Below are 72,089 nucleotides of genomic sequence, written 5' to 3' on the forward strand. Positions count from 1 at the left end.
TGTTCTCATAAACAAGTCCTACAAGGAAACTAGCACATACAGTAGCAAGTGTTTCATGGCCACATAGTAATAATAGGTAAACAACCAAAAGAACATGGTCTACAGGTTTGGGTCATAGCAATAATTCAACATATTTTGCACAACCATTAAATAAACAGATCAATTATTTTGGGTGTGGCATAGGCTACAGTGCCTTCAGAAAGTTTTCATCCCCCTTTACTTTCCCCACATTTTATTGTCTTACAGCCTGAATTTAAAATAGATTTTGTGTCACTGATCTACATACAATACCGCATCATGTAAAAGTGGAATTTGAAATGTCTTGAGTCAATGAGTATTCAACCCCTTTGTTATGGCGTGCCTAAATAAGTTCAGGGGGTAAAACTGTGCTTAATAAATCACATAATAAGTTGCATGGACTCATTCTATGTTCAATAAAAGTGGTTAAAATATTTTTTTATGAATACCCCATCTCTGTTGCCCACGCATACAATTATCTGTAAGGTCCCTCGATCGAGTAGTGGATTTCAAGCACAGATTCCGCCACAAAGACCAGGGAAGTTTTTTAATGACTTGTAAAGAAGGGCACCGATTGGTAGATGTGTAAAAAATAAATAAAAAGCAGCCGCTGAATATCCCTTTGAGCATGGTGAAGTTATTAATTAAACAAATGGAATACAGTTAAGCACAGGCAAAATACTAGAGGAAAACCTGGTTCAGTCTCCTTTCCAACAGACACTGGGAGACAAATTCACCTTTCAATAGGACAACAACCTAAAACACAAGGCCAAATCTACACTGGAGTTGCTTACCAAGATGACATTGAATGTTCCTGAGTGGCCTAGTTACAGTTCTGACCTAAGTCAGCTTGAAAATCTATGGCAAGACTTCAAAATGGCTTTCTAATAATGATCAACAACCAACTTGACAGAGCTTGAAGAATAAAACCAAAAAATGATGGGCAAATATTGTACAATCCAAGTGTGCAAAGTTCTTAGAGACTTAACTAAAAAGACACAGCTGTAATCGCTGTAATCTCTAAGATGTATTGTCTCAGGGGGTTGAATACTTAACTAGTTGTATTTTTCAAACATTTTAATAAATGTTAGAAATGTTCTTCCACTTTGACATTATAGAGTATTTTGTGTAGATTGTTGACCAAAGATGATACTTAAATCAATTTTAATCCCACTTTATAACACAACAAAATGCGGAAAAAGTCAGTGGGTATGAATACTTTCTGTGAAGGCACTGCATGTAATGAGTAATTTTATAGAACTTGCTAAAGCTCGTTCTTAAACATTGTGAGAAAGCAATCCATTGCACATGATCAAAATAAATTGGGTCCCTCTTTTACTCATTGTGTCAATGTTGCTTAGGCCTAACGGGAAGATACAGTAGCTAATTTGAAAATGAGAGACAATTGATTGCCTGTGTACCACCTCCTCAGCAATTTCTGAAACGTGCGATGCTAGGTCACGACTCACTAGATAACATGCCATAGATGTGTAGTGTGAAGATATGAAGGCGACGCGTCATTTTGAGCCCCACATTGTTAGCTAAAAAAAATACATATATTGTTTTGCATGTTATTTTGGCATTAATACGTGTCACATATCAGTTTGCAAACAATGTAAAAAAATGTATATAATCATTGACTTAATAAAGCCGCATACAAACATGGTCTCTTTTTTGATTTCTTGGGTAAGGCAGCTCCAAAATGCAGGTGTTTCAGCCTAGCTCAGTGCTTTCTGTGATGGTGGGGCAGCCAGCAGAAAAATACGGAGCGAAAGGGGTTGGTAATGTTCTCCAGTTGCGCCGTGATTGACTCAGTGTTCTGTCACTCATGGGGACACTACGTCACCGCCAAATCTATGGGTAGAGCTCGAAAATTCAAGCCCCTTGGGTGCTGCCATAGAGTTACATTAGAAGTGCCCATCCAAGAAGGCTCAAGGTCATTGGCCACAGAAAAAAATCAAATCACATTATATCTACAGTAGCTTTGATTGGACTGATCATGTCAACATCATACTTTAAAAATCTTAGCTAGCAGTCATCATAATGAATCAAGTCAACAATCTACTGACAAATCCCTTTTAATCCTTGTCATATGAAGATAAATAATTAATAGAAATTATAGATAAAACGTATCGGTGCTCATCGGCCATTGGACATAAACATTACACAACATGATGGAAATTGCAAATTCAACAATGACTAGTTTGGAAGGAATCAGTGGCCAACTGCTAGCATTGCAAAGATATCACTAGCCTGCTATTGTCAAAACTGTTCGCTGCTCTGGCACCCCTATGGTGGAACAAGCTCCCTCACGACGCCAGGACAGCGGAGTCAATCACCACCTTCCGGAGACACCTGAAACCCCACCTCTTTAAGGAATACCTAGGATAGGATAAAGTAATCCTTCTAATTCCCCCCCTCCTAAAATATTTAGATGCACTATTGTAAAGTGGTTGTTCCACTGGATATCATAAGGTGAATGCACCAATTTGTAAGTCGCTCTGGATAAGAGCATCTGCTAAATGACTTAAATGTAAATGTAAATGTGGCTGTGTGGTCCCAAGTCTGGGTTTAAGGGTATCTTTTCCAAGCTTAAAATGATAAACATTCAACATTGGCCATGCTGTCAATCCGGCATTATTTCTGCCGCGCTTTATTAAACAACTGTTAACTCAGAACTGGGAAATATGACTTTAGTGAATTCAAGACAATTGGGAACTCGGGGAAAAAACAAGCTCCGACTGGGAAAATACGTTTTGAACGGTCAACCAACTCGGGAACTCTGGCCTCTTTCTAGAGCTACGACCTGAAGATCACTGACAATCATCATCATGATTTGACCTTGTTCTTTTCTGAGTTCCCAGTTGTCTTGAAAGCACTATAAATCCAGAGAATGCCTAACTTTGATGACAAAATTTGCCCACGAAGGACCGCCGCACCACCTTTCTGTTCTAGTGAGTACAACACAACAAGGTGAGTCCAAAAATGTATTGTATGCTGCTGCATAAATTATGTAATATGCCAGGGAGATATGTATACTGTAGCAAAGAAAGTAATACTAAGTGTATGTTGTGTAGTAAGCCGTTAGTAGCCCATGTGCCTCACCCTAATAATTTGGTCTATTTTCCCCTCTTAATTTCGCCTACTGTTCTGACTTAGTGATGCACATGTAGCTTATAACCTGTTTTAGAGAAATGTAATCATTAAATATTGTAAGAGCTTTCATTGTTTGCTTATATGCCCCCTTTATTTATCCTATGGTTCTGACTTGGTGTACAGGGAGAACACTGTAAGAACGGCCCATGTTCTGAATTCTGTCGCTGTCTATGTCAGTGCTGAACAAATAGTTATATTGACTAAGTCCGTCTTAGCTCGCTCAATAATGTCTTAATCGAAATTATGGATTGCCACTTATCCGCTTGTTGTCCCTTTATACCATAGTTTGTACATCTCAATTGTCAGTAGGAACCACATTTGTTTAAGCAAGTCAGCCATATCAGCTATGTTTTTTTAAAAGGCAGTAAATGAGGCTGAATGAACTGTTTCGCTGCCAGACAAGGCTCAGCTGTAAGCCAAGTGTAGCAGTGGTAAGGTGTTGGCACTGCTGTTGGGACTCTGCTGTTGGGACAGCTTTATGTAGGCCTTAACCGTTTGTGTGCACCGTTTGTCACCGTTATAGTGCAATTAATGTTTTGTTTAGTGTTGTGTAGTGGCTTTGCTGGCATGTATCCCAAATGTTTGTTTTTTGTTTACCCCACCAAGATTTACATGCTAAAATTGCCACTGGATGAAGAGTCCTATACTACTAATATTTTACTGTCCTCTAGTCTCCATCAATGAATAGCCCTGTAAATGACATGTATGTTGCACTAAACTAGTGTGTGTGTGTGTGTGTGTGTGTGTGTGTGTGTGCATTCACATAAACTGAGTATACCAAACATTAGGAGCACCTTCCTAATACTGAGTTGCACCTTACCATTCTTGATACACACGGGAAACTGTGAGTGTGAAAAACCAGCGCTGTTTCAGTTCTTGACACAAACCGGTGCGCCTGACACCTACTACCACACCCCGTTCAAAGGCACATAAATCTTTTGTCTTGCCCATTCAACACATACACAATCCATGTCTCAATTGTCTCAAGGCTTAAAATTCCATCTTTAAAGTGTCTCCTCCCCTTTCTGCACTGATTGAAGTATATTTAACAAGTGACATCAAAAACAGATCATCACTTTCACCTGGATTCACCTGGTCAGTCTATGTCGTGTATCCCTATTGCAATTTGTCATTGCCAGCCTGCCTAAGTAATACGGATTAGTGAAATGCATAGGCTATTATCCGTAGAAGTCCAGTCAGTGTAAGATGAACTTTGTTACACTCGGTAAGGACACAGAAACAGAATTCCCTGAGTAGGATAACTGTCTGGCTGGCACTTTTTATTCAGAATCGATTGTGAAAAATACTTAGCCTTATGCTATTGCTGAAATGCGTCTCTTGCCATGTCTGACAGAACACGATAGGCCTACACCTGAATAAACATGATCATTGTTTGTGTCCTAAACACACACTAGTCTACATCCTCTTCATTCCAGCATGCCTCTTCACTGGAACTCAGGGGGAACAAAGCAATCCACTCTCACCCAGTTCCATTTTTGTCCCCTCTCCTAAAACCTAGCACACTGAAAATGCTTTATAGAAGAAAACAACGAGGCAGAATCTCCACAATGTGGTGAAAGGCTGTGTCTGCTTGCACACCTACCTAATTCATGAGAAGGTGTAAGGAAAGATGCTATTGGCTGAAATGGAATCAGAAATATGTTTTATTTAACGAGACAAATCTATGGGACTCCCAATCACGGCCTGGATTCGAACCACGGCCTGTCGTTACGCCTATTGCACTGAGATGCAGTGTCTTCTACCGCTGCGCCACTCAACGACAACACACGTAATTCCTAATCCCAGCCCATGTGATGAACCAACGGACTGTTGTTGTGTTTAGGGTGCGAGTAACCGAAGGGGCTGGATGAACCGAGAAGTGGGCGGAAACAGTCGTGAGATTAAAAAGCCTTGTCGGGATGCATTTCGTTCCATCTTCCACACACTCACGATCTGGCTTCCCCTCGACCATCTCTGCAGCGTTGATGAAAGCAGTGGGTCAAATAACGGCTTTAACACTGGAGCTGTGAAAAACGAAAACGGGGTAAATTAAAAGTAGTTTGTCGATAGTTACTTTGGTTTGACGTCCTTTCTACTCGGAGTTATATCGAAAGTAATGCTTTGTCGATGGTTGACAGCGCGTCAGCATAAGTAACTAACAGTTAACTAGCTATTTGGCTAGCCAAATCGATTCATTGATTTAAAATACCATTTACATATTTCTTCACGCTTAGCTTGTTTAGTCGTTTGACTCCGTTGTTAATTCATTTCAGGATATTGATGCGATTGATTAACTAACTAGCTAGCTAGTCACGGACAGTGTTTGCTTCTACTAGCGCAGCGTGGGTTCAGTAAACGTGTTTTGACAACAGACAACGGGTCTAGCTGTGTTATTTAAATTGGGTGTACTATTTTTTTTTTATGTAATATTACAGCTACTCGTTAACGTAACGAAATATTTTTTCCCATGTTTCACCCCATGTCTAGCTTGATAGGCCTAACTAGGCTATTGTTGTAAAATATTCCCGATTGTTGTGTAATGTTTATATATATATATATATATTTTTTTACCACAGTGCTCCCGTCTGGTTGAAAGCACAGCATCATCTTGACCAGACAGCCCAGCGATAATTTGCTGCATTCTCTCTAAAAGAAACATTTTGTTTTGGGAGAGTGTAATTTGATACCACATAAACGCTGCAGTCGCCATCAGTCCCTCATCAAAACAGAATGGTGCAAAATATGATCAGCGAAGTCACTGGATTCCATAACTCTTTCAAGGTGAATGAGTGTTTTCTATTAGATTGCATTGGTTACAAGATGGGAAAAGTGAGACCAGACTCCATCTTGCTATATTTAACTACATGTCTTCACACTGGGTGACAAACGTGTGTCCTTGCTACCAATGTTTATAGTGCACACATGCAGATATGGATAATGACTAATTGAGTTAGAGGGAGACTGTTAAGCTGGCCTACTTGGACAATGTTTTTAAATGGCATAACAGCACAGATTGGTTCAGATGTTATTGTATATATGAAGCCTGGGTACAAGTGGGCAGTGCACAGAATTGTACACTGGATACAGTATCAGCTGTGAAATTCTTGAAGCTTGATTCAATATTGTGATGGATGAGACCATGGCCACTGTAGCAAATAGGTTGCTAATTTTACCATAAATTGTGTGGGTTATTTTGAGCAAGGCCTAACTTTTAGTTTCAATTCACTGGTTTGTTCTGCTCATCTAGGGCCAAAATCCCTTTGAGACTGATGAATTCACAGAAAATGGATCCCTCCTTGATTCCGACTTCAATTTTGAGTCGTCGAATAGACATGGTAAGTGCATTCCTTTGTTGTACTGAACCCATAACTCTGAAGTTCTCATCTTACTCCAATAGGTCAAGAACGGCATCCTGGGAGACACAAACTCTGTAGTACCATTTCCTATGTTAAGTAGCATGCTGTAATTCTATATTATTCTTACATATTTTTGTGATTTTGTAGATATTCCCTCCAGCCAACCTATTGACATCCCTGATGCCAAGAAGAGAAATAAGAAGAAAAAGCGTTGCAGGGCAACTGACAGCTTCTCTGGCCGATTTGAAGGTGAGTAATTTTCTTATGTCATGTAAAGGACAGATTCTGTAGTTTATAGTACAAAATAAAGCAATTTTTTTACAGTTTTAATGTTTTGTTAATGTGTCCTACTAGATGTCTACAGGCTGCAGGCAGAGGTTCTTGGAGAGGGGGCATATGCAAGAGTGCAGACCTGCATCAACCTCATTACCAATAAAGAATATGCTGTGAAGGTAAGATGTTTCTCATGCTGCACAAGTTCTTTGAAAAGAAACCCCAATATCATTGAGTGCCTGACTGTTATTGTAATGAGTGGTTTGTATAGAATTTGGGAATGTGCCCATTTTTATAGGAAAGGTTATTGAAGGCTTTCCCAGGATATTGCCAACTTCAGAGGGTAGTGTCTGAAGTGTGCGTCACTCCTGACATGGGCCTGTGACTGCTATCGTCTCACTACTTTGCTGTTTGGGTCTTGGCTTGCGCTCAATATAGGAATGGTACATTGATCATTAGCCACGGGCTGTGAATTGTGCACAGGAAGGCATTGCTCCTTTTATTTAACTTTATTTAACTAGGCAAGTGAGTGAAGAACAGATTCTTATTTACAATGACGGCCTAGGAACCGTGGGTTAACTGCCTTGTTCAGGGGCAGAACAACAGATTTTTATCTTGTCAGCTTGGGGATTTGATCTAGCAACCTTTAACTTACAGGCCCAACACTCACTACTAGGCTACCTGCTGCCCCTCTTTACCCAGTCTTCTCTGGCATCTACATTTGTGGACTGTACTCTTGTAACCTTGTTTTGGACATTTCAAGACAGACTTTATCATTTTTGTTCTGTTTAACAGATGTCTGAGGCTCTGTCAGTGTTTTGCTGCTGCTGTAGTTTTAATGGGCACTGGGTACCTAGCTACTGCTATCACAGAAACTCCCCCTTACTGTGTTTTTCTGGCTCCGCCATCCAATAAGAGCCAGCCAAAGGCTACTTCCACCCCCTCTCTTTGCTCTCATTCGTCAGCCAGGCTCTTAGTGGTGGGAGGTGTGTGTGCTGGCAGCAGTGCCAAAACATAAAACCATTTTTTTGTTTACATACACGTGTTTAGCAGATGTTATTGTGGGTGTAACGAAATGCTTGTAGGACTAGAAGCGAGGCAGCCCTCTCTGTCGGGGGCCATTTCCCGCATAAACCCGGGTAAGGATTTTGACCTGGCGTGTTCACTTTATTTATATTTTTTTTGTTCATCTATCACATTTTTTTTGTTCATCTAGCACCACTGGCCCCCCCTTACAAAATGGGGTGTGGTTTGAAAAACAGTTGTTAGATTCCTGTGACTCATTCTCCCTCCTTTTGCCTTGAGGTAAATGTTGTGAAATTCAATTTGGTATGTTTTTCATTTTTGCAGAAGTGTTGTAAGATTTAGTTTGTTCCACATTTTGTATGGATTCTTGGGATGCTGTAAGACAAACATTACTTTTGCATCCAGTATATTAATGATATTTGTTCCCCTCAGATCTTTCTAGTAATAGTTGTTAACTTAAGAGGGGTCCTATGGGGAGGTTCTAGGGGGTGGGGTGTGGGAGAACCAGTGTCTGAAGGTCAGTTGAGGCTTGGAGGGGTCTGACTGCCCACACCAGATGTCCTCATCAACTACCCCTCCCCCTCCCGACGTCTGGACGTTCTAGTGTTGCAACACTAGAACGAAAGCTAGAGCTGCAGGAAAACAAACTGAAGGGGCCGGCCTCCTATCTGCTTGCCTTCTTTCCTGCCTGGCTAGCTCCATCCTGGGGCACAGCATACTGAGTGCTCCTGGGCTGCCTGGGAATTCACATGTCTGGGTTTATTTACAGAGCTGCAGTATGACTCAATGAGGCCAGGCTGCAGGGATGTATAGCCCCTGCTGGGTGAATCTCTGACAGTAAAACCCCCACAGCCCTCTATAGGGATAAAAGAGGCTCACCCCATGCGTTGGCTATTCATTTAGCCATCTATCAATTCTCCCATTGTCAGTTAATTAATACTAGTGTCTGCTACTTGGAGGCTACTCATTGGAAGTTGTGTTCAGGAGAAAGCTTTGGTCAACACAGGCCTCTAATCCTAGAAACATTGTGCTCTGGCCCGGTGCGTTTCAATGGCAGCTCTAATCCAGCTAGCAGGAAGAGCGTCACGTACACCCTCAGACAATAAGAGGGGGCAGCTGGAAAATTTAGGCATTTGCTTTTAGTGTCAGCAGTCTCTTTTGGCTTTGCAACAAGCTGGACTGCCAGGCAGCAGCCTACAACGGTACTACAGCTAAATTTAGTCTCCACTCTGTTGATGCAACTGGGAACTGGCTGCCTGTGATGGATGGGATGAACCCTTTGCCCCTTTTTGCAATATAGGTTACACACTTGTACTATGTTTAGAGGTGTGGTGCTGTGATTCTTAATCTATTGGCTGTCTGGGTGGGTAGGCACTAGGCAACCTCAGAATTAGGTTAACCCTTCGTCCTAGCTGTGCCTAAAGTGGTGAGGGGGAAGTGGGGCTAAGGGCACAGTATGATGCATACATGGTGGTTGGAAGCCTATTCCCCTAACCCAGACTCCTCCACTCCAGATCATTGAGAAGAGACCTGGTCACAGCCGCAGTCGCGTCTTCAGGGAGGTGGAGATGCTGTACCAGTGCCAGGGTCACAGGTAAGATTACTGCCTAAATGTCAACCACATGGCTGACTTCTGACACTTTTGTTGTTGTAGAAAGCAGTGTACCTTACTTCACAAAATGCTCTTGGCACTAAATGAGTAATGCTCTGCGTCAAGTATTTCCAGCTATTAAATACAAATATTTCCAGACTGATATATTTTTTTTAGTAATGGTTATAATTGTGTGACCACATAATGACTGTGTCCTGTTTCCTTCACTGCAGAAACATCCTGGAGCTGGTGGAGTTCTTCGAGGAGGAAGACAAGTTTTACTTGGTGTTTGAAATGCTAAGAGGAGGTGAGTGCTTCTAACCAGGCATAAATGCTCTGAACACTCACCACCAGTCTCAGGGGCTAATGTAATGCTATAGTAAAATGCACCATTTCCTCTTGCATGCGTCTCATTGAATTGGTCGGTGTAGCTTAATACAGACACTTTTTAAACAAGACAATGTAAGGGAGCAGAGTAGTAAGTCTTGTTGACCCACAGGTTCGGTCCTGGCTCACATCCACAGGAGACAACACTTTAGCGAGCAGGAAGCCTGCGTTGTGGTGCAGGACATCGCCAGCGCTCTGGACTTCCTGCATAACAAAGGTAAGCGTCCTCCAGCAGGGTCGAGCTACAGCCCAGGGCTTGCCTGCCAGGCCAAGGGGGAGGATTGGGTTTCACATTGGTACTGGGAAGGGCCTGGAGATGGGCTGGCGTGTCTCACGAGGGCTTTGCACTGCAACTATCTGATCTGGTTTCAGCAGATGGTTGTAAGGCTCGGCCCACTGTACTCCTGGGTATAATAAATGGGCTTAAGGTCTCGTGTGTCTGTTCCACACCTGGGCTGTTGGGTCAAAGGTCAGCCATAGGGCCCCTGTGATTCCTAGCAGTGGCCCATGCTGGTCATTTGACACATGCCAAAATACAACCCACCCGTACTGTTTAATTCACCATACCTCAGAATGACACCACTTTTTATTTTAATTTTATTTTTTTCCTTTTTAAAGGAATGGCACATAGAGATCTGAAGCCGGAAAACATCTTGTGTGAGCACGTGGACAAGGTACATTTCCATTGCTGGGTGTCTGATATCTTTAGTCACTGACACAAGGGCACGCTAATCTGAAGTTAAGTATAATTGCCAGTAAGTCACCTTCCTAAAGTGCTATCATACCCAATGAAAGGCATAAACAACAACCAACACCCTGAACTTTGGTCACTAATCTCTTGAGCGGCATCAGAAGAAAGGATGATTTTGTAACATCTAAAACGTGCCTTCCTCTGTAGATCTCTCCTGTGAAGATCTGTGACTTTGACCTGGGCAGTGGGATCAAACTGAACAGCGACAGCTCACCCATCTCCACCCCAGAGCTCCTCACTCCGGTCAGTCAGTCTACTACACTGTTGTGCCAGTCCAGTTCACCTTGATTCATTTTGACTGCATGTATAAATAGTATGGGAGGGAAACAGAAATTCTATGGAAGGCAGTAGGGATCTGCATCGTTCCCTTTCAAGACGATTCGATACGTATCTAAATACATGGGCTCCAAAACGGTACATTTTAGTTTGAAACGATTCGGTGCATTTTGGTTTGACTAGAGAACGAATGGATGTGATTTACTGACATTTGTTGCATAAACATATTCATTTTCTGTGCTAAATTCTGCTGTTGATGGAGCTCATGAGCTGGATCTGTCTGTGCTGACTTGTGTGGGTGTAAATTATGTATATCTATGGTGTATATGCTGAAGGCATCTGAGACATAAGGGAGACTAGGCATCTACCACCACACTATCACTATGAAATTGCGGGGGGGGTCGCAATTTAGCCTATGCCCCCCCCCCCACTTTGGTTCTGAAATTACAATCACTCTCTAACTTGTCATTTTTGCAGATTAAGTGTTTGAGCTAGTAATGTATCGATATTTACAAATTTAGCTATGACATAGCCAATGAACATACACTACCATTCAAAGGTTTGGGGTCTATTAGGTATGTCCTTGTTTTTGAAAGAAAAGCAAAATTTGTCTATTTAAAATAGATCAGAAATGCAGTGTAGACATTGTTAATGTTGTAAATGACTATTGTAGCTGGAAACGGCAGACTTAAAAAAAAAAAAAAAAAAAAAATGGAATGGAATATCTACATGGGCGTACAGAGGCCCATTATCAGCAACCATCACTCCTGTGTTCCAATGGCACGTTGTTAGCTAATCCGAGTTTATAATTTTAAAAGGCTAATTGATCATTAGAAAACCCTTTTGCAATTATGTTAGCACAGCTGAAAACTGTTGTCCTGTTTTTAAAGAAATAAACTGGCCTGCTTTAGACTTTGAGTATCTGGAGAATCAGCATTTGTGGGTTTGATTACAGGCTCAAAATGGCCAGAAACAAAGACCTTTCTTCTGACACTCGTCAGTCTATTCTTGTTCTGAGAAATGAAGGCTTTTCCATGTGAGAAATTGCTAAGAAACTGAAGATCTAGTACAACGCTGTGTACTACTCCCTTCACAGAACAGCGCAAACTGGCTCTAACCAGAATAGGGAGAAGAGTAAGGAGGCCCAGTGCACAACTGAGCAAGAGGACAAGTACATTAGTGTCTAGTTTGAGAAACAGATGCCGTACAAGTCCTCAACTGGCAGCTTCATTAAATGGTACCTACAAAACACCAGTCTCAACGTCAACAGTGAAGAGGCGACTTTGGGATGCTGGCCTTCTAGGCAGAGTTGCAAAGAAAAAGCCATATCTCAGACTGGCCCCAAAAAAAATAAAAGATTAAGATGGGCAAAAGAACACACTGGACAAAGGAAAATTGAAAAAAGTGTTATGGACAGACAAATCTAAGTTTGAGGTGGTCGGATTACAAAAGAAGAACATTCGTGAGATGTAGAAAAAATGAAAATAGGCTGGAGGAGTGCTTGACGCCATCTGTCAAGCATGGCGGAGGCAATGTAATGGTCTGGGGGTGCTTTGGTGGTAAAGTGGGAGATTTGTACAGTGTAAAAGGGATCTTGAAGGTCTCACTCCATTTTGCAATGCCATGCCATACCCTGTGGACGGCACTTAATTGGAGCCAATTTCCTCTTATGACCCAAAGCACAGCTCCAAACAATTTTTATTTTACCTTTATTTAACAAGGCAAGTCAGTTTAGAACAAATTCTTATTTTCAATGACGGCCTAGGAACAGTGGGTTAACTGCCTTGTTCAGGGGCAGAACGACAGCTTAGGGATTCGAACTTGCAACCTTTCGGGTTACTAGCCCAACGCTCTAACCACTAGGCTACCCTGCCGCCCTTATGCAAGAACTATTTAGGGAAGAAGGAGTCAGCTGGTATTCTGTCTATAATGGAGTGGCACAGTCACCGGGTCTCAACCCTATTGAGCTGTTGTGGGAGCAGCTTGACCGAATGGTATGTAAGAAGTGCCCATCAAGCCAATCCAACTTGTGGGAGGTGCTTCAGGAAGCATGGGGTGAAATCTCTTCAGATTACCTCAACAAATTGACACTAGAATGCCAAAGGTCTGCAAGGCTGTAACTGCTGCAAATGGAGGATACTTTGACAAAAGCCAAGTTTGAAGGACAAATATTATTTAAATTAAATCATTATTTATAACCATGTCATCTTCATTTTGTGTATGTTTTCATGGAAAACAAGGACATTTCTAAGTGACCCCAAACTTTTGAACGGTAGTGTATAGCACAACATTAGATTTCACCCCATCTCAAAATTGACTGGTTCAAAGTTTGTCGTGCTTCCTTTCTCCGCCAGCTTTGGCCATGCAGTGCACCTCGCAAAAGTGATTCCTTGTTATACAATGAAAATGTGATAATTTCATATCGAGAAATGACCATTTACACTGATTGCTTAAAGCAAAACTATTGCTGATGGGGGGAACCTGAACACTCTATTGTAAGCCCCCTTCAGCAGGTATAGCCAGATGAGTGGTCTCTGGTAGTTGTCTCCGGCACCTGACTCCCAGTGGTCAGCGTGCAAAGCTGGGCACTGTGACTAGATTATTGATATTCCCTATGGTTGTTTGGCATGAAAAGTGACTTGTAGCTCAGTGACTGTCATCACAGTTACATGCTTAGTTCCACACTGAAGGAGAGGATGTGTCAGTTGTCACTAAATATGAGGTATTTTCAGAAGGTAGAAAAAGGTAATTGGAATGAATTAGCAATTTGTAGCGATTGAATCTATTTTGTTTTCTGACTGGTGCATGTTACATTTGGATCGGTTTGGGGTTTGCGGACTGATGCAGTCTTATCTGAAACATTTGAATCAGGGACCGGTGCGCGTCCCTAAAAGGCAGGTGTGATTTATAGGACGTGGCACAAAGCCCCGGTGAGGTTAGTCGGTCACATGCTCTGCCGCTGGCAGTTTCCCTGAGGCAGGTAGATAATATGCAGGGTGTTTTTATGATGCCGCTCCCCAGTGGTGTCACCTGGGGATTTGACTCTCAGGCAGTGTGTGTGTACCAACCCAACCCCCCCCCGGTGCGCTCTCCTATCTGGCAGCTCCTAGGCTTGGATATCTGGATTGCTCCATTCGAATTCCCAGAAGTCTAATGTCCACATCCTTCTACTTATCAGTGGAAATGGTGAGGCACATGGGGTTATGATGGTTTAACCCCACGTTTTGTCAAAATAACTATTTTGAACCCGGAATGGCAGTTATTGGAATGATTAAAATGTAAAGGGAACCCATCTCATTATTTGCCCCTTTTCCCATAGCTGTCAGAGGAAGGGATATGGGTGTTAGCCTGTCCAGGCTAGCAAGAGGAGAAATGTAGGGGGTGGTGGATTTTGCATTGGAACCTGACCTAGCTTTAGCAGCCTGTTGGTGGGCCAGCTCTGCCCTGGCCCCTTGGTAGAATAGTTGTGGGGCCAGGGGTCTCATGGGTTTAGTCTGTGGTGTGATGGGGTGGGTCACACTCGCACATTTGGCCAATGTTGGAGACCGACTAGGTGGCGTGAGTGCTGAGTGGTCTCCCCCTCTATGATGTTGGGTCTCTGCTCTCTCCCTCACCTTGCCTGCATCCACCTCTGGTTTCAACAAGCGCCTGGTCTTTATCTAAGAGATTGCCCTGGGTCGGGTCAGCCTTTTTTAAATTAAGGTATTTTGTCATTCCTGTGGAAAGAACTAGATGTAATATCCTTGTAGGATTAAGGCTACAGGGAACAGATTGCACAGACAGCGAGGCTAAACTATGGTATGTGGAAGTGGCTGAATGAGAACCTTATTTTCCTTGGAACGGTAATTGGAACAAAACAATGTCTCCCTTCACTGAGCCTCTGCTGCATTTCTCTGGTATCACTTGAGCTGTAACATGCAGAAACAGAAATAACATTGCTACCCACCCTCCGGTCTCTTCTCACTGTAATTGCCACCCACTTTCTCTCACCACATTTGTGCAAGCCTGCATTTCTCTTTGTGTTCATGAAACAAAAGCCCCATGTCTGAAGCTATAGAAATTGAGTCTTGCCCTTGTACCTAGCAACTGTGCTTTGATTGGCTGAGCCAGGGGGAGTGGGGGGGGGGGAGTGACGTGGTGTGTGTGTGTGCCCAGAGCTGCTCATACGCTCGCCCTTGTTTTTCTTTCGCCTCATCGCAGGGGCAATGTTATCTGATTTTCATTTCTCTTCCTCACCCCCCCCCCGCATGTCTGCACTTAGGCCATGTTATTCTCATATATATATTAGTTTCATAATACTTACATATTTTTCATGTGCTTGAGTAAATTTAATTTGATAAAAGGCACACTAAGACAATTTGTTTACTGTACTTGTAGAGGTTGAAAGACTTCAGGTGGCAAGGGGGGTGAATTTTAGGGAAGAGCTGGTCTCTTTTCTGAGAATCATGTTCGTGGTTTCCTGAGAACTTAGTGGTGAAAACAGATTGGCATGGGGCTGTGTAGCAGTATGAACAACACACACACACACACACACAGGCCTGTGCTGCACCTTAAGGGGAATTCACAGAAGTTGTCATAGGTTTGTCAGGGACTCTGGTGCAGCTGAGGTGCTGATGAAAGACCAACTCCTCTTTCTGTAAGCAGTCCTCAAACAACTGCTGTGTTGTCACATGACTGTATGGGCTGACTGGTCACATGGTTAGGAAAGCCCCAGGTTGAGTTCACCAACAAATCTACAGACGTCAGCTGATTAACCACTATCTGTGTCACAGCAGGATGGTTTGAGACTGATGCAAGTCTTCAGCAGTATTGCACCAGCATGGTTATGTTTAGCAACTCTAGAAACCTGCAGCTGTACAGGTATCAGTTGAGCTGAGCTCTCATTTTACCCCCTTTAGCTGCCCCACACCCTTATCAGTGCCTTGAGCAGTCATAGTCTAGCCAGCCTATCTCTGACTGCTGGGCTTAGCCATGTTTTTGAAGGGAGCTCTGAAACATGAGTACTCTTGATGATCATAATCCCATTACTCCTCTAAAGCACCTTGGTGGACAGAAATATATTTTTTTCCATGATGCTGTTGTGTTTTAGCTGGCAGTGTGGTGGTTTTTCCATGAGGGTTGGATTTGACCTGAATCTGGGAGTGTTAAGGAAGGCAACCAGCTGTGCAGGGGTTGGGGCTTGCTGGCCAACAGACTAGGCTTTGTCTGCTGAGTCCTGCACTGTGAATTTACATTCCATAAAGTGCAGTGGGACAGAGCTGGGGTGACAGCTGGACCAGGGCTCACAATAGAGGCTAGCTGTGTGCAAACAGACCACTCCAGCCTCTCCTCGGCTAGAGGAATGTGATTTTGAAGTAAACGTACACCCCTGTGTCAGCTTTAAACACCCCCCCCCCCACACAAAAACAGCTGTTCAGAGCCATGGTGTTGCAGCAGGCTCAAGTTGTTTGGGTTTTATGAACATTTGGTTTACCAGAGGTTATCTTGGTGTCTCCTTCAACCAAAGCACCATTCATGATAAAGCTAGCTAGCCAATCAGGAGTGTTGAAAGGGTGTCCTTGATACTTCTCCTGACCTGAGCTCTGGGTTTAGTTTCTATGGTCTGGTCAATCTAACTCCACAGATTGAGGAATCATCATGTTTGTTGATTATTGTAATTTTTACCGCAGTTTTGTGATATCCAATTGTCTCATCGCTTCAGCAGTCTCTGGAGAAGTGAAGGTCGAGACATGCATCCTCCGAAACATGACCCGCCAAGCCGCACTGCTTCTTAACACACTGCTTGCTTGACATGGAAGTCAGATGTACTATTTGCCAAGAGGTTGTTCAGTTTCTCTGAAGGTAAACAGAAGAGAAGCTAATTAAATCTGAGCAGGGCACTGAGGGCAGCCAACTCCTAAGGAATGACTTTGTTCTCCTGTCCTGCTGAACTAGCAACCCACACATTCCTTCATCCCTGCTCAAAGTATTAAAACACCATAGGGTGTTTGTTTGACGGAGTTATGCAACTGTGCTAGGCTTTCTTAGACTGACCCACCGACAATCCTCTTTTCCTAGCTCAGTGTTTGGCCTAGTTTCACATCCCACAGTCACGCTGAGCCTGTAGCCTGATCAGTCGGTCCACCGTGGGCTTTGAGCCGAGTGCTGAGATCATGGCCCACTCATCACTGCCCTCACCTCCCAGCCCACTGCACATAATGTTCTTCATGCCTCATTACATTTTCTGCAGAGATGTTTTGGAAAGCAGGGGGACTTAAAGATATTCATCAGTGTGGATAATCCCCCCCCCCCTTGAGCCCATCTGTAGTTTAGCCCAGAGCTGCTGTCTACCATGTGACTCTCATACAGGCTTATTCTTCTGTGCAGAGACGTCAGCTAAATAGAGCAGGCAGAAATGTTTTGTTCAGGGACGTTGGACAGCATAGACTTGTTTTTCCTTTTCACTGTTGAACTCGCATATTACATTCAGCTGTTTTATATAGCTGCAGCAGTAGCCTCAGGTGGGAGTTGACTGTTCCCAGACCAGAGCTAACTAACCCTGCAATCTGTCTGTTTCCTACAGTGTGGCTCAGCAGAGTACATGGCCCCTGAGGTGGTGGAGGCCTTCAGTGAGGAGGCCACCAACTATGACAAGCGCTGTGACCTGTGGAGCCTGGGGGTCATCCTTTACATCCTGCTGAGCGGCTACCCGCCCTTTGTGGGCCGCTGCGGCAGTGACTGTGGCTGGGATATGGGAGAACCATGCCACACATGCCAGGTAAGAAAGGACGCAAAGACCACCTCCGGGTGCACCAGATTCTCGCTCTAGCTTTGTCTCCCTTTTATTTATCATGTGTGCTCCTGAAACTGTATTCTGTTTGTTTAGTAGGGAGTATAGTAGTCCTAGACGCATGTGTACATTTATAGGACACCTGTGGCTTGCGCACAATTGTAAAATTCAAGCTGTACGTTCCTTACTATGTGACGGTAAAGAAAGCGCTTATTTCTTCTCCAGAACACGTTGTTCGAGAGTATCCAGGAAGGGAAGTATGAGTTTCCTGAGAAGGACTGGGCTCACATCTCCTCAAGTGCCAAAGACCTGATCTCCAAACTGCTAGTTCGGGACGCCAAGAACCGCCTGAGTGCTGGCCAGGTTCTGCAGCACCCCTGGGTGCAGGGGGTAAGTCTCACGCGCTCTCCCTCCCACTCGTTGACACACATTTCAGTGGGTAGAATGGGTCTGGGGTTTTTTTTGTCCAAAATGGGTCCCTCTGCTTTAAAAAAAATATATATATATATATTTTTTTTTTATAGGGCTTCTCTGACACTCTGCCAACATCCATCCTACATCAAAGGTGAGTTCATCTTTTCAGAGTTCCTGGGGGATATGGGGTATGTGTAGTGTATCCTGATCAACTCATTATAGGAAATTACAACTATTGAAAATGGAGTGCCACCTTCTGCATTGTTAATGTCTATATTTGGTCTCATCCTATCAGAAACAGTGCCAAGGACCTGACGTTCTTTGCTGGCAAGGCGGTGGCCATGAACCGGCAATTGGCTGAGCAGGCTGTGATGGAGGAGCAGCAGCAGCTTGACGAGGCTCCCATGGTCATCACAGCCAGCTCCACCTCCATGCGCCTCTCCCCTCCATCCAACTCAAAGCTGGCCAAGCGCAGGCAGAGGGGCAGCCTCTTGAAGACTGGGCCCGTCTCTGCCTCCGAGCTCAGTCAGCTCCTCACCCCCCTCGTCATCACATCATCATGTGCCTAAACCACCACCTTTGCCCCCCCCCAACTCAGATCTCTAGACGACTGCTCAGCCTGGCCGCTACCTGACCGCAGCTCTTCAGCCACACTGACTGCAGGCATGTCCCCATCATTAACAGGAGACCGCTACCATGCCTGCTGTCTGTTTCCTAACTGCCTTCTGCCCCACAACAGCACTTATAAAGCACATCAGCCAGGGCATGCATACACATGCACATCCATGCTGCTGGGTCTGCTAGGGACTGGGAGGTGGATGGGAGCGCTCTTCAAGTTCTGTTTTCATTTCGTTACGTTTAAGGCAGAAAGTTTGAACCAAGCTCAGACACCAAAGGACTACCTGTTGTGCTGCTTTCACGTTATAACTAGATCAACTGTGACTTAAGTTTACCTGGAATGTTCTCTTTGCCTGTATGCATGAATGCCCCATCAGCAGATGCATACATGCTTATGCAATAGCCAAGATGATGTGGAGGGTTTCAGTGTAGAGTTCAGAATGCTGGAAGCGGATGCTGTTAGGTCCTGGTGTAGTCCATTGTTTGGCTGGGACTTTCAAAGCTTTCAGATTCTTTTGCATTATCTTAATGGATACATTCCTCTTCAACTAAGCCTCCTCTGTAGAAAGTTATGCCCACAGTACAAAACCTTGTGTCTGTGCACTTGAGCCTCTAGTACCAGAGAATGTGTATCTATAACCAGCCCTTATTACGCTGCAATGTCTACCAATTCAGTTTCATAGATTGGCATAATTCATGCCAAACTAGCACTGGCCATGCATCATTCAACATCCATTCCTCCTGAATTTCTACGATGCAGTAGGGGTTGAATTACATTTGTTTCGCCTGCCTCTGCAAGAGGCTTTATGCACCAACCCAAAGTTCTTGGTGCATGTAACTAATTTGATACCAGATAGGTATACTACAAGGCAGGATAAATAAATTAGCCCACTAACTTGGATTAAAAACCAGAAATTACTTGATTTCTTGTTCATTAAGAAAGCTAAACATAATGTTTTTTGGATTAGTCACTAACCATGTTTCCATCCAGACTTTTTATGCAATTTCTTTTTTTCCCCTTTTAATTGCATGTCTGATAAATGTCACGGCAGGCCTTACGGAAACGGCAAATTTGTCAGTGAACTTTAACAAATGTTTAAACAAAATATGATAGATAAGGTGAGATTTGTCAGTACAATTTATTATGTGAGGAAATGGCGACGCAAATGCCTTTTTATGCGCAAATATTGATATAACATATTGTAGTAAACTTGGAGTCATGCGATATGTTGTGGTCCGCCCACTACGACTCAAAGAATGTCGTTTATTAGGCTACAGATGACATAAATTAACATCACAAGGTGGCGAAAGCACATTCAGTAATTTTGATTGCTCCTTTCCAATAAATATCGAGGGTCTTATTCTGGAAACATGATGATCGTGCTTGGCTGCTTTTTGACACATCTTGCTATTTTGTCCATAATCTCATGTAGGCTATCCTACCAGCATTGTATCTGCAAGCTGTTGACTAGAGCACATGTACCAAGACCAGTGGGCATATTTGCAATACAACACCATTTTTTATTTTGTTGACAAAACCATCAATTGCAAATGCGATGGAAACTTGTATTTGGTACATGGGAATTTAACCGCAAAAGTTATTTGTATGTGCACTACGTCATCACGTACAGCATTTTATCCTCAACAGGTCAACTTGATGGAAACCCATCTCTGGAGAAAATGCGCGTATTTGTTTTTCTGCAAAGTTTCCGAATATTTACATGAAAATCTGTCGCTAATTGGATGGAAACCTAGCTAATGAGACTTTCCATTTCAAGCTTCTCTTTAAAAAAAAAAAAAAGTAATTTCTGAACATTTAGGCACGTTAGCTGGCTAACTCCTTGATCCAGCTTAGTTGTATACGCCGCCGACACTTCAAAGGGGTTTGCCTGACGCTACCCTGGTCATTAGACCATTTAGATGTTCACATCTAATACATTTTAAGTAATTTGACTGCTGGTTAGTGTGAAGTAATTCTATGCCATGGCTGTCATAACCTGTCAAGCATAGCAGGGTTAGAAAAGCACATTTTGGCCGCTGTGACTTAGCTATTGTATTTGTTCCGAGATCAGGTTTCAAATCCAATCAGGCTTTTCCGTTAACAGGGTAACCTGATACTGTCCTCTATAATGTGACACACACCCTCTCAGAATGCTTCTAAACTGCATCATAACTTTGCATAAAACATGGTGAAGGAGACTATTGAGGAGAAAAAATTATTACAAAATGGAAAAGCATTCCGAAGAAAAAGTGTTCTGATGCTATGTAGCTGTAATTAATCAGTTATTTTAAAAGTTTACTTTATTTATGTTTAACTCCATGTCAATGTTTAAATGTGCCACTGATATTTTAGTTTTATGTCGACCTGCATGTGGCGTTCAGGTGGAACACCGGATGTTTTTTCTAAAGTGTTGAATGTACAAGAGGATGTGAGATGAGGAAAAGTAGTTTAATTTTTTTTTTATTGAACATTTATTTGTATCTGGAGCGAAATAATTAATGCCCAGTGAAGGCTTTTACTGTTTTGTATGTGAAAGTGTTGGTAACTATCTGTTTGGAAACAAGTTAGGCTCTTTCTGAAATGTAACAATTATTTTACGGTGATGGTCTCAAGACACTGTAGCCATTTGCCAAAGAGGGTAAAAGTCATGAAAACAAGTGTTTTGATCTGAGGTTTCTCACAGGTTTTTGACACGAGCACGCATTCTCAAGGAGTAAGAAACTACTAAACTCATGAATGTCCATGTGTTGCCAGCACCGCAGTGTGGAACTCTTGGAGGGGGGGAGGAATGACCCATTATGCTCATAATAGGACACTGATTGTAATCTTTTAAAGAAACCTTCTACCAATGCATCTTTGTGGGGGTTTTATGTCTTATAGTAAGACTTACTTGAATGTGTATGCAGCTGTTTTCTTTGTTTGTGAAACTACCTTGCTATCAAGAATCTGAACAAAAGCATTAAGCTAAGTAAGGCGGTCTTTAGGGTTTTCAAAATACATATTCAATTCAGTTTCTACTTTTAAAAAAAAGTATCTAATGTTTTTCTCTACGTTTTGTTGGGATTCTCAGAAATGCACAAAGACTTGGGAAGTACTCTTTAGATATAATTAAGGTATGAGTTGCCTTCGTCATAATCATTTCTACTTTTACCCAATGCAGTAGTTTTGGACTGCCTTTTTATTTGGAGAGAATGAATACAAGCTATGCCTAGCTTTTTAAATATTTGTTTTTTTTAGCTTTTTGTAAGACCTTTTATAAAGTCAACTGGAGAGCCATAATCCACTTCCCCACAATTTGAATGTAGCCCACCAGCAATGCATTTTTTTTACATTCACATTAAATATTTTTTTTTATAAATAGTTGCGTTTGAGGGAGGTAACATGTAGATTTGTTTTTCTACCATGTGGTTATGATATCCTCAAGCCTTGAGGCTTCTCTTGAGTGTTGTTGATACTTGTTTTTAACCTCTCCCAGCCCAAAAATATTGATGGGGAAAAATGTTGGAAAGTACATATTACATCAGACAAACATTGATTTTAAATAAGCACTTTACTGTACCATGTGACTGATTTTGCAGTTCACGTAAAGCAACATTTGACTGTTGCAGAATTTTGTGTTTTTCTAAAGATACAATAAAAATGCTTTGAACCACTTTTTGTTGCTTTTTTTTTTATTTTCTTCTGTTAAGAATACTTAATGCCTTCAGAAAATGCACACCCCTTGAGTTTTTCAAAATGTTTGTTACAGCCTGAATTTTAAAATGTATTAAAGAGGAGAGCGAATTTACACAATACCCCATAATGTTAAAGTGGAATTACGTTTTTAATTTAAAATGAACAGTTAGTCTTGAGTCAAGTATTCAACCCCTTTGTTATGGCAATCTTAAATAAGTTCAAGAGAAAATGTGCAATAATAGTGTTTAACATGATTTTTGAATGACTACCTCATCCCTGTACCCCACACATTCTTTTGGTTATGTAGTGTATGTGGACACCTCGTCGAACATCTCATTCTGAAATCATGGGCATTAATAAGGAGTTGGTCCCGCCCCTTTGCTATAATGGCCTCTAGTCTTCTTGGAAGGCTTTCCACTAGGTGCGGGGACTTACTTCCATTCAGCCATAAGAGCATTACTGAGGTCGAGCAGTCCGCATTTCAATTCATCCCAAAGGTGTTTGATGGGGTTGAGGTCGGCTCTATGCAGGCCAGTCAAGTTCTTCCACACCGATCTTGACGAACCATATCTGTATGGACCTCGCTTTCTGCACACAGGGGCATTGTCATGCTGAAACAGGAAAGGGTGTTCCCCAAACTGTTGCCACAATGTTGGAAGCACAGAATCGTCTAGAATGTCATTGTATGCTGTAGCGTTAAGATTTCCCTTAACTGGAACTAAGGGGCCTAGCCCGACCCATGAAAACCAGTCCCAGACCATTATTCCTCTTCCACCAAACTTTACAGTTGGCACTATTCATTCTGGCAAATAGCATTCTCCTGGCATCCGCCAAACCCAGATTTGTCTGTCGGACTGCCAGATGGTGAAGCGTGATTCATCACTCCAGAGAACGTTATTCCAGTGCTCCAGAGTCCAATGGCGGCAAGCTTCACACCACTCCTGCCGACGCTTGGCATTGTGCATGGTGACCTTAGGCTTGTGTGCGGCTGCTCAGCTATGGAAACCCATTTCATGAAGCTCCCGACGAACAGCTCTTGTGCTGACGTTGCTTCCAGAGGCAGTTTGGAACTCGGTAGTGAGTGTTGCAACCGAGGACAGAAGATTTTTATGCGCTTCAGCACTTAGTGGTCCCGTTCTGTGAGCTTGTGTGACCTACAACTTTGTGGCTGAGCTGTTGTTGCTTCTAGATGTGTTCACTTCACAGTAGCAGCACTTACAGTTCACTGGGTCAGCTCTAGCAGGACAGAAATTTGACGAACTGACTTGTTGGAAAGGTAGCATCCTATGATGGTGCCTTGTTGAAAGTTACTGAGCTCTTTAGTAAGGCCATTCTACTGCCAATGTTTGTCTATGGAGATTGCATGGCTGTGTGCTTGATTTTATACTCCTGTCAGCAACATGTGTCTGAAATAGCCGAATCCACTAATTTCAAGGGCTATCCACATACTTTCATATTTTTTTATTTTTTTATTTCACCTTTATTTAACCAGGTAGGCAAGTTGAGAACAAGTTCTCATTTACAATTGCGACCTGGCCAAGATAAAGCAAAGCAGTTCGACAACATACAACAACACAGAGTTACACATGGAGTAAAACAAATATACAGTCAATAATACAGTAGAAAAATAAGTCTATGTACAATGTGAGCAAATGAGGTGAGATAAGGGAGGTAAAGGCAAAAAAAAGTCCATGGTGGCAAAGTAAATACAATATAGCAAGTGAAACACTGGAATGGTAGATTTGTAGTAGAAGAAAGTGCAAAGTAGAAATAGAGATAATGGGGTGCAAAGGAGCAAAATAAAATAAATAAATACAGTAGGGGAAGAGGTAGTTGTTTGGGCTAATTTATAGATGGGCTATGTACAGGTGCAGTGATCTGTGAGCTGCTCTGACAGCTGGTGCTTAAAGCTAGTGAGGGAGATAAGTGTTTCCAGTTTCAGAGATTTTTGTAGTTCGTTCCAGTCATTGGCAGCAGAGAACTGGAAAGAGAGACGGCCAAAGGAGGAATTGGCTTTGGGGGTGACCAGAGAGATATACCTGCTGGAGCGCGTGCTACAGGTGAGTGCTGCTATGGTGACCAGTGAGCGGAGATAAGGGGGGACTTTACCTAGCAGGGTCTTGTAGATGACCTGGAGCCTTGTGGGTTTGGCGACGATTATGAAGCGAAGGCCAGCCAACGAGAATGTACAGGTCGCAGTGGTGGGTAGTATATGGGGCTTTGGTGACAAAACGGATGGCACTGTGATAGACTGCATCCAGTTTGTTGAGTAGGGTATTGGAGGCTATTTTGTAAATGACATCGCCAAAGTCGAGGATCGGTAGGATGGTCAGTTTTACGAGGGTATGTTTGGCAGCATGAGAGAAGGATGCTTTGTTGCAAAATAGGAAGCCAATTCTTGATTTAACTTTGGATTGGAGATGTTTGATGTGAGTCTGGAAGGAGAGTTTACAGTCTAACCAGACACCTAGGTATTTGTAGTTGTCCACACATTCTAAGTCAGAACCGTCCAGAGTAGTGATGCAGGACAGGCGGGCAGGACAGGCAACATATACAGTTGAAGTCGGAAGTTTACATACACTTAGGTTGGAGTCATTAAAACTCGTCTTTCAACCTCCACAAATTTCTTGTTAACAAACTATAGTTTTGGCAAGTTGGTTAGGACATCTACTTTGTGCATGACACAAGTAATTTTTCCAACAATTGTTTACAGACAGATTATTTCACTTATAAGTCAGTGTATCACAATTCCAGTGGGTCAGAAGTTTACATACACTAAGTTGACTGTGCCTTTAAACAGCTTGGAAAATTCCATAAAATGATGTTGTGGCTTTAGAAGCTTCTGATAGGCTAATTGACATCATTTGAGTCAATTGGAGGTGTACCTGTGGATGTATTTCAAGGCCCACCTTCAAACTCAGTGCCTCTTTGCTTGACATCATGGGAAAATCAAAAGAAGTCAGCCAAGACCTCAGAAAAAAGTTGTAGACCTCCACAAGTCTGGAAAATAAAAATAAATTAATCAATTGTAGACCTCCACAAGTCTGGTTCATCCTTGGGAGCAATTTCCAAATGCCTGAAGGTACCACGTTCATCTGTACAAACACTAGTACGCAAGTATAAATACCATGGGACCATGCAGCCGTCATACCGCTCAGGAAGGAGACGCGTTCTGTCTCCTAGAGATGAACGTACTTTGGTGCAAAAATTGCAAATCAATCCCAGAACAACAACAAAGGACCTTGTGAAGATGCTGGAGGAAACAGGTACAAAAGTATCTATATCCACAGTAAAACGAGTCCTATATCGACATAACCTGAAAGGCTGCTCAGCAAGGAAGAAGCCACTGCTCCAAAACCGCCATAAAAAAGCCAGACAACGGTTTGCAACTGCACATGGGGACAAAGATTGTACTTTTTTGGAGAAATGTCCTCTGGTCTAATGAAACAAAAATATAACTGTTTGGCCATTATTAATGACCATCGTTTTGTTTGGAGGAAAAAGGGGGAGGCTTGCAAGCCGAAGAACACCATCCCAACCATGAAGCACGGGGGTGGCAGCATCATGTTGTGGGGGTGCTTTGCTGCAGGAGGGACTGGTGCACTTCACAAAATAGATGGCATCATGAGGCAGGAAAATTCTGTCGATATATTCAAGCAACATCTCAAGACATCAGTCAGGAAGTTAAAGCTTGGTGGGTAGAACTGAAAAAGTGTGTGCAAGCAAGGAGGCCTACAAACCTGACTCAGTTACACCAGCTCTGTCAGGAGGAATGGGCCAAAATTCACCCAACTTATTGTGGGAAGCTTGTGGAAGGCTACCCGAAATGTTTGACCCAAGTTAAACAATTTAAAGGCAATGCTACCAAACACTAATTGGGTGTATGTAAACTTCTGACCCACTGGGAATGTGAATCCACCAATTTGTAAGTCGCTCTGGATAAGAGCGTCTGCTAAATGACTTAAATGTAAATGTAATTAAATAAATAAAAGCTGAAATAAATCATTCTCTCTACTATTATTGTGACATTTCACATTCTTAAAATAAAGCGGTGATCCTAACTGACCTAAGACAGGGAATGTTTACTTGGATTAAATGTCAGGAATTGTGAAAAACTGAGTTTAAATGTTTTTGGCTAAGGTGTATGTCAACTTCCGACCAACTGAATATAGTGTACAGTCGTGGCCAAAAGTTTTGAGAATGACACAAATATTAATTTTCACTGTCTGCTGCCTCTGTGTCTTTAGATATTTTTGTCAGATGTTACTATGGAATACTGAAGTATAATTACAAGCATTTCATAAGTGTCATAGGCTTTTATTGACAATTACATGAAGTTGATGCAACGAGTCAATATTTGCAGTGTTGACCCTTCTTTTTCAAGACCTCTGCAATCCGCCCTGGCATGCTGTCAATTAACTTCTGGGCCACATCCTGACTGATGGCAGCCCATTCTTGCATAATCAATGCTTGGAGTTTGTCAGAATTTGTGGGTTTTTGATTTTCCACCCGCCTCTTGAGGATTGACCACAAGGTCTCAATGGGATTAAGGTCTGGGGAGTTTCCTGGCCATGGACCCAATATATCAATGTTTTGTTCCCCGAGCCACTTAGTTATCACTTTTGCCTTTTGGCAAGGTGCTCCATCATGCTGGAAAAGGCATTGTTCTTCACCAAACTGTTCCTGGATGGTTGGGAGAAGTTGCTCTCGGAGGATGTGTTGGTACCATTCTTTATTCATGGCTGTGTTCTTAGGCAAAATTGTGAGTGAGCCCACTCCCTTGGCTGAGAAGCAACCCCACACATGAATGGTCTCAGGATGCTTTACTGTTGGCATGACACAGGACTGATGGTAGTGCTCACCTTGTCTTTTCCGGACAAGCTTTTTTCCAGATGCCCCAAACAATCAGAAAGGGGATTCATCAGAGAAAATGACTCCAAATGACTCCAGTACCCCAGTCCTCAGCAGTCCAATCCCTGTACCTTTTGCAGAATATCAGTCTGTCCCTGATGTTTTTCCTGGAGAGAAGTGGCTTCTTTGCTGCCCTTCTTGACACCAGGCCACCCTCCAAAAGTCTTTGCCTCACTGTGCGTGCAGATGCACTCACACCTGCCTGCTGCCATTCTTGAGCAAGCTCTGTACTGGTGGTGCCCCGATCCCGCAGCTGAATCAACTTTAGGAGACGGTCCTGGTGCTTCCTGGACACCCTGAAGCCTTCTTCACAACAATTTGAACCGCTCTACTTAAAGTTCTTGATGATTTGATAAATGGTTGATTTAGGTGCAATCTTACTGGCAGCAATATCCTTGCCTGTGAAGCCTTTTTTTGTGCAAAGCAATGATGACGGCACGTGTTTCCTTGCAGGAAACCATGGTTGACAGAGGAAGAACAATGATTCCAAGCACCACCCTCCTTTTGAAGCTTCCAGTCTATTATTCGAACTCAATCAGCATGACAGAGTGATCTCCAGCCTTGTCCTCGTCAACACTCACACCTGTGTTAACGAGAGAATCACTGACATGATGTCAGCTGGTCCTTTTGTGGCAGGGATGAAATGCAGTGGAAATGTTTTTTGGGGATTCAGTTAATTTGCATGGCAAAGAGGGACTTTGCAATTAATTGCAATTCATCTGATCACTCTTCATAACATTCTGGAGTATATGCAAATTGCCATCATACAAACTGAGGCAGCAGACTTTGTCTAAATTAATATTTGTGTCATTCTCAAAACTTTTGTCCACACCTGAGTAAAGGGCTTGTTTGACCTTGGCTTGGGGGTGGTTAGTAAATATTAGTTATCGACCTAGTCACACGTAATGGTTTCATCCCTAGTCAGAGGTGTTAAGGATTCATGACTGTCTATTCACATTAAGAAACTGATGCAGCTCGCTGTAAGAGCTGCCACCTAATGTTTCCCCAGGAGATCTGGCAGTGTTGCTTACCATTCCAGGGGCTGGGGACACTAAATGCCTGCAAATACTCAGTCAGCACACACAAGTCATATGCTCTGAATCTGATACGGTACTTTCCCAATTGCTCAACATCATACAAAAAGGAATGTCCTCCTAGGTCTCTATCATATATCTTGTATTATGTAACAGATACACTGCTAACCTTGCATTGCCCAAATTTCTTGTTGAGCAAATGGGTCTCGAGGAAATGAGACATTAGCAATGCTAGTTTGCTTAGGGTTGAGCTACACTCCACTACATATTTATTTGGACAGTGAGGCTAAAACGTTTAATTTGGTTCTGTAGTCCAGCATTTTGGATTTGAGATCAAATATTTTACAGAGACGACAGTACAGAATGTCACCTTTTATTTGAAGATATTTTCATACATTGGCCTATCTGTTTTATCTTTAGAAATGAAAGCACTTTATATATTTAGGTGCAGGAGCGCCACAATACTTTGGAGCTAAACAGTGCTTAATTTGTAAATTGGGAGGCAAGAACATAAAGTGAGCACGAGAGGGGGGTGACATGGAGATCTCTGAGGTACCGGAACATCCCATTTATAATAAAGCATTGCATATCATTGCATTTGTGGAGTGGTCTAGACTAGAGGAGTGGAGGTATATAAATTCAACTTGTAAAGTGTTGGTCCCATGTTTTATTAGCTGAAATAAAAGATCCCAGAATTTTTCCAAATGCACAAAAAGCTTATTTCTCTCAAATGTGGAGCACACATTTGTTTACATCCCTGCTAGTGAGCATTTTTCCTTTGCCAAGATAATCCATCCACTTGACAGGTGTGGCATATCAAGAAGCTGAATAAACAGCGTGATCATTACACAGATGTCTCAAGTTTTGAGGGAGCATGCAATTGGCATGCTAACTGTAGAAATGTATACCAGAGCTGTTGCCAGAGAATTAAATGTTTATTTCTTTACCAATGTTACAATTTTTTTGAGAATTTGGTGTAACAGTTTTGCTTCCGTCCCTCTCCTCGCCCCTACCTGGGCTCGAACCAGAGACACTCTGCACACATCAACAACTGCCGCACACGAAGCATCGTTACCTATCGCTTCACATAAACCGCGGCCCTTGCACACTGGTTTGGCAGTATGTCCAACTGGCCTCACAACTGCAGACCACGTGTAACACGCCAGCCCAGGACCTCCACATGCGGCATCTTCCCCTGAAGGGTCGTCTGAGACCAGCCACCTGGACAGCTGATAAAACTGCAGAGTATTTCTGTCTTTAAAAAAGCACTTTTGTGGGAAAAACTAATTTTGATTGGCTGGGCCTGGTTCGCAAGTAGGTGGGCCACCATGGCTGCACCCCTGCCCAGTCATGTAACTCAATAAAATCGTTAAAATTGTCGCATGTTGCGTTTATATTTTTGTTCAATATAAAAGGAGAGCGATAGGATTTTGGCACGAGTGCATCGGCCATCGCCGGTGACTGAGCTGCGTATCATTGGGTTAGTCTATACTAACCCTATATATTATAGTGCTAAAAGCTTTTTAGGACTATAATTTTCCCCTCATATTGTACAATATGTGTTTCTCCTCCACACATTTAGGACTAGGCTATTGATGGATTCAAGACTAGGTCGTTTTTAATGATCTCACATTTTCAGTTTGTCAGTGTCAAAGTAGCCAGACATTTCAATCATTTGTGCGGTATTAAAAAACATTCTGCTAAAGTCTCCAGTCATGTAAAATGATATAGAATTACATGAAATGCGTTTATAAAAGGCCCAATTTTCCAACCAAAACAATGCAAATGCATCCAACAAGTTTGTAGAGTCACAAGCTTGGTGCAGTCATTGCGTGCTAGGAATATGGGACCAAATACTAAACTTTTGACTAAAATAAATACACTATAAGGGAATTTGTCCAAATACTTATGACACCTTCAAATGGGGGGGACTAGATATATATAGTACCGGCACCCAAAATGAGTACCGGTACCAATTTCAGTCCAAGTTAAGCACTGCTGTCCAAATAAATTTGTAGGAGAGTTTATATCTTATATTATATATTTGGGGCGTCAGGTTGCCTTGTGGTTAGAGTGTTGGACTAGTAACCGAAAGGTTGTAAGATCGAATCCCCAAGCTGACTAGGTAAAAATCTGTTGTTCTGCCCCTGAACAAGGCAGTTAACCCACTATTCCTAGGCCGTCATTGAAAATAAGAATTTGTTCTTAACTGACTTGCCTAGTTAAATAAAAGGTAAAGTAAAAAAATATATAATCTGGTTTAGTACATTTAGATCAGTGCTCAAATCCTAAGAGAATGTGTCCCCCTAGTGTTTACTTTCTGAAACTACTCCAGCTCGCCTAAAAATATTGCACAGAATTAAGGGATAAATGCAAAATAATAATATCTGTATTTATTTGATGTTGGTCAAAATAAATGATTATTTCTTCAGAAAGAGGACTCCTGTTGAGGGAAATAAACGTTTCTTCCTTCAGGACTCCTGTTGAGGGAAAATAAGAAATTATTACTAAAAGTGCAAATATCTTTGAATGATAACATTGCATTGTATCAGCCATATAGTACATTTTTTATGTTGGTACTCACAGTGATAAAAAATATGTTCCTTCCTGCAGGGTCTACTAGTTGACACTGAGGGCTGGTCTGACAGACAGGTAGTCTGTGTCTGTGGAGATGGGGATGCATTGTCTCTTCCCTCCCCTTCAGTGCTCCTTGCTATCAACTCTCTGTGCACGTTGGAGCCTTTGTGTAGTGAATATTTATTTTGATTGGATCCACATTTCAAACACGTTGTGAGTACTGGATACTCGGAATGGAAACACTTCCTAGAAAAAGGCCCAAAAGTGACTTTGGGAAATCCTCTTTCTTGACTCTCAGCGGTGCTGGATTCTGATAGGCTATGGGAGTTGTTCTGGTTGTTCTGTTGTTTATTACTCATTTCTTTGAGGTTGTTAGTTTGGGATGTAGCTGATGTCTGAGGCTCTTTGGGCTCCACAGGGATATCCTTAATCTTAGAGGCCGCTTGGGGGTGTTGGACTTTGGCTCCAGGGCGATGTCTCTTGTACAGGTCTTTGGCTACACCCTCAGGAACCTCAAATGCCTTCAGAGAGTCCATTATCCGTTTTGGGTAACCCCAGTTTTTGTGAGCCTTCTTTTTCCTCACATTGCCCTCTAAAACCTCTTTCTGTTCGTCAGTCAAAAATGGCAAGTCACTTGTCATCACCTCTATGTCATACTTGGGCTTTGGGGAAACTCTGCTATGGTCTATCTTTGGTGCCTTGGGAATAAGGGCATCAATAGACTTTGTCACCACATGAGGCAGACCCCAGAGGTGTTGGATTTTCTTGCGCTTGATGTGGAACTCTAGCTTGTCTCTAATTTCTTTGCTGATGAAAAGTGTCTTAGAGCAATTCAATTCCAACTCTACCTCTGATGATGTCACTTCCTTAGGCTGAGAAGTTTCTTCGGGTGTGATCAGTTCCATGGACTTGCTGAAGATGGTGGGCGCTCCAAATACATTTGCCAAACGCTTCTGTTTCAGGTTCATCTCAAGAAGTTGAATGGATGCCTTTCCCATGAATAAAACATGTTTCACTCTGGGTATAGGAATGCAAATACCTGGTCCGACTAGCTTCTTCACTAACCTGTTAGGACAAGCATTTCCCTGTGGCTTAGACAAGAGGTCCCTCTTTTCCCATTTCTGATCTTTCTGATCATTGAAGGCTACCCGGGATATATCAGTAGAGTTCATTTTTGATAATTTGCCAAAAGATTTTTCCTTGATTTTGATAAGATATTCAAACATGGCAAGACTTTTTTGAAATGGGGTCTTTGCATTTTGCTGTTCGGGTTCTGTAACTTTGTCACACACCATAGTTCGATGTTTTTCCTCTTCAACGTTGACAACAAGCTCAGGAATCCTCTTTGTGGCCTCTTTCCAGATACTGTTCTCTAGACTGTGCATCCCCTGCAATTTTACTGGCAGTGGGTTATTCAACTCTGACCTGCCAGCAGGACCTTTGTTAGTAGAGCATGGCTCATCCTTGGAAACCACTGGGGGAGCATGGATCGATTCACTCATCTCAGATCTTACAGACACAAGAGCGGATAGACTGGATGTTGAGGAGCTGAGGGAGGACCAGGAGTTAAATGAGCTGATAAAATCAGATGACCCCATAATGCTCAGAGGCCAAAAGCTGTACTCAGTCTTACTGCTGGTGGTGGTTTCGTTTCTGGAATCTGGAGTGTCCACCCTGATGTCGACGCACCTGCCACCATCGTTGTTACACAGGTGCATAGACCTGCACTGTTTGCAGTCAGACGGTAACTCGACATGACATTTGGAGGAAAATGAAGGTTTTCCCTTTGTATCCAGTTCACTTGCCATGTCGTAGAAAGAGTCAAATTCAGAGTCATATTCAGTAGTAAGGCTATAACCTGAGCTTGAGTCAACATAGGAATCTGGAGACCGCTGCCACCTTGGCTTCCTCTGTCTTCTGCTCCTACAGCTGACCTTGTGCACAGATCTGTTCTCCAGCAGATCATCCAGTTCACTCACATGGTCTAAGCAGCTACTGTATAGGGTGTAGCTCTGGGTGGTCAAATCCTTCAGCATGTCCCTTGTGAGAAAAGATACCACTGATATTTGTAAAAACATTTTTTGAAATGTATGAAATTACTTAAGGGTTGGCTAGAGCACACACACACACTCTCTCTCTCTCTCTCTCTCTCTTTATTGGTATGGGAAACATATATTTACATTGCCAAAGCAAGTGAAATAGATAATAAACAAAAGTGAAATAAACAATAAAAAATGTACAGGAAACATTACAAAAGTTTACAAAAAGTTCCAAAAGAATGTATACAGTGTTGTAATGATGTGTAAATAGGTTGTATTTACAATGGTGTTTGTTCTTCACTGGTTGACCTTTTCTTGTGACAACAGGTCACAAATCTTGCTGCTCCGATTGCACACTGTGGTATTTCACCCAATATGTATGGGAGTTTATCAAATTGAAATTTTTTTCTAATTCTTTGTGGGTCTGTGTAATCTGAAGGAAATATGTGTCTCTAATATGGTCTTACATTTGGCAGGAGGTTAGGAAGTGCAGCTCAGTTTCCACCTCATTTTGTGGGCAGTGTGCACATAGCCTGTCTTCTCTTGAGAGCCAGGTCTGCCTTCAGCTGCCTTTCTCAATAGCAAGACTATGCTCACTGAGTCTACATAGTCAAAGATTTCCTTAATTGTAGGTATCCTGTCACTGTGTGCTCTCTGTTTAGGGCCAAATAGCATTCTAGTTTGCTCTGGGTTTTTTTGTAAATTCTTTCCAATGTGTTGTTTTCTCATGATTTGGTTGGGTCTAATTGTGTTGCTGCCCTGGGGCTCTGTGGGGTCTGTTTGTGTTTGTGAACAGAGCCCCAGGACCAGCTTGCTTAGGGGGCTCTTCTCCGGGTTCATTTCTCTGTAGGTGATGGCTTTGTTATGGAAGGTTTGGGAATCGCTTCCTTTTAGGTGGTTGTAGAATTTAACGTCTCTTTTCTGGATTGTGATAATTAGTGGGTATTGGACGAATTCTGCTCTGCATGCATTATTTGTTTTTTTACGTTGTACACTGGAGGATATTTTTGCAGAATTCTGCATGCAGAGTCTCAATTTGGTGTTTGTCCCATTTTGTGAAATCTTGGTTGGTGAGCAGACCCCTGACCTCACAATCATAAAGGGCACAGGGTTCTACAGTGCCTTGCAAAAGTATTCATCCCCCTTGGCGTTTTTCCTATTTTGTTACATTACAACCTGTAATTTACATTTATTTGGATTTCATGTAATGGACATACACTAAACAGTCCAAATTGGTGAATTGAAGAAGAAAAAAAATTACTTGTCTAAAAAAATTATGAAAAAACAATTCTGGAAAAGTGGTGCGTGCATACTGTATGTTCAGTTGAAGTCGGAAGTTGAAGTCGGAAGTTTACATACACTTAGGTTGGAGTCATTAAAACTTGTCTTTCAACCACTCCACAAATGTCTTGTTAACAAACTATAGTTTTGGCAATTTGGTTAGGACATCTACTTCGTGCATGACACAAGTAATTTGTCCAACAATTGTTTACAGACAGATTATTTCACTTGTAATTCAGTGTATCACAATTCCAGTGGGTCAGAAGTTTACATACACTAAGTTGACTGTGCCTTTAAACAGCTTGGAAAATTCCAGAAAATGATGTCATGGCTTTAGAAGCTTCTGATAGGCTAACTGACATCATTTGTGTAAATTGGAGGTGTACCTGTGAATGTATTTCAAGGCCTACCTTCAAACTCAGTGCCTCTTTGCTTGACATCATGGGAAAATCAAAATAAATTAATCAATTGTAGACCTCCACAAGTCTGGTTCATCCTTGGGAGCAATTTCCAAATGCCTGAAGGTACCACGGTCATCTGTACAAACAATTGTACGCAAGTATAAACACCATGGGACCACGCGGCCGTCATACCGCTCAGGGAGGAGACACGTTCTGTCTCCTAGAGATGAACGTACTTTGGTGCGAAAAGGGCAAATCAATCGCAGAACAACAGCAAAGGACCTTGTGAAGATGCTGGAGGAAACAGGTACAAAAGTATATATATCCACAGTAAAACGAGTCCTATATTGACATAACCTGAAAGGCCGCTCAGCAAGGAAGAAGCCACTGCTCCAAAACCGCCATAAAAAGCCAGACTACAGTTTGAACTGCACATGGGGACAAAGATCATACTTTTTGGAGAAATGTCCTCTGGTCTGATGAAACAAAAATATAACTGTTTGGCCATAATGACCATTGTTATGTTTGGAGGGAAAAGGGGGAGGCTTGCAAACCGAAGAACACCATCCCAACCATGAAGCACGGGGGTGGCAGCATCATGTTGTGGGGGTGCTTTGCTGCAGGAGCGACTGGTGCACTTCACAAAATAGATGGCATCATGAGGAAGGAAAATTCTGTGGATATATTCAAGCAACATCTCAAGACATCAGTCAGGAAGTTAAAGCTTGGTCGCAAATGGGTCTTCCAAATGGACAATGACCCCAAGCATACTTCCAAAGTTGTGGCAAAATGGCTTAAGGACAACAAAGACAAGGTATTGGAGTGGCCATCACAATGCCCTGACCTCAATCCTATAGAAAATTTGTGGGCAAAACTGAAAAAGCGTGTGTGAGCAAGGAGGCCTACAAACCTGACTCAGTTACACCAGCTCTGTCTGGAGGAATAGGCCAAAATTCACCCAATTTATTGTTGGAAGCTTGTGGAAGGCTATCCGAAAAATGTTTGACCCAAGTTAAACAATTTAAAGGCAATGCTACCAAATACTAATTGAGTGTATGTAAACTTCTGACCCACTGGGAATGTGATGAAAGAAATAAAAGCTGAAATAAATAATTCTCTCTACCATTATACGGACATTTCACATTCTTAAAATAAAGTGGTGTTCCTAACTGACCTAAGACAGGGATTTTTTACTCTGATTAAATGTCAGGAATTGTGAAAAACTGAGTTTAAATATATTTGGCTTAACCACTTTATTTTAAGAATGTGAAAGGTCCGTATAATGGTAGAGAGAATTATTTCTTTGTTTTTATTTCTTTCATCACATTCCCAGTGGGTCAGAAGTTTACATACACTCAATTAGTATTTGGTAGCATTGCCTTTAAATTGTTTAACTTGGGTCAAACATTTTTCGGATAGCCTTCCACAAGCTTCCAACAATAAATTGGGTGAATTTTGGCCTATTCCTCCAGACAGAGCTGGTGTAACTGCGTCAGGTTTGTAGGCCTCCTTGCTCGCACACGCTTTTTCAGTTTTGCCCACAAATTTTCTATAGGATTTAGGTAAACTTCCGACTTCAACTTTATTCATCCTCTTTGCTATGAAGCCCCTAAATAAGATCTGGTGCAACCAATTACCTTCAGAAGTCATACAATTAGTTAAATAAAGTCCACCTGTGTGCAATCTAAGTGTCACATGATCTGTCACATGATCTCAGTATATATACACCTGTTCTGAAAGGCCCCAGAGTCTGCAACACCACTAAGCAAGGGGCATCACCATGCAAGCGGCACCATGAAGACCAAGGAGCTCTCTAAACAGGTCAGGGACAAAGTTGTGGAGAAGTACAGATCAGGGTTGGGATATAAAAAAATATCGGAAACTTTGAACATCCCATGGAGCACCATTAAATCCATTATAAAAAAATTGAAAAAATATGGCACCATAACAAACCTGCCAAGAGAGGGAGACTCCCCAAACATATGGAAGAAGGTACTCTGGTACCTTGGCCATCAAGGAAAACGCTATGTCTGGTGAAAACCCAACACCTCTCATCACCCTGATAACGCCATCCCCACAGTGAAGCATGGTGGTGGCAGCATCATGCTGTGGGGATGTTTTTCATTGGCAGGGACTGGGAAACTCGTCAGAATTTAAGGAATGATGGATGGTGCTAAATACAGGGAAATTCTTGAGGGAAACCTGTTTCAGTCTTCCAGAGATTTGAGACTGGGATGGAGGTTCACCTTCCAGCAGGACAATGACCCTAAGCATACTGCTAAAGCAACACTCGAGTGGTTTAAGGGGAAACATTTAAATGTCTTGGAATGGCCTACTCAAAGCCCAGACCTCAATCCAACTGAGAATCTGTGGTACGACTTAAAGATTGCTGTACACCAGTGGAACCCATCCAACTTGAAGGAGCTAGAGCAGTTTGCATTGAAGAATGGGCAAAAACCCTAGTGGCTAGATGTGCCAAGCCTATAGAGACATACCCCAAGAGACTTGCAGCTGTAACTGCTGGAAAGTATTGACTTAGGGGGGTGAATAGGTATGCATGCTCAAGTTTTCAGGTTTTTTTTGTCTTATTTCTTGTTTGTTTCACAATAAAAAATATTTTGCATCTTCAAAAGTGGTAGGCATGTTGTGTAAATCAAATGATACAAACCCCCCAAAAATCTATTTTCATTCCAGGTTGTAAGGCAATACAATAGGAAAAATGCCAAGGGGGTGAATACTTCGCAAGCCACTGTATAACTGATTCAAGTATTTTTAGCCAGATCCTAATTGGTATGTCGGATTTTAAGTTCCTTTTGATGGCATAGAAGGCCCTTCTTGCCTTGTCTCTCAGATCGTTCACAGCTTTGTGGAAGTTACCTGTGGTGCTGATGTTTAGGTCGAGGTATGTATCGTTTTTTGTGTGCTCTAGGGAAACAGTGTCTAGATGGAATTTGTATTCGTGGTCCTGGCAACTGAACCTTTTTTGGAACACCATTATTGTTGTCTTACTGAGATTTACTGTCAGGGCCCAGGTCTGACAGAATATGTGCAGAAGATCTAGGTGCTTCTGTAGGCCCTCCTTGGTTGGGGACAGAAGCACCAGATCATCAGCAAACAGTCGACATTTGACTTTCTAGTAGGGTGAGGCCAGGTGCTGCAGACTGTTCTAGTGCCCTAGCCAATTCGTTGATATACAGTACCGGTTTTAAGTTTGGACACACCTACTCATTCAAGGGTTTTTCTTTTTTTTGGACTATTTTCTACATTGTAGAATGATGGTGAAGACTTAAACTATGAAATAACACATATGGAATCATGTAGTAAACTAAAAAAAGTGTTAAACAAATGTAAATATATTTTATGTTTGAGATTCTTCAAAGTAGCCACCCTTTGCCTTGAGGACAACTTTGCACACTCTTGGCATTCACAGGCAGCTTCCTGAGGTATTCACCTGGAATGCATTTCTATTAACCGGTGTGCCTTGTTAAAAGTTAATTTGTGGAATTTATTTCCTTCTTAATGCATTTGAGCCGATCAGTTGCGTTGTGACAAGGTAGGGGCGGTATACAGAAGATAGGCCTATTTGGTAAAAGACCAAGTCCATTTTATGGCAAGAATAGCTCAAATAAGCAAAGAGAAACGACAGTCCATCATTACTTTAAAACATGAAGGTCAGTCAATCCGGAAAATTTCAAGAACTTTGAAAGTTTCTTCAAGTGCAGTCACAAAAACCATCAAGCGCTTTGATGAAACTGGCTCTTATGAGGACCGCCACAGGAAAGGAAGACCCACAGTTACCTCTGCTGCAGAGGATAAGTTAATTAGCGTTACCAGCCTCAGAAATTACATCCCAAATAAAAGCTTCACAGAGTTCAAGTAACAGACACATCTCAACATCAACTGTTCAGAGGATACTGCGTGAATCAGGCCTTTATGGATGAATTGCTGCAAAGAAACCACTAAAGGATACCAATAAGAAGAAGAGACTTGCTTGGGCCAAGAAACACGAGCAATGGACATTAGACCGGTGGATATCTGTCCTTTGGTCTGATGAGACCAAATTTGAGATTTTTTGTTCCAACTGCCATGTCTTTGTGAGACACACAGTAGGTGAACAGATGATCTCAGCATGTGTAATTCTTACCCTGAAGCATGGAGGAGGAGGTGTGATGGTGCTTTGCTGGTGACACTCTCTGTGATTTATTTCAATATCAAGGCACACTTAACCAGTAAATACAATATAGCAATTAAAACACTGGAATGGTAGATTTGACAGTAGATGAGTGTGCAAAGTAGAAATACTGGGGTGCAAAAGAGCAAAATAGTGGGACTATCATTTGTTTTTCAACAGGATCATGACCCAACACACCTCCAGGCTGTGTAAGGCCTATTTGACCAAGATGGAGAGTGATGGAGAGCTGCATCAGATGACCTGGCCTCCACAATCAGCTGACCTTAACCCAATTGAGATGGTTTGGGATGAGTTGGACTGCAGAGTGAAGGAAAAGCATCCAACAAGTGCTCAGTATATGTGGGAACTCCTTCAAAGCTGTCATCAAGGCAAAGTGTGGCTATTTTGAAGAATATAAAATATATTTTGATTTGTTTAACACTTTTTTTGGTTACTACATGATTCCATAGTTTATTATTCTACAATGTAGAAAATAGTAAAAAACTTTTCACTGGTACTGTATATGTTGAAGAGGGTAGGTCTTAAGCTGCATCCCTGTCTCACCCACCGGCCCTGTGGAAAGAAATGTGTGTGTTTTTTGCCAATTTTAACGACACACTTGTTGTTTGTGTATATGGATTTTATAATGTTGTATGTTTTCCAATTTGACATTTGCTCAGTATATTGTTTTCACTGAGGAAATGTACGAGTCTGCGTTAATTATAATGCAGAGGATTTTCCCAAGGTTGCTGTTGACGCATATCCCACGGTAATTATTGGGGTCAAATTTGTCTCCACTTTTGTGGTTTGGGGTGATCTTTCCTTGGTTTCAAATATTGGGGAATATGCCAGAGCTGAGGATGATGTTAAAGAGTTTAGTATAGCCAATTGGAATTTGTGGTCTGTATATTTTATCATTTCATTTCAGATATCATCAACCCTATAGGCCTTTTTGGGTTGGAGGGTTTGTATTTTGTCCTGTAGTTCATTAAATATAATTAGAGAATCCAGTGGGTTCTGGTAGTCTTTAATAGCTGACTCTAAGATTTGTATTTGATCATGTATATGTTTTTGTTGTTTGTTCTTTGTTATAGAGCCCAAACGATTGGAGAAGTGGTTTATCCATACATCTCCATTTTGGATAGATAACTCTTTGTGTTGTTGTTTATTATTTTAGTGGTTCACCATAGTGAAGGCATATGCTCAGGTTTTCTGGGTCTCTATGTTTTAGGTTGGATAGGTTTCTCAATATCTTTTAGGTTTTTGCATTCTTCATCAAACAATTTGTCATTGTTGTTAATTTTCTTAGGTTGTCTGCTTGAAATGTTTTGATAGGGAAGCTGAGAGGTCAAATATACTGTTTAGGTTTTCTACTGCCATGTTTGCACCTTCACTATTACAGTGAAACATTTTGTCCAGGAAATTGTCTAGAAGGGATTGAATTTGTTGTTGCAATTTTTTGTTGTTGTTGTAGATTTCCACACTACTTTTCTTCCACCCATTGCATTTCTTAATATTATTCAGTTCCTTAGGCTTTGATGCCTCATGATTGAGCATAGCTCTGTTCAGGTGGAGTGCGATTTTGCTGTGATCTGATAGACTCTGGGTTGAGGTCAGTGATAAAGTAGTCTACAGTATTACTGTCAAGAGATGAGCTATAGGTGTACCTACCGTAGGAGTCCTCTCGAAGCCTACCATTGACTATGTACATACCCAGCGTCCCGACAGAGCTGCAGGCGTTGTGACACGTTTTTGTTTGTTATGTTGTTGTAGTTGTGTCTAGGGAGGCAAATGGGGTCTCTCTCTCTCTCTCACAAACACACACGCAAACAAACATGTTTCTAAACTTACAACAAATCTGTGTCGTCGAAGTCTTCATCCTTTCTTCTCCATAGATCCCATAAGCACCACAGTATGAGGCCCGAGCAGAATGAAAACACAACGGTCTTGATAAGGATTGCCACATCAAGACCCAGGAATGGAGGCCGAGAAGAGACATTCACACCGTTGCTGAAATCATTATTTGCGGTAGCAAACATATTGGCGATGGAAACCATCATCTAGCTGGCCTATTACATTTTGTGTTCAGAATTTCCCCCATTAATGGTGAGTTTGGAAAATTCGGCAAGAACATTGGAGCGCTCCAAGCGTCATAAACGATTGCGTATTGCGTTCGTATTTGTGACACAGTAGACGCGCAACTATTTCAAGCAAAGTCAAAGACAACTATACATAGTAATAAAATGCATGCATTTGCTTTTAAACGACTTATTTACTTGAATGTCTATCATGATAGAAAGTGTTTGTTCCTTATAGTCCTATTGTGCTCGTTTCATGTTAATTAATTCTATGTTCCCGCTCCAAAATGATTATAGTTTATAGCTGATTATAAATCCATAACAATCCATATATTATCACCTAATGTTGTGTTAGATATTTTTATCAACTTAAGTTCTTGTGAACATTATACGTTTTGAACTTCTTTTTGCTATTTATGGCCTGTAGGCCTCATTGACCTGAGCTCATACAACTTGTTTTTGAGTTGAAAAAAAACATAATATATGGATTATTTTGACTATAACAAATACTCAGATGAAACATATTGTGCTATTTATTCCAGACTACTTTCTCCTCTAATGCATCTTCACTGTCAGTTTCCTGGCCTCTCTCCTCCTCACCAGTGTCATGATCAAAGATATGATCAAGAGCCTCACAAGAGCCTTCCCGTTGCCATGGAAGCCAAGAAGGGAAGTGAGGTGTGAGTGTGTGTGTGTGTGTGTGTGTGTGTGTGTGTGTGTGTGTGTGTGTGTGCGCTCAAACACACATGCATGTGGGGGTCTGGGAGAGGAAGTGTGTCCATCTGATGAATGGGCATGTGCCTGAACTCAATTTTATACACTAATTGTAGTCTCACCTATTCATTTCTAATGACTGGTCATTTTGACCTGGAACACCACTGGTGTACAAAAGTCAAATAAAACACCCCCATTTTTATGAAAATCATCAAATGTATTTTGTGTGTTCAGATGCCCTGTGTGGACAAAGTCATGGAGCCTTATGACAATCAAATTAAATGAACTACATTTTTCAGAGAAAACTTGTACATCGGTCCAATTCGACCAGAACACAGCAGGAGGGTTAATAGCCTAAGCATAGCTCTATAAAAGCTCTATAAAAGTTTCATACGTTCTAATTTATTATTATTATAGCCCATAGCGCTTTTTATAGACACAAAATATGATCAAGGTTCACATTTGCCCTACTCTAGTTTGGACAAATGTCTTGTAAGGCTGGCTTTAGCAAACAATTTGCATAATTGATTGGTTTAATTGATCAGCTGTGCGCAACAGGTGAAGAACATGTATTAAAGGGCAGAGCTTGGTTCGTATGCGAGTCGGTGACTTTGAGGTTCAGCTCAGGAAGGTATGGTTGGGTTACTGCGTGCATGACCATTATGTCGGCTTTTTATTTTTGTTAAGCGGGGATGTTATTTGTTTATGGTTCTATTGATTTTATAGACTCCTATCCTTAACTGGCGTCGTATTAGGTCTAAACTCATTTGGCCAAAATTCTGAGTACCATTTTGGCAACAAAATTGAACAATCAGTCTAAAAGTAAATGGGTGTATTTTGTGATATATATCCATTTAAAGTTTGCTTGATACAGATGTTACCACGTTCAATCTCTCAAATCAGTGCAATTCTGGTAAACAAATGTTTCGTTCTTCTATAGCCCTACCTACATGTTTGATTAGGATGAGTGCAGTTTCTCATCAAGATGTCAGCTGTTCTGATTACCGTAAGGACTGAAAAAAATACTATGTGTAATAAACCTTTGTCTGGTTTCTTTAATCGTGAACCACCCCCACACACACACACACGCACGCATTGGTCTTTTGACAAATCACAGATTTTTTTTATCCAGCTCTGATTGGGCAATAGACCAATTTAGTGAAGGAAAAAACCAGCATCTGGCTGCCTGTGTAAACGCCAGGAGGAAACTGAACACATTAGGCTAACCTAGGACCTGACTACTGGGCCTCAACTCATTGCACACACTGACTACACAGACTTCAAAGGCCAATCTAATGCGTGTTACCACTTTGCAGAAGCGTGAGGTAGCTAGTATAAGGCTGCGATGTCAGGGTGAACTGTTAATGTTCAGTCACTTTCGTAAGTCCTTAGTCACGTTTATACAATGAGATGGCAAATTAACGTTTCAAAATGAAAACGAAACGACAAATTTTTGAACGCAAATATGCTGTGGGTAGCTTTCTTACACCCACGTGCTCTCATGGCCTTGGACTGAATTTCCACAGGCAAGTACGTGGTATTCTCAGTGACGTCTATATGTGCGACGTGGGCTTCTCGCGATAGCTTTTTTTGGCCATCCAACATGGCGTCGTAGGGATGCTGTATTGTTGTTTTACATGTACCTAGCTATGTGACAAGTGGATTCCTCTCGATTTATTACAACTAAAAAACGAACTAGACCAAATTGTCAGTCTCGATTCTGCGGGTATGAGAGGTCTAGGAAGACTATGCTGAGATCCACCGGTTTCTTCCGTGGAATTGACTGCCCGTTTTACACGGATAGTTGCAATGGGAAAAGCGGCAAATATGGGTGCAACAGACCATACTGTCACTTCAGACACAGCAAACATAGACGTGCGTCTTATGGCTCAAATGACACTAGAACATCAAAAGAACTTTACTCCACACAAAAGGGTGACTTACATTTATTTTGTATTCCTCTAGCTTAACTATGTTAGCTAGCTTTCCAGTGTTTGTTTATGTCGCAGTGGCTGCATAACGTTAGCTACAGTGTTTAGCTAAATATTTTAACCATTGTGAAATATAAAAATATATTTCGCCTTACTGAGGGGTTGATAACATCACATCTTGTACATTAAATAAATCCTCAATCGGCTTTACTGTGTGGCTGCATTAGCTAGCTAGTACATGTTAACTGTTAGCTAGTAAAGTCAGAGTGAGGTAAGGGGGTGTCATTATGTTAACCCGTTGAATTCAAAGGTTCTGCGTGTTGTGACAAGTCAGGTTTGTTGACAATGGCATTTGAAACCTTATTTATATGCAAGGTAGGGACAGAAAATAACATTCAACTGAACTGTTAGAGTACTGTAAAACTGTGCATTATACTTACCGTAGAACATGCTTGACAATTTGCTAATCCTAATTGGTATCTAATGGCTTCTTTCAGAGCAAGGTGGCTATGACCCATTCAACCCAGAGGTAGTAAGACCAGAGGAGCAACAGAATGGGGAGCCTGCTGCTGCAACAGTGGACATGGGTGCCCTCGAGCTTGAGTTGGTCAACCGTGCCATCGAGGCGGTACGCAGTGAGGTGGAGCGGGAAAAGAAGAAGCTCTCACAAATCGGGGACCTGGAATATGACCCTTCTGCCAGTTCTCCTAAAGTGTTGCTGAAACCACTCTCACAAAGTGGAGACCAGAAATATGACCCTACTGCCAGGTCCCCCAAGGTGTTGTCAAAACCACTCTCACGAACTGGGGACCAGGAATATGATCCCACTGCCAGTTCCCCCAAAGTGATGGCTAACTGGCCAAAACCACAGGCCGTGGCATCCCATTTGGCGTATGACCCAGGCAGTTATCAGATGACTACAACAGCTGATTACAATCCCACCCCTCGCTCCAGTAAGTACACCTTGGACTCTGACAGCAAGGACAACCATGCCAGCTCCATGGAATATGTGCCCACCTCGGTTACCAAAACAGCTTTGAAAAAGCCTGCTCGAACACGATCTCCTCATCTACCCTCTCCCCCTACTAGTCCTAAGTACTCCAATAATGCGGCCTTCTCCAAGAACAAGTACACAGTGGATAATTCTAAACCATCCACAGACATGGAATATGACCCTCTCTCCAACTATTCAGCTAAAATTGCTGTCAAGGATAAGAAAGACCAGAGGACAGGTGCTTCTAAGGGAGAAGGGAAAAAAGACCTCACCTGTCAGGGACAGGAAAGCTGTCAACGGATGAGGAATATGTGCCAACCACCAAGAAGCCTCGACAGGTGATACCAGACCCACTGAAGTACACTGCCAGTTTCTCTGAGTCTGAGGAGAGCTCTGGGACAGAGTATCGACCCACCTCTCTCAGCCGTCTGCAGAGGAGGAAGAGCAGCAGTGGGTCAGTGGAGGAAGCCTCTGGTCCAGGAAAAGGAGAGAGGACAGAAAGAGCTCTAGGTGGGCTGAAACAACAGAGGAGTCGGGAGGCTAAAGAGCAGGAAGACTCAGAGAACCAGGAAGTAGCAAGGCAAAAAGACAAGCCAGAGACTGAAAAAGTGGCAGGTAAAACCAGCCACATGAAGAGCATCAAAGTAGAGAAGGTGCATAAATCTGAAAAGGAGTCCAGTAAAAAGAGTGGTGGTGGTGGTAGTAAAGAAAAAGGAGCAGTGGATGGTAAGAAAATAAGTGATTCAAAGAAATCAAGCCAAGAAACTGCAAAGAAGGACAGCAAGAATCAGGGAAAGAAAGAAGAGGAGAAAAGCAAGATAAAGGATAAATCCATAGACAAAGGCAAGGAGGGACAGGAAGAAAAGAGAAGTAATGGAAAGAGTAAGCTAAGGACAGACAAAGTAAAAGGGGCGTCAAGCAAGAGTGAGAGAGAAAAGGGGGGTGGGGATAGTAAAAAACTGAAGACTTCAGACAAGGAAAAGGACTCTTCTAAGTTTAAAGGACACAAGAATGGTAAACATGACAGCAGTGGAAGAGAAAAGGGCTCCAATAAAGTTAGCAAAGGGAGTTCTAACAGCAGTAAAGACAAGGTGAAGAAAAACAGCAGAAGCTTCTCGGATGGCAAAACAGGAAAGGTGAAACAAAGATCTCTGAGTCACGTAGATCTGTTTGGGGATGAGAGTGCAGAGGAGAAACGCGAGGAGGATGACGAGGAGGAGAAAATTGTGAGGAAGTCAGCTGCTGCTTTCAAGAGGGGGCATTTGAATAAGAGGAATGCCTCAGAGCTCACCCCCTCATCCTCAGAGGATGATGACATTGGTCCAGAGGATGACAGAGGCTATGATGACATGGATGGTGGTGGGGTGGACTACTCCGGTCTGCAGGTGGACATGGACTTTGACCTGGATGATGACCCAATGGAGGAGTGCTTACGGATCTTCAATGAATCCAAGGATGTGAAGACGGAGGACAAGGGAAGGCAAGCCAAGGTACCCATAGATTGCCATCTCCCTTCATTGTAAGTTGTTTTGTACAATATTTCCTTAGGTTACCATTCACTGCAGTTTATGCTGTTCATACAGGTCAGTAAAAATGTGTGTAATTCATTTTAGAATGGCACTGTTTCCAATATTCTGTTCATGAAATATTGTGTGAAATGTAAATCTGCTCAGTTTTTCCTTTCCCTTCCCAGCCCTCTAAAGATTCTGATGATGAGGATGCCACAGACAGCAATCAAACTACTCTCTTTCCTGGGCAGAAGAAGAGGGTTTCACATTTCTCCGCCAAAGGAAGTGTGAGTTTGTTCTCTGGAATTTACCCCATCTCTATGGTAACCACCATAGCAAAAAGCCTTTCATTGAATACAAACTGGATTCTGTGTTTCAGACTGAGGCAACGCCAAAGCCTCCACCGTACAGGAGACTGACTGCCCAGGAGATCTGTTACCAGCGCATGCAGATTGCCCAGCAGCAGGCCTCTCAGCTTGCAGCAGCCGTGAAGACTGCCTCTACACCCAGACCCAGGCCAAGCCTCAGCCCCTTCCCTGGGGAGAGGAAGAGAGTAGCCCACCGCCCCATCCCATTACCATCCTCCTCCAAGTCTGGTAAGAATGCTTGGCCTAAGGTCTTTCTATCGTTCACCCCATATATGGTCATGTCATCTAACACAGGGTTTCCCAAACTCAGTTCTGCCCCCCCTGCCTTTTTCAAGTAATCAAAGCTTAATGATGAGTTGGTTATTTGAATCAGCTTTGTAGTGCTAGGGCAAAAACCAAAACGTGCACACGGGGGCCCCAGGACTGAGTTTGGGAAACCCTGATCTAACACGGAGTTTGTATGCATTACGATAGCACAAAAATATGAGACCAGAAAAGTGTCATTTAAGGACTGTGTTGTTGAGAAAACTTTCTTTATCTGGCTGCAGGTCTTGTCGAGGCAAAGCTAGCAGGCAGCAGAGTGTTGTCGCCCACCAGGACCCTCCCAGGAGGTGTCTCTGTGAAGGCCCAGACATCAGCCGGCATCTTGTCAAAGACCACCACCACTATTGCACAGAAGAGGGTGGCACACACTCCCACAATGAAGGTAACGGCAGGAATTTATAGTATGTCAGAACATTATCATGAAAACATAATATTTGTGTCTATTTAGTTGACATTATTTTTTATGTTCTTCTCAGAGCTCTGCAATGAAGCGCCCAGTGATTCCCACTGAGTTTGGAGCCAAAGTGCCCACCAACGTCCGCCAGCGATACCTCAACAACTTTATAGATGAGTGTATGAAGTTCTGCCCCTCTGAAGACTTGGCCTTCCAAATGGTATGAGACCACACAGGGTTGAATTGATTCATCATTTAATCTATCCATGTCTACAGTTAAGGATGTGTGCTCATAGCACTGCTAGTGGTATCCCATTTTAGAAAAGGGTGGATGAGTTATGTTTGTGAAATATTTGATGTGAGTTGAAGTTCTAACAGTGGACTGTCTCTCTAGGCCCTGGAGGAGGAGAAGGTGGTGTATGACCGGAGCAGCAGTAAGAACATCTACCTCAACGTGGCAGTCAACACACTGAAGAAGCTACGCAGCAAGAGCAGCTCCCCCACCTCACCCGTTGCCAGTATGTCACTGACACATACATTAACTATGTAGCAATTACAAACAGATGGTGTTTGGTGTAGTTGCAGCGCTTCTGTAAGTCGTTGCCCTTTTGCACAGATCTAGGATAAAATCTCCCTCCAAAAATGGCAACCTTTTACCTTTAGGTGAAAAAGAACCAAACTGAGTTAGATCAGAGTCTAATCATCCTGCTTGTCTTCTTTCAGGGAGCCCTGCAGTGGTGGGGAACAGGAAGGCCCAGTCCCATGAGGAAGTGCTGGGGGGACGCCTCGCTGCCAAGACCAGCTTCACCATCAACAGGACTGGCAAGCAACAGGAGGAGAAACTCAGTGGTTAGTAGCTAGTCCTCCTCTGGTTGGAGCTGGTATTACAGGCAGTAGATGTTTGATTAGGCAGGAGGGGCTTTGTATTCTAGCTATGTTTCTGCACGGCTGCAGGTGTCAGGCTGTACAGGAAGCTGAGGGACTATCTGATGACGGAGGAGCAGCTGCAGGAGCATGGATACCCCAGGCCACACCCTGAGCGCTCAGGTCGAGCCGTGGTCCACAACATCCCAGAAAAGAAGAATGTTGACCGTAAGTCTACAAAGCACCTACACACACCCTCCTCAGTCTGTTTTGGATCAAGTCCTTCTCTGCCAGACTAACAGATATTTTGATTTATTCAAAGCTTTTGCCAAGGTGTGCTGTCGATGTGGGGCCGAGTATAAGATCAACGCCAACGGCAACTGTGTTCGCAAGGAGGAGTGTAATCATCACTGGGGCCGTCTGCGCAGACATAAAGGTAGGTCTGTCTGTATGTATACAGTGAGTTTCAAAAGTATTTGGATACTAGCTAGGTTTCCATCCAATTTCCAACAGATTTTCATGCAAATATTCTAAAATCTGCATGAAACAATATTGGCATTTCCCACCAGAGATGTTTCGAGCAAACTTACTTTTTGCGGATAAAAGGCTGTGCGTGATGACGTAGTGCACATAAAAATACACTATATATACAAAAGCAAGTGGACTCCCCTTCAAATTTGTGGATTTGGCTATTTCAGCCACACCCGTTGCTGACAGGTGTATAAAATCGAACACACAGCCATTGGCGATGGGGATGGCAGGAGAAGGCAGGTAACAGGGTCCACTTTCTGTGATATGAATCCACTGCTCTTAGAGAAGAAAATTTTTCCAATGAAGTGAAAACGTTCTGTCTGTTTTCCATTAACTCAGTCTCAGCTATAGCCTAAGATCACCATGCGCAATGCCAAGCGTCGGCTTGAGTGGTGTAAAGCTCGCTGCCATTGGACTCTGGACCAGTGGAAACGTGTTCTCTGGAGTGATGAATCAAGTTCCACCATATGTCAGTCTGACTGACAAATCTGGGTTTGGCAGATGCCAGGATAACTCTATCTGCCCAAATGCATAGTGCCAACTGTAATGTTTGGTGGAGGAGGAATAATGGTCTGGGGCTGTTTTTCATGGTTCGGGCTAGGTCCCTTAGTTCCAGTGAAGGGAAATCTTAACGCTACAGCATACAATGACATTCTAAATGTTTCTGTACTTCTAACATTGTGGCAACAGTTTGGGGAAGGCCCTTTCCTGGTAATTCATCCGCATGAAATGGCTGGGTGGAAATGTGGTTAGTGACAATTTTTTTGTTTTGGCTCTGTACTTCAGCACTTTGAAATGGAACAATGACTGGGGTTAAAGTGCAGCTTTCATTTGAGGGTAATTTTCATCCATATCGGGTGAACCGTTTAGAAATTACAGCACTTTTTGTGCATAGTCTTCCCCCCATTTTAGGGCACCAAATGTATTGGGACAAATTCACTTGTGTGTGTTAAAGTAGTCAAAAGTTCGGTATTTGGTCCCATATTCCTAAATAATGTATTGTCATCTTGGAGTCACTTTTATTGAAAATAAGAATAGAATATGTTCCTAAACATTTCTAGATTCATGTGGCTGCTACCATGATTACGGATAGTCCTGAATGAATAATGATGAGTAAGAACGTTACAAGCACAAATATCATATCCCCCCAAAAATGCTAACCTCCCCTGTTTTATTGTATTATATTCTTATTTACAATAAAAGTGACACCAAAATGACACATTATTTACCATTCATTTCTATTGGGCACAAATATATCTGTAACACAACCAAAACAAACTTAAATGGGGGGACTATGTACAAAAAGTGCAGTTCACAGATATGGATGAAAATACCCTCAAATGAAAGCTGACCGTCTGCACTAACATCATAGTCATTGTATCATTTCAAATCCAAAGTGCTGGAGTACAGAGCCAGAACAACAAAAATGGTGTCACTCTCCCAATACTTTTGGAGCTTACTGTATTTGTCTGTCTATGAACTTTTGCAGTTATTGAATTTGTGCATGTTGTAAAAGGAATGTTAGGATTTGAATGTAGTGTCATATTTTGAATTGGACTAGCAAGAGCTTCTGTGTGTCTGTGGTAAACAGTGTCGGGAGGCTGGGAGAATAACTACAACTGCTGCTCAGGGCCTGTGGGCTCTCCTGGCTGCTCTGTGTCTAAGGTAACACACCTAACAGTTCTGCTGTGTGATCAGTAATAATGTCAATACTGAGTTTCAACTGAGAAACATATGGGAACACAAGGGGGCAGTGTTGTGCAAGGCACATCGTGACAGCTACTTATTGAGCTTGATGACTTCCATTCAAAGCAGAATACTTTCTCTGTTTATGTTACATTTTAAGAATCAACTAATACCTGCCATTTGATTTTTCACCTTGCCTCCTGTCTGTCCACAGCAACACGTTCAGGACGGACGCAAAGAATCATTGGACGGCTATGTTCAGACCTTTGATAAGCAGCTGCCCCCAGACGGCAACGGTGGAGTCTACGCCCTGGACTGTGAGATGGTGAGCTTGCTGCTGCACTGCTTTTCTTTGGGCAGAATTAGCTGTATGAGTGCTGAGAGGGCCTCTTAATACCCTATATAATGTGTCGTCTTTGTCGCTCTCTTTCTCCTCGGTAACAGTGTTACACAAAGCAGGGTCTGGAGCTGACCAGGGTGACTGTTATCAACTCTGAGCTGAAAGTCATCTATGACACGTTTGTCAAACCCGAAAGCAAAGTGGTTGACTACAACACACGGTAAGGGATCGAGAGAAACTTTTTTCAATCTTGAGTGTGGAGATGTACAATATCTAGCATATGCGCGTACACACGCTAGGACAAATAAGAAATACGTTTTCATCATGGTTTGCGCAGGTTTTCGGGTGTAACAGAGGAGGACCTGGAGAATGCGACCATCACCCTGCGAGACGTGCAGGCTGTGATCCTCAACATGTTCAGCACTGAGTCCATCCTCATAGGACACAGCCTGGAGAGTGACCTCTTCGCCCTCAAGGTACACACGCACACACTCCCCTAATCTGATTGCCCTCTGGTCATTACGTGTGTGTGTTTTACTATACTATTCGTGTGAGTACCAGAAGTCCTTACACGAATAGAAAACCAATAACAATTCAGAGAAGTTTGGACATTTTGACAGTCCTCAGTTGTAAAAAAGCTATTTTAGTGGGGCCTCCTGAGTGGCGCAGTGGTCTAAGGCACTGCAGTGCTTGAGGCGTCACTACAGACCCAGGTTCGATCCCGGACTGTGTCACGACCGGCCGTGACCGGGAGTCCCATGGCCATCACTAGGACGCATGACTTGACTTTCGCGTCTCCCGAGCCCATTGGAGAGTTGCAGCGATGAGGCAAGATCGAAATTGGGGAGAAAAGTGGTAAAATACCAAAATAAGGCTGTTTAGGGATTAGGTTAAGGGGTTATGGAAAATAGGATTTTGAATGGGAATCAATCCTCACAAGTATAGTACGACGTAGGTAGGTGTGTCTGTGTAATGGCCCTCACTCTGTATCTCATGCTGTCTTTGTAGGTCATACACGGCACTATAGTGGACACAGCCATCGTGTTCCCCCATCGCCTGGGCTTGCCATACAAGCGGGCCCTGAGGAACCTCATGGCAGACCACCTCAAACGCATCATACAGGACAGCGGTGAGCAGCTAAGCCCTCATTACACTGTTTATTGTTCCTCTGTATGATATACATTGGTCACATGTCAACAAATCACTAGTAGGCCATTTCCCTCTCTGGTTTCAGTTGAAGGTCATGACTCCAGTGAGGACGCCTGCGCCTGCATGGAGCTCATGATATGGAAGATCCGAGAAGACGCCAAGGTAAAGAGATGACTTTTGCTCCCCTCTGACCGGACCGCTGTAGAGAGACGGACAGGGAGGGGGAGAGAAGGGAAGCTGAGGGCCCTGGAGAGAGCTGTCTGTCTGAGAGGCCAACAGCCCAGCACTTTTCTACTGTGGTGGGACCTTGGCAGTGACAGAGCGCAAGATGCTGAGAATGTGCTCCTCTAAAGAGATCTGCAGGGATGGCCAAGTCACTGTGTTGCCTGGTCAGGTGGGCCATAGTGGACAGGTTCTGCTGGAGTACATTGGAGTGCCAGCAGAGCCAGAGCCCTCGATAGAGTGAGTTGGTAAAAGGCAGAAATCAACAGTGTTTTCATTTACTGTTCCTGTTTTATTTAGAAAATCCATGATCATGATTGTCACCAGTTTTTGTTGGTATGTATTCTTCTCCTCTGGCGATCTAACTCTGAAAGACGGGGGGTTCTTGTTCACATTATGTTATGTGAACGAAGACAAAATTCTATTGCTGCTGAGCTGCATCCTTGGCCCAACTTGCACTATAGAAATGCTCTCTTCTCTATTGGGCTAAAGTACCTCATCTGTGTTGAATGAATACAGTACTGAAGACTTGGTACTGAAGAACTTGCTACATCGTTGTCTAAACATGGTTATTCTCAGTCATGGAACGGTGCCACCATACATGCACTCGGTGTTGGGGTTTGTACCACATCTGTGCTGTTAGATGAAATGTGGTCAATCTCTTAGTATTTTGTCGGCTCTCAAACTTGATTAAGCATGACGGTCAGACCCCAAAACAGAAATATTTATGTGTCTAAAATTGTCCTGGTATGGTTGATTAGAGATATTGTGTTGAATAGCTTGACCATCAAAACTCACTAGCTATCTCTGTGTCCTGTGCACTGCATGAAAGTGAACTTGGGCTATTTTTATAGCCACACAGATAGAACCTATTACTCCCAGGGTATGTAGAAAACTATGTCCACATTATGCAACAATTAGTTATTCAATGCAGACAGATATCAAATTGTTTATAGTAGCTAACGGCTATAATTTTGTGTTAAATATGGTATAACATATGAGGGTAAAAAAAACTTGTGCTGTATATATGCTGTAAGTTGTTTCCTTTTTGTATTTTTTGGGGGGGGTTTATCTTTTTCTATTAAAAAGATTGAAAAGATCTGGTTTATGTAATTTATTTTTGCTGCCAATGTCAAAGCATAATAAACATTGTGTATAGTTGACCAAATGTAGGTGGTTTACTTAAATATTAGTGCCTATCCTGTACATATACAGTGCCTTCAGAAAATATTCGCACCCCTTGACTTTTCCCACATTTTGTTGTGTTAAAGTGGGGTTAAAATGGATTTAATTGTTAAACAATTTGTCAACGATCTACACAAAATACTCTGTCAAAGTGGAAGAAAAATTCTAAACATTTGTAAAAAATAAAAAAATACAAAAAAACAATTGAACTCTAATATATCTTGATTAGATAAGTATTCAACCTCCTGAGTCAATACATGTCAGAATCACCTTTGACAGCGATGTGAGTCTTTCTGGGTAAGTTTCTAAGAGCTTTGCACACCTGGATTGTACAATATTTGCACATGATTTTTTTATATTATTCAAGCTCAAGGTTGTTGATCATTGCTAAACAGCCATTTTCAAGTCTTGTCATACATTTTCAAGCAGATTTAAGTCAAAACTGTAACTAGGCCACCCAGGAACATTCAATGTCCTCTTGGTAAGCAACTCCAGTGTACAGTTGAAGTTGGAAGTTTACATACACTTAGGTTGGAGTCATTAAAACTAGTTTCTCAACCACTCCACAAATTTCTTGTTAACAAACTATAGTTTTGGCAAGTCGGTTAGGACACCTACTTTGTGCACGACACAAGTAATTTTTCCAACAATTGTTTACAGACAGATTTCACTTATAATTCAGTGTATCACAATTCCAGTGGGTCAGAAGTTTACATACACTAAGTTGACTGTGCCTTTAAAAAGCTTGGAAAATTCCAGAAAATTATGTCATGGCTTTAGAAGCTTTTGGTAGGCTAATTGACATAATTTGAGTCAATTGGAGGTGTACCTGTGGATGTATTTCAAGGCCTACCTTCAAACTCAGTGCCTCTTTGCTTGACATCATGGAGCCAAGACCTCAGGAAAAAAAATTGTAGACCTCCACAAGTCTGGTTCATCCTTGGGAGCAATTTCCCAACACCTGAAGGTACCACGTTCATCTGTACAAACAATATTATACAAGTATAAACACCATGGGACCACGCAGCCGTCATACCGCTCAGGAAGGAGACACGTTCAGTCTCCTAGAGATGAACATACTTTGGTGCGAGAAGTGCAAATCAATCCCAGAATAACAGCAAAGGACCTTGTGAATATGCTGGAGGAAACAGGTACAAAAGTATCTATATCCACAGTAAAATTAGTCGTATATCGACATAACCTGAAAGGCCGCTCAGCAAGGAAGAAGCCACTGTTCCAAAACCGCCATAAAAAAGCCAGACTACGGTTTGCAACTGCACATGTGGACAAAGATCATACTTCTTGGAGAAATGTCCTCTGGTCTGATGAAACAAAAATAGAACTATTTGGCCATAATGACCACTTCAATCCTATAGAACATTTGTGGGCAGAACTGATAAAGCGTGTCTGAGCAAGGAGGCCTACAAACCTGACTCAGTTACACCAGCTCTGTCAGGAGGAGTGGGCCAACATTCACCTAACTTATTGTGGGAAGCTTGTGGAAGGCTACCCGAAACGTTTGACCCAAATTAAACAATTTAAAGGCAATGCTACCAAATACTAAGTGACATTTCATATTCTTAAAATAAAGTGGTGATCCTAACTGACCTAAGACAGGGCATTTTTACTAGGATTAAATGTCAGGAATTGTGAAAAACTGAGTTTAAATGTATTTGGCTAAGGTGTATGTAAACTTTTGACTTCAACTGTATATTTGGCTTTGTGTTTTAGGTTATTGTCCTACTGAAATATGACTTTGTATCCCAGTGTCTGTTGGAAAGCAGACTGAACCAGGTTTTTCTCTAGGATTTTGCTTGTGCTTAGCTCTATTCCATTTATTTTTATCATAAAAAAACTCACTAGTCCTTGCCGATGATAAGCATACCCATAACATGATGCAGCCACCACCATGCTTGAAAATATGAAGAGTGATGTGATGGATTTGCCCCAAACATAACACTTAGTACTCAGGACATACATTTAATTTCTTTGTCAGTTTTAGTTCCTTATTGCAAACAGGATGCATGTTTTGGAATATTATTTATTCTGTACAGGCTTCCTTCTTTTCACTCTGTCATTTAGGTTATTATTGTGGAGTAACTACAATGTTGATCCATCCTCAGTTTTCTCCTATCACAGCCAACAACTCTGTAACTTATTTAGTCACCATTGGTCTAATGGTGAAATCCCTGATTGGTGTCCTTCCTCTGCAGCAATGGAGTTAGGAAGGACACCTGTATCTTTGTAGTGACTGGGTGTATTGATACACCATCCTTTTTACCCATCTACCCATAGGTGCCCTTCTTTGCGAGGCATTGGCAAACCTCCCTGGACTATGTAGTTGAATCTGTGTTTGAAATTCACTGCTCTACTGGGGTACCTTACAGACAATTATGTGTGGGGTACAGAGATCAGCTAGTCATGTTAAACACTATTATTGCACACAGAGTGAGTCCATGGAAAGTTTACATACACCTTTGCCAAATACATTTAAACTCAGTTTTTCACAATTCCTGACATTTAATCCAAGTAAAAATTCCCTGTTTTAGGTCAGTTAGGATCACCACCTCATTTTAAGAATGTGAAATGTCAGAATTATTAGAGAGAATGATGTATTTCAGCTTTTCTTTCTTTCATCACATTCCCAGTGGGTCAGAAGTTGGTATTTGGTAGCATTGCCTTTAAATTGTTTAACTTGGGTCAAACGTTTTGGGTAGCCTTCCACAAGCTACCCACAATAAGTTGGGTGAATTTCGGCCCATTCCTCCTGACAGAGCTGGTGTAACTGAGTCAGGTTTGTAGGCCTCCTTGCTCGCACACACTTTTTCAGTTCTGCCCACAAATGTTCAATGGGAATGAGGTCAGGGCTTTGTGATGGCCACTCCAATACCTTGACTTTGTTGTCCTTAAGCCATTTTGCCACAACTTTGGAAGTATGCTTGGGGTCATTGTTCATTTGGAAGACCCATTTACGACCAAGCTTTAACTTCCTGACTGATGTCTTGAGATGTTGCTTCAATATATCCACATCATTTTCCTGCCTCATGATACCATCTATTTAGTGAAGTGCACCAGTCCCTCCTGCAGCAAAGCACACCCACAACATGATGCTGCCACCCCCGTGCTTCACGGTTGGGATGGTGTTCTTCGGCTTGCAAGCCTCATCCTTTTTCCTCCAAACATAACGATGGTCATTATAGCCAAACAGTTCTATTTTTGTTTCATCAGACCAGAGGACATTTCTCCAAAAAGTACGATCTTTGTCCCCATGTGCAGTTGCAAACCATAGTCTGGCTTTTTTATGGCAGTTTTGGAGCAGTGGCTTCTTCCTTGCTGAGCGGCCTTTCAGTTTATGTCGATATAGGATTCGTTTTACTGTGGATATTGATACTTTTGTACCTGTTTCCTCCAGCATCTTCACAAGGTCCTTTGCTGTTGTTCTGGGATTGATTTTCACTTTTTGTACCTTCAGGTGTTTGGAAATTGCTTCCAAGGATGAATCAGACTTGTGGAGGTCTACAATTCTTTTCTGAGGTCTTGGCTGATATCTTTAGATTTTCCCATGATGTCAAGGAAAGAGGCACTGAGTTTGAAGGTAGGTCTTACAATACTTCCACAGGTACACCTCCAATTGACTGAAATTATGTCAATTAGCCTATCAGAAGCTTCTAAAGCCATGACATCATTTTCTGGAATTTTCAAAGCTGTTTAAAGGCACAGTCAACTTGGTGTATGTAAACCTCTGCCCCACTGGAATTGTGATACAGTGAATTATAAGTGAAATAATCTGTCTGTAAATAATTGTTGGAAAAATTACTTGTGTCATGCACGAAGTAGATGTCCTAACCGACTTGCCAAAACTATAGTTTGTTAACAAGAAATTTGTGGAGTGGTTGAAAAACGAGTTTTAATGACTCCAACCTAAGTGTATGTAAACTTGCAACTTCAACTGTATATGACTATAACATATTTAGGCTTGCCATAATAAAGGGGTTGTGTACTTATTGACTTAGTGACATTTCAGCATTTAATTTTTAATTAATAATACATTTAAAAAATCGAAATATAATTCCTCTTTGACGTGATGGGGTTGTTGTGTGAAGGCCAGTGACACAAAATCTCAATTCAGTTAATAAAACATTTGGGCTGTGTCACGTCCTGACCAGTAAAGGGGTCATTTGTTATTGTAGTATGGTCAGGGCGTGGCAGGGGGTGTTGTTTTTGTGTGTTTTGCGGTTGGTTTATTTAGAGGGGATTTGTTCTAGTTTTCATTTTCTATGTTCGTTTTCTATGTGTGGCCGAGTATGGTTTCCAATCAAAGGCAGAGGTGTCTTTCGTTGTCTCTGATTGGAAGCCATACTTAGGCAGCCTGTTTTCCTTTGGGTTTGTGGGTGGTTGTTTTCTGTATAGCCGTGTGCCTTACGGAACTGTTTGGTCGTTTGTTTATTTTGTTTGAGTGTTCTCTCTAATAAAGAAGGAAGATGAGCACTATACCTGCTGCGCCTTGGTCTGTCCCTTACGACGCCTATGACAGGCTGTAACACAACAAAATGTGGAAAAGGTCACAGGGTGTGCTTTCTGAAGGCACTGTACAGTATAAGTCTCTTCCTTTTGTGTATACTCTTACGGCAGGTGCGCTGGTATTAAGTCTCCTTTTCTTAGCAGATGATTGTGTGGGATACAAAACGGGACAAAAATGCTAAATGGAGAGGCCCATCCTTTCTTTTTCACCAGGCTCTGCATGTTTGCCTATTGAGCTTCTCCCGTCACGTGTCAGCATGCATTTCCCCAACTCAGGCCAGAGATCTTCTAGTCCCCAGGTATTAAAGACCCAGTTAGCACAGATCAATAACCACACAATGTTCTAGTGACAGGGAGGAGATTCCTAGTGTTTGAGTGTGGCAGCGATTTGAGCATGTGGGGCGAAGCAGCTTAGAGGTCTTCTTCATTATCAAAATCGATCAGTGCGTGCTCTCTGATCACCTTTGACTGCTGGGGGTCGCTTGGTGCCGGGGTTGGCGACTGCTTGCGGGAGCACACACATGACCCCATGCTGGGATAAAGCTGGGTTTGCCCTCAAGGTAAACTACTGACCACATCCCTCTCACTCTTACTGGTTTTAAACATTTCATCAACTTTGGTTAGGTTTCCATATATCTATAAAAATATTACTTCGTATAACATATTCCTGTATTATGCCAGTTCTACTGTGCATCAAGAACATAATGGGCAATTCCACAGTAATGGAATGATGCTGAGACTCGTATCTTTCACTTTAAAATGTATGCCAAACAAAAAACAGTGATTGCAAAGTTTAACAAACCATACAACTCTACGCACAAGACCTACTTTTAACAATTTCCACTGAAGATTTTACAAAAACACGTTTACTTGAAGAATAGTGCAGATGCAAAATTTGTTAACAGAATGACAGTTTGTGCTGTTTGTGCCGTCATCAGTAGTCCTTGTGCATAGAGTTGTATGGTTTGTTTAACTTTGCAAAACAAATTTTTGTTTGGCATACAAGTGAAAAATCTGAGTCTCAGCATCACTCTGTTACTGTGGAATTGCACATATCGTGACGGCAGCATATTTGTGTTGGTGCTGAAGACTAAAAAGGGGTCAAGCTTTTGTGAATTAGAATTTCATATTGAACGAAAAGCTAGCAATTTCAATTGTCTCATACAGTGAAATGACTTGTGCACAGAAACGGAAACATATAATTTCAATTCTTTTTCCAAATCTGTATGAATCATAGCGGCTGCTTGCAAGTTGACTGAAGCCTTTGTTGAGAGTTTGGATTATAGCCCATAATAGGCGAGTCCATTTAAAAGGTCACTTGTGTGCTCTCTTTGGTCCTAGCCAGCCTCTAGCCGGCCCTCCGTTCCTGCCCTTGACCCCCCAGACGGCCTAGCAGCCGCTTGTCCCGCTCTCGGTTCATTAACTCAGACTCATGCTGCCCAACTAAGTGACTGTTCTTTATTCAGTCTCTCATATTGATCTGTCAGATGAGCTGCCTCTGGCAAAGCTCCCTAGGGTTTGGGTGGAGATCATATGAAGTTAATGTCTCTAGGCTTCATAAGAATGGAATTACTAGTGGCCAGTTTACCAAAATCAATGAGTTTCAGAGATCTCAATGCGCAACTGTAGATCTATTAGATGAGAATGATAGATTGGTTAGAGGCTGGTTGGACAATTTGAGAGCAACTGGTAGGAATCAGCCCGCAGAGGTTTGCAAAACTTTGCATTGGCATCAAGATATGCTGTTCTGGTTCTATGTCCTGAGCATTCAGTATTACTCCACATAAGTTTTAGTCAAGTTCTATTCTAAAGCAGTAATCCTATGTTACAGGGACAACACAGATGCCCCTATAGCTCCATTATTAGGTGTGTATGTGAGGTCATTGTCAGTCTAAGCTGTGTGTGTGTGTGTGTCATAGCTAGTGTCAGGGCTCACAGCATGATCCTAACACTCACTGGGGCTTAAGAAGGGCTACTGACCCGCCGCTCGCTATTCCTGTCCCCTATGGGTCAAAGGGCAGCCGGCCCCATCGATTTCCTCCAATGAAGAAGTCTTTAGCCCCTTCCCCGCTCTCCTCTGGTCCTCATGCCACAGCCCTGACAAGGCAGGCCTGAAAGCCTCTGTATTGTGTTTGCGTGCCGATCGATCCAGTTGGTGTCCAAAGGGCCTCTCCTTTGAGCAGCTCTCCCACAGATAACTGACAACTACAAAGCTTGCCTCTTGACAGGTGCTTGTCAATACAAATGTCCACTATTGATAAGTAATTAAAGACAGGGAAAAAGAGAAAGCGGTGCTTTAGGGGGTGCTCCTCTGACTGCTGCTCTCCAACTGAAACATCTGTTAAACAGGAGACATGAACAAAAACACTTAGAAGACAAAACCTGCCCCCTCCGCCCTCTCTGGCTCCCCTGTAGTTTTTACCAATCTGAAGAATATTAAAACACAATTCAGTGGATGGGCGAGATAAAAGAAACATTGTATAAACGGATAGTTTTTTGTTCTTCAAACGGTTCCTGCTTCAATGTGTCTGATATCAGGAGTTATGAACTTGCTCTGTCTTCTTTTGATAAGATTACCATGAAAATATGAAAGTAAACATTTTGCTTTTACAACACAATCATTTCTTGTGACCTTTTCCACACAATTTTACTTAAAAAAAAACTTTTTGGTGCTTTCTTTGCATGCAACATTCCATGCAACAGGAAAATGTTTTAATGTTTTGTCAGTGGTTATATTTTTCACCCTTCCAACAGTATTTTTCGACCCAATCAGTATCCAAATTCCCAGTAATACCATGTCTATCCACTACAGTTATTAAACCTAATTTCGGTCTGCAAAGACTTACCTGCTTGATGGTGAGACCATTGTGATGTGACTTACTAAAGATAACCTTTGTCTTTTAGTGCTAGTAATCTGTGCATGTGTAAGTGGATCCACCAGGAAGAGTATAACTCTCTTAAGCCCTTTTAAACGAGGGACTGCAAGTCAGTAATTTATTTACAGTAATCCAGGTTATTTGCTGAAATAATAATCTCAACTGTGTTGAAAAGAAGTAGCATGTGAATCATAATGAATCATGATAAATCCAGTCTCAAATTATGAATTTTGAGTCATTGCTTAGAGACGCAAATGTCATTGGACATCAGTACTGTGTATTCTTCAAGTTCTATCGTCCTACTACTTAGTGGGTGGTGTGTGGGGTTTAAGACAAACAAAGCAATCAGTGAGGAGCACTTTTAATGACTTGGAACGGTGGGAGGAATCAGTAAGGGCATCACTAATTTAGAGTGGACCCACAGTGCTGTGGTGGTGCCTGGGAAGTGGTGGTGGTGACAAGGGGAGGAGGTGTGCCTGTGGAGGGGAAGGTTTCCAGGGGGACAGTGAGTTAGGGTGGTGGCTATGGGGAGGGGGTGGCACACAACCAGAGTCTTTGTGTGCCTTTAATCCCCCCAGCCAACACGGCTTTGGCCAGGTTTCATCATGAAAGTGCCATGAAATAACTACTTTTTTTCTTAGCAGTAAATCTCCCCTAATCCTGCGGGCTGAGGAGACAAAGGCCTCTGGGACCTAATCCTGGAGCTTTTAGTGGGGTTCAGGGGCTGGCCTACAGAGCCTGTTCTAAATGACTTATTTTTATCAGACACTAATATAGCTTGACAGCCAAGAACAGAGAAAAGCAAGGGGTAAGAAAATAGAAAAGATTTCACATATTTTAGGAATCTGGATGGTGTACAAGTATGAACAAAACATTTACATTTTCTGTCAAATTGAAATGCTTATCTACACAGAATATGTGCATTTGTTCACAACAACCTTTTTAGGCAGATAAGGATGTAATATTTTGTGTAGTGCATGATAGGCTATAAGCAAGATAGGGTAGTGGAGCTCATAATAAAAGGGATTGTGTGACCTCTGAGACTGACTATGTGGGTCACTGAAAATATTCAGCAGAAATTAGAACAGAAACATGCCTGATAGTGAGGGAACCAGCCAAGAGGTATGAGAAATCTATTCAGGTAAAATCAGGTCATTAGGCAATTCAAAGCCTACACAAATAGTGGAATCAAGTGCAATAACGAAAACATACTTCTTTAAATGTTTATCAGTGTCCCAGACTTTCACACAGCATACAGTGCCTTTGGAAAGTATTCAGACCCCTTGACTTTTGTTACGTTACAGCCTTATTTTAAAATGAATTAATTGTTTTCCCCTCAGCAATCTACACAGAACACCCCATAATGACAAAGCGAAAACAGGTTTTTATAAATGTTTGCAAATATATCAAACATAAAAACAGAAATACCTTATTAACATTCAGTTGGACTCGGAAGTTTACATACACTTAGAGTCATTAAAACTCGTTTTTCAACCACTCCACAAATTTCTTGTTAACAAACTATAGTTTTGGCAAGTCGGTTAGGACATCTACCTTGTACATGACACAAGTAATTTTCCAACAATTGTTTACAGACAGATTATTTCACTTATAACTCACTGTATCACAATTCCAGTGGGTCAGAAGTTTACATACACTAAGTTGACTGTGCCTTTAAACAGCTCGGAAAATTCCAGAAAATGATGTCATGGCTTTAGAAGCTTCTGATAGGCTAATTGACATCATTTGAGTCAATTGGAGGTGTACCTGTGGATGTATTTTAAGGCCTACCTTCAAACTCAGTGCCTCTTTGCTTGACATCATGGGAAAATAAAAAGGAATCAGCCAAGACCTCAGAGAAAAGAATTGTAGACCTGGTTCATCCTTGGGAGCAATTTCCAAACGCCTGCAGGTACCACGTTCATCTGTACAAACGATAGTACGCAAGTATAAAAACCATGGGACCACGCAGCCGTCGTACCGCTCAGGAAGGAGACGTATTCTGTCTCCTAGAGATGTTCTGTCTCCTAGAGATGAACATACTTTGGTGCGAAAAGTGCAAATCAATCCCAGAACAACAGCAAAGGACCTTGTGAAGATGCTGGAGGAAACAGGTACAAAAGTATCTATATCCACAGTAAAACGAGTCCTATATCAACATAACCTGAAAGGCCGCTCAGCAAAGAAGAAGCCACTGCTCCAAAACCGCCATAAAAAAGCCAGATTATGGTTTGCAACTGCACATGGGGACAAAGATCATACTTTTTGAAGAAATGTCCTCTGGTCTGATGAAACAAAAATAGAACTGTTTGGCCATAATGACCATCGTTATGTTTGGAGGAGAAAGGATGAGGCTTGCAAGCCGAAGAACACCATCCCAACCGTGAAGCACGGGGGTGGCAGTATCATGTTGTGGGGGTGCTTTGCTACAGGAGGGACTTGTGCACTTCACTAAATAGATGGTATCATGAGGCAGGAAAATGATGTGGATATATTGAAGCAACATCTCAAGACATCAGTCAGGAAGTTAATGCTTGGTTGCAAATGGGTCTTTCAAATGGACAATGACCCCAAGCATACTTCCAAAGTTGTGGCAAAATGGCTTAAGGACAACAAAGTCAAGGTATTGGAGTGGCCATCACAAAGCCCTGACCTCAATCCTATAGAAAATGTGTGGGCAGAACTGAAAAAGTGTGTGCGAGCAAGGAGGCCTACAAACCTGACTCAGTTACACCAGCTCTGTCAGGAGGAATGGGCAAAATTCACCCAACTTATTGTGGGTAGCTTGTGGAAGGCTACCCGAAACGTTTGACCCAAGTTAAACAATTTAAAGGCAATGCTACCAAATACTAATTGAGTGTATGTAAACCTCTGACCCACTGGGAATGTGATGAAAGAAATAAAAGCTGAAATAAATCATTTTCTCTACTATTATTCTGACATTTCACATTCTTAAAATAAAGTGGTGATCCTAACTGAACTAAGACAGGGATTTTTACTAGGATTAAATGTCAGGAATTGTGAAAAACTAAGTTTAAATGTGGCTAAGGTGTATGTAAACTTCCGACATCAACTGTAAGTATTCAGACCCTTTCCTATAAGACTCGAAATTGAGCTCAGGTGCATCCTGTCTCCATTGATCATCCTTGAGTTGTTTCTACAATTTGATTGGAGTCCACCTGTGGTAAATTAATTGATTGGACACGATTTGAGAGACTTGATTTGCAGACTTGTTTACGTGCTGCTGTGCGTTTTGTTGCTAACCTGACAACTTTACGGTTTTTACTTTTTAATTACCGTTTATATTTTTAGTTTTTCCCTCACTCAACTTTTTTTCATTCAACTTTTTCACTCCGGACGCTTTATCTGGACATGGTTTGTCAGGACCTCCAACAGCCGAAGCGAAGTAGTAACATTAACATGATGCCTTCTAATTGCAGTCGCTGTACTCATAATATACAGGAGAACGATCGCCTTACGGCGAGGATAGCTGTGCTGCAAGCCCAGCTTCAGACGCAGTCATTAGGCAAGGGTAATTTCAGTGTAGGAAAGGATGAAACAGCGTCTGTGCCACCAGTAAGTACAGATAGTAGTATAAATCCCCTCGCACGGTCCCCGCAGCTGGACAACTTTCTCATGGCTTCTGGAGGGAAATGCTGTAGGAATGCTCAACCAGTGTCTCTCATTCAGCCGACAGAAACTTTCAACCGGTTCTCCCCATTAAGCAGCGAGTCGGAGTCAGAGGCCGAGCCTTCTCTGGTCTCTACTCCTCCCGTTACGGGTCTGAGACGCCGAAGCCTCCCACCATTAGCTCTGACAAATTGAAAACCCTAGTCATTGGCGACTCCATTACCCGCAGTATTAGACTTAAAACGAATCATCCAGCGATCATACACTGTTTACCAAGGGGCAGGGCTACCGACATTAAGGCTAATCTGAAGATGGTGCTGGCTAAAGCTAAAATTGGCAAGTGTAGAGAGTATAGGGATTTTGTTATCCACATCGGCACCAACGGTGTTAGGATGAAACAGTCAGAGGTCACCAAGCGCAACATAGCTTCAGCGTGTAAATCAGCTAGAAAGATGTGTCGGCATCGAGTAATTGTCTCTGGCCCCCTCCCAGTTAGGGGGAGTGATGAGCTCTACAGCAGAGTCTCACAACTCAATCACTGGTTGAAAACTGTTTTCTGCCCCTCCCAAAAGATAGAATTTGTAGATAATTGGCCCTCTTTCTGGGACTCACCCACAAACAGGACCAAGCCTGGCCTGTTGAGGAGTGACGGACTCCATCCTAGCTGGAGGGGTGCTCTCATCTTATCTACGAACATAGACAGGGCTCTAACTCCACTTGCTCCACAATGAGATAGGGTGCAGGCCAGACAGCAGGCTGTTAGCCAGCCTGTCAGCTTAGTGGAGTCTGCCACTAGCACAGTCAGTGTAGTCAGCTCAGCTATCCCCATTGAGACCGTGTCTGTGCCTCGACCTAGGTTGGGCAAAACTAAACATGGCGGTGTTCGCCTTAGCAATCTCACTAGAATAAAGACCTCCTCCATTCCTGCCATTATTGAAAGAGATCGTGATACCTCACGTCTCAAAATAGGGCTACTTAATGTTAGATCCCTCACTCCCAAGGCAGTTATAGTCAATGAAGTAATCACTGATCATAATCTTGATGTGATTGGCCTGACTGAATCATGGCTTAAGCCTGATGAATTTACTGTGTTAAATGAGGCCTCACCTCCTGGTTACACTAGTGACCATATCCCCCACACATCCCGCAAAGGCGGAGGTGTTGCTAACATTTACGATAGCAAATTTCAATTGACAAAAAACCCCGTCTTTTGAGCTTCTAGTCATGAAATCTATGCAGCCTACTCAATCACTTTTTATAGCTACTGTTTACAGGCCTCCTGGGCCATATACAGCATTCCTCACTGAGTTCCCTGAATTCCTATCGGACCTTGTAGTCATAGCAGATAATATTCTTATTTTTGGTGACTTTAATATTCACATGGAAAAGTCCACAGACCCACTCCAAAAGGCTTTCGGAGCCATCATCGACTCAGTGGGTTTTGTCCAACATGTCTCCGGACCTACTCACTGCCACAGTCATACTCTGGACCTACTTTTGTCCCATGAAATAAATGTTGTGGATCTTAATGTCTTTCCTCATAATCCTGGACTATCGGAACACCATTTTATTACGTTTGCAATCGCAACAAATAATCTGCTCAGACCCCAACCAAGGAGCATCAAAAGTTGTGCTATAAATTCTAAGACAACCCAAAGATTCCTTGATGCCCTTCCAGACTCCCTCTGCCTACCCAAGGACATCAGAGGACAAAAATCAGTTAACCACCTAACTGAGGAACTCAATTTAACCTTGCGCAATACCCTAGATGTAGTTGCACCCCTAAAAACTAAAAACATTTGTCATAAGAAACTAGCTCCCTGGTATAAAGAAAATACCCGAGCTCTGAAGCAAGCTTCCAGAAAATTGGAACGGAAATGGTGCCACACCAAACTGGAAGTCTTCCGACTAGCTTGGAAAGACAGTACCGTGCAGTATCGAAGAGCCCTCACTGCTGCTTGATCATCCTATTTTTCCAACTTAATTGAGGAAAATAAGAACAATCAGAAATGTCCTTTTGATGCTGTCGCAAAGCTAACTAAAAAGCAGCATTCCCCAAGAGAGGATGGCTTTCACTTCAGCAGTAATAAATTAATGAACTTCTTTGAGGAAAAGATCATGATCATTAGAAAGCAAATTACAGACTCCTCTTTAAATCTGCATATTCCTCCAAAGCTCAGTTATCCTGAGTCTGCACAACTCTGCCAGGACCTAGGATCAAGGGAGACACTCAAGTGTTTTACTACTATATCTCTTGACACAACGATGAAAATAATCATGGCCTCTAAACCTTCAAGCTGCATACTGGACCCTATTCCAACTAAACTACTGAAAGAGCTGCTTCCTGTGCTTGGCCCTCCTATGTTGAACATAATAAACGGCTCTCTATCCACCGGATGTGTACCAAACTCACTAAAAGTGGCAGTAATAAACCCTCTCTTGAAAAAGCCAAACCTTGACCCAGAAAATATAAAAAACTATTGTCCTATATCGAATCTCCCAATCCTCTCCAAAATTTGAGAAAAAGCCGTTGTGCAGCAACTCACTGCCTTCCTGAAGACAAACAATGTATATGAAATGCTTCAGTCTGGTTTTAGACCCCATCATAGCACTGAGACTGCACTTGTGAAGGTGGTAAATTACCTTTTAATGGCTCTGCATCTGTTCTCGTGCTCCTAGACCTTAGTGCTGCTTTTGATACCATCGATCACCACATTCTTTTGGAGAGATTGGAAACCAAATTTGGTCTACACGGACAGGTTCTGGCCTGGTTTAGATCTGATCTGTCAGAAAGATATCAGTTTGTCTCTGTGAATGGTTTGTCCTCTGACAAATCAATTGTACATTTTGGTGTTCCTCAAGGTTACGTTTTAGGACCACTATTGTTTTCACTATATATTTTACCTCTTGGGGATGTCATTCGAAAACATAATGTTAACTTTCACTGCTATGCGGATGACACACAGCTGTACATTTCAATGAAAGATGGTGAAGCCCCAAAATTGCCCTCGCTGGAAGCCTGTGTTTCAGACATAAGGAAGTGGATGGCTGCAAACTTTCTACTTTTAAACTAGGACAAAACAGAGATGCTTGTTCTAGGTCCCAAGAAACAAATATCTTCTGTTGAATCGGACAATTAATCTTGATGGTTGTACAGTCGTCTCAAATTAAACTGTGAAGGACCTCGGCGTTACTCTGGACCCTGATCTCTCTTTTGACGAACATATCAAGACTGTTTCAAGGACAGCTTTTTTCCATTTACGTAACACAAAATTAATCCATGCTTTTGTTACTTCTAGATTAGACTACTGCAATGCTCTACTTTCCGGCTACCAGGATAAAGCACTAAATAAACTTTAGTTAGTGCTAAATACGGCTGCTAGAATCCTGACTAGAACCCAAATATTTGATCATATTACTCCAGTGCTAGCCTCCCTACACTGGCTTCCTGTTAAGGCAATGGCTGATTTCAAGGTTTTACTGCTAACCTACAAAGCATTAAATGGGCTTGCTCCTACCTATCTTTCCGATTTGGTCCTGCCGTACATACCTACACGTAAGCTACGGTCACAAGACGCAGGCCTCCTAATTGTCCCTATAATTTCTAAGCAAACAGGTAGAGGCAGGGCTTTCTCTTATAGAGCTCAATTTTTATGGAATGGTCTGCCTACCCATGTGAGAGACGCAGACTCGGTCTCAACCATTAAGTCTTTATTGAAGACTCATCTCTTCAGTAGGTCCTATGATTGAGTGTAGTCTGGCCCAGGAGTGTGAAGGTGAACAGAAAGGCACTGGAGCAACGAACCGCCCTTGATGTCTCTGCCTGACCGGTTCCCCTCGCTCCACTGGGATTCTCTGCCTCTAACCCTATTACAGGGGCTGAGTCACTGGCTTACTGGTGCTCTTCCATGCCGTCCCTAGGAGGGGTGCGTCACTTGAGTGGGTTGAGTCTTCCTGTCTGGGTTGGCGCCCCCCTTGGGTTGTGCCATGGCGGAGATCTTCGTGGGCTATACTTGGCCTTGTCTCAGGATGGTAAGTTGGTGGTTGAAGATATCCCTCTAGTGGTGTGGGGGCTGTGCTTTGGCAAAGTGGGTGGGGTTATATCCTGCCTGTTTGGCCCTGTCCGGGGGTATCATCGGATGGGGCCACAGTGTCTCCTGACCCCTCCTGTCTCAGCCTCCAGTATTTATGCTGCAGTAGTTTATGTGTCGGGTGGCAAGGGTCAGTCTGTTATATCTGGAGTATTTCTCCTGTCTTATCCGGTGTCCTGTGTGAATTTAAGTACGCTCTCTCTAATTCTCTCTTTCTTTCTCTCTCTCGAAGGACCTGAGCCCTAGGACCATGCCTCAGGACTACCTGGCATGATGACTCCTTGTTGTCCCCAGTCCACCTGGCCGTGCTGCTGCTCCAGTTTCAACTGTTCTGCCTGCGGCTATGGAACCCTGACCTGTTCACTGTGATTACTATTATTTGACCATGCTGGTCATTTATGAACATTTGAACATCTTAGCCATGTTCTGTTATAATCTCCACCCGGCACAGCCAGAAGAGGACTGGCCACCCCTCATAGCCTGGTTCCTCTCTAGGTTTCTTCCTAGGTTTTGGCCTTTCTAGGGAGTTTGTCCTAGCCACCGTGCTTCTACACCTGCATAGCTTGCTGTTTGGGGTTTTAGGCTGGGTTTCTGTACAGAACTTTGATATATCAGCTGATGTAAGAAGGGCTATATAAATCAATTTGATTTGGAAAAGCACACACCTGTCTATATAAGGCCTCACAGTTGTGCATGTCTGAGTAAAAACCAAGCCACGAGGTCGAAGGAATTATCCGTAGAGCTCCGAGACATGATTGTGTGGGAACAGATCTGGGGAAGGGTTCCAAAACATTTCTGCAGCATTGAAGGTCCCCAAGAACACAGTGGCCTCCATCATTCTTAAATGGACAAATTTCAGAACCGCCAAGACTCTTCCTAGAGCTGGCAGCCCTGCCAAACTGAGCAATCGGGAAGAAGGGCCTTGGTCAGGGAGGTGACCAAGAACCCAATGGTCACTCTGACAGAGCTCCAGAGTTCCTCTGTGGAGATGGGAGGACAACCATGTCCAGAAGGACAACCATCTCTGCAGCACTCCACCAATCAGGCCTTTATGGTAGAGTGGCCAGACGGAAGCCGCTCCTCAGTAAAAGGCACATGACAGCCCGCTTGGAGTTTACCAAAAGGCACCTGAAGACTCTCAGACCATGATAAACAAGATTCTCTGGTCTGATGAAACCAAGATTGAACTCTTTGGCCTGAATGTCATGTCTGGAGGAAGCCTGGCGCCATCCCTACAGTGAAACTTGGTGGTGGCAGCATCATGCTGTGGGGATGTTTTTCAGCGGCAGGGATTGGGAGACTAGTCAGGGTTGAGGCAAAGATTAATGGAGCAATGTACAGAGTGATCCTTGATGAAAACCTGCTCCAGAGCACTCAGGAACTCAGAATGGGGTGACGGTTCAGCCTCCAATAGGACAATGACCGTAAGCACACAGCCAAGACAATGCAAGAGTGGCTTCGGAACAAGTCTCTGAATGTCCTTGAATGGCCCAGCCAGAGCCCGGATTTGAACCCGATCTAACATCTCTGGAGAGACCTGAAAATAGCTGTGCAGCAACACTCCCCATCCAACCTGACAGAGTTTTAGAGTATCTGCAGAGAGGAATGGGAGAAACTCCCCAAATACAGGTGTGCCAAGCTTGTAGCGTCATAACCAAGAAGATTCAAGGCTGTAATCGCTGCTAAAGGTGCTACAACAAAGTACTGAGTAAAGGGTCTGAATACTTATGTAAATGTGATATTTCTAAAAAACAGTTTTTGCTTTGTCATTATGGGGTATTGTGTGTAGATTGACAAGGGGAAAAAACGATTTAATCAATTTTAGAATAAGGCTGTAACGTAACAAAATGTGGAAAAAGTCAAGGGGCTGAGTACTTTCCCGAATGCACTGTATTTGAGATCAGAATTGTAACACCCACAGTGTGAAATTCAACACTTTCTTAGAAATGATATGTGACTCAACAATATAGTGTTGAACTAACACTTTTCAAAGTGTGTCACGATCATTTTGAAGAACGGACCAAGGCACAGCGTGTGTTGGGTTCCACATATTTATTACCGTGAAACTTCAACTAAAAAACAATAAACATACAACGAAAGTGAAGCACAGAGCGCACCTCAGCACTCAACAAAATAATATCCCACAAATGCAGGTGGGAGAAAGGGCTTCCTAAATATGATCCCCAATTAGAGGCAACGATTACCAGCTGCCTCTAATTGGGAACCATACAAAAACACCAACATAGAAAATATAAACTAGAACACCCCCTAGTCACACCCTGACCTACTACACCTCTATGGTCAGGTCAAGGAGTGACAAAGTGTTGATAACTAACAGAGTACTGGGTTCCTAACACCGTGGGTGTTGCATATTCCGACTTAAATTAGCACTTTATTAGAGCTGATGCAGTTACAATTTCTATGTGTAAGAGAATAACACATGTAGTCTTACAGTATTTCTAGTAAGTGTTGTTTTAAGACTGTATGGTGCAAAGTCTTATTTGCATATTTCCCAGGGTACCTTTCGAGTGAATGTTAGAGTTACCCACCCATGACTGTGTTAGTTATCACCAAAATCAGTCCCTTCCCCTTTGCCCTCATTTGCGTTGTCATGCACGCCTCACATGCACTGTGATATGTTTGGAGTTAGTGCATGGTAATACAAAAGAATGGAGAGGTGTGATTAATTATATGCCACATCCATGTGTTATTGTCTGATTTTGAGATTTGACACATGTAACAGATTAAATACCTCCCAAATTAAATGTTTAGCTGTTACTAAGGTTTATATTTTGTAAAATGACAGGGGTATTTGTTCATTTGAATTTCACGCTTGTTTTAGTATTTAAAAGTGAAAACTGATTTGCATCATTCAAGTCACAAGTGTGACCCGAAGTTGATGCGTGTATTGGTCCCCCAGCCACTCTTTGGGAGTCATCTTCTTAGTTTCATGCTGGGAAATATGATTTTGAGGCACCTCCCATTAATTTTTCACTCTGAAAGAGTTAATGGAAGTTAAAGTGTTGATATAAACCAGCAGCATACTACCCTGCATCCCACTGCTGGCTTGCCTCTGAAGATAAGCAGGGTTGGTCCTGGTCAGTCCCTGGGTGGGAGACCAGTTGCAGTTGGAAGTGATGTTGGAGTGCCAATAAAATTTGATTTGAGTAGGAAGCACCCTTTTCTCTGGCCTAAGAAATATATCCCAACTCCCCAGGGCCTTGTATAGGGTTCTGTCTTTCAGATGGGATGTTGAACAGGTGTCCTGTCTCTCTGTGGTCACAAAAGATCCCATGGCACTTATTGTAAGAGTAGGGGTGTTAACCCTGGTGTCCTGGCTAAATTCACAATCTGGCCCTCATACCATCATAGTCACCTGATCATCCCCAGCTTACAATTGGCTCATTCATCTCCTCTGTGACTATTCCCCAGGTTGTTGCTGAGAATGTGTTCTCAGTCAACTGACCTGAGAAAAAAACATTATACGGTGAATTCAAATAACACTTCATTGATTCTCTGCAAGTGTCGTCAATTTCAATCTCACTGGTGTTAGCCCCACTGGAATCAGCACTCAGATATAACACTCACGACACTGTATACCTCAACACCAAGATTTTAACACCTGCAAATATGCTGTGTACTTTTTCTGTGGTAATGGGTTCTCCTCTCCTGACTGTATTTGGCTGATGTATTTGGTGTGTGTTAGCCTAAGGTTTCCCAAACTTGGTTCTGCCCCCCCTCCTCCATCCCCCTTCCCAGGGTGGATTTTTCTCTAGCACTACACAGCTGATTAAAATAACCAACTCTTCATCAAAAACCAAAACGTGCACTCAGGGGGGGCCCCAGGACTGAGTTTGTGAAACCCTGTGTTAGGGTGAAACACCCTCAGACTCTGGGACACAACTGATACCCGTGGCATAATCTCTCACTCTGATTGCTTTGCCTTTCCACCCTCTGC

The 72,089-nt window shown here is 42.5% G+C and overlaps 3 protein-coding genes across 3 annotated transcripts; 2 read left to right on the forward strand and 1 right to left on the reverse strand.

Moving 5' to 3' along the window:
- Window positions 1-5,057: 5,057 nt before the first annotated feature.
- Window positions 5,058-22,288, forward strand: LOC106613848 (MAP kinase-interacting serine/threonine-protein kinase 2). The gene is made up of 14 exons (XM_014216520.2): window positions 5,058-5,218; window positions 5,751-5,955; window positions 6,422-6,509; window positions 6,678-6,779; window positions 6,885-6,982; window positions 9,344-9,423; window positions 9,654-9,727; window positions 9,920-10,024; window positions 10,426-10,481; window positions 10,706-10,801; window positions 17,397-17,591; window positions 17,829-17,993; window positions 18,128-18,168; window positions 18,313-22,288. The coding sequence occupies exons 2-14, from the start codon at window positions 5,905-5,907 to the stop codon at window positions 18,584-18,586; spliced, it is 1,425 nt and encodes a 474-aa protein (XP_014071995.2). The 5' UTR covers window positions 5,058-5,218; window positions 5,751-5,904; the 3' UTR covers window positions 18,587-22,288.
- An 8,318-nt stretch (window positions 22,289-30,606) lies between these two features.
- On the reverse strand, window positions 30,607-40,873 carry LOC106614015 (uncharacterized). The gene is made up of 3 exons (XM_014216908.2): window positions 40,577-40,873; window positions 30,841-32,873; window positions 30,607-30,736 (listed from the first exon to the last, which is right to left on the reverse strand). Coding segments are annotated over exons 1-3 (2,244 nt in total). The 5' UTR covers window positions 40,786-40,873; the 3' UTR covers window positions 30,607-30,734.
- A 2,235-nt stretch (window positions 40,874-43,108) lies between these two features.
- Window positions 43,109-52,927, forward strand: LOC106613849 (RNA exonuclease 1 homolog). Its single transcript, XM_014216522.2, is given in 17 exon segments — window positions 43,109-43,452; window positions 43,946-44,736; window positions 44,739-45,932; window positions 46,136-46,237; window positions 46,330-46,546; window positions 46,867-47,024; window positions 47,119-47,256; window positions 47,431-47,554; window positions 47,760-47,885; window positions 47,991-48,128; window positions 48,223-48,336; window positions 50,023-50,096; window positions 50,332-50,442; window positions 50,562-50,677; window positions 50,795-50,933; window positions 51,466-51,586; window positions 51,692-52,927. Coding segments are annotated over 17 exon segments (3,939 nt in total). The 5' UTR covers window positions 43,109-43,265; the 3' UTR covers window positions 51,781-52,927.
- Window positions 52,928-72,089: the final 19,162 nt, after the last annotated feature.

This window comes from Salmo salar, chromosome ssa10, assembly GCF_905237065.1.
Source record: "Salmo salar chromosome ssa10, Ssal_v3.1, whole genome shotgun sequence".
Lineage (NCBI taxonomy): Eukaryota > Metazoa > Chordata > Actinopteri > Salmoniformes > Salmonidae > Salmo > Salmo salar.

What these genes read in the sequence shown, in the direction of transcription:
- LOC106613848 (XM_014216520.2), top strand. Translation starts at nt 5,905, where the DNA reads ATGGTGCAAAATATGATCAGCGAAGTCACTGGATTCCATAACTCTTTC. An exon ending in TACCAGTGCCAGGGTCACAG is followed by an intron (nt 9,424 to 9,653) that starts GTAAGATTACTG and finishes CCTTCACTGCAG; the next exon opens with AAACATCCTGGAGCTGGTGG. An exon ending in AGCACCCCTGGGTGCAGGGG is followed by an intron (nt 17,994 to 18,127) that starts GTAAGTCTCACG and finishes TTTTTTTTATAG; the next exon opens with GGCTTCTCTGACACTCTGCC.
- LOC106614015 (XM_014216908.2), bottom strand. Translation starts at nt 40,785, where the DNA reads ATGATGGTTTCCATCGCCAATATGTTTGCTACCGCAAATAATGATTTC. An exon ending in TTCGACGACACAGATTTGTT is followed by an intron (nt 32,874 to 40,576) that starts GTAAGTTTAGAA and finishes TTTTCTCACAAG; the next exon opens with GGACATGCTGAAGGATTTGA.